The sequence below is a fragment of the Sebastes fasciatus genome, chromosome 10 (assembly GCF_043250625.1).
Source record: "Sebastes fasciatus isolate fSebFas1 chromosome 10, fSebFas1.pri, whole genome shotgun sequence".
Classification (NCBI taxonomy): domain Eukaryota; kingdom Metazoa; phylum Chordata; class Actinopteri; order Perciformes; family Sebastidae; genus Sebastes; species Sebastes fasciatus.
The window spans coordinates 28,309,245-28,371,366 of record NC_133804.1 but is presented as its reverse complement, the minus strand read 5'-3'; the positions used below and the strand labels follow the sequence as shown (position 1 = coordinate 28,371,366).

Here is a 62,122-nt window from a genome sequence, read left to right as displayed (position 1 = left end):
GTAGTAAAATCTCTCCACAGACAGAAATATAAACACCTGGTGACTCACACACACAGACTCACAAGGTAAAATCTGTCGTTGCTGGTAATCAACATGCAATGATGAGCTATCTCCTTTTACCTGAAGTAAACTAAGCTTGCTCTGTTAATCACCAGCCACGGCAGCGTGTAGCTAGTATTGTTTTCACCTTGTGAGTCTGTGTGTGTCATCATGAAAAGGTTGGTGTTTATAAGTCTTGTCTGATAGATTTGGGCGGTATCATAAGATTGATTTCTGATTTCTTGCTATTATTATATTGTTTATTTATTTTCATGCAAAATCTATTTGTGTAGTTGCATTTTTGTTGTTTTCCAGGTGCAAATGTGAGTACAATGCTTGCATGTGATGTGCTGATGGCAATGAAGAAAGTTAATTTGTACTGAATTAAGAAATTTGGATTTTATGTGTTAACAGATCAGTTTTGTACAGTAAGATGCATCCTGCAGTGATTGCAACTGAAGGTCTTTTCAAAGTTAACACACACTGTATGTACTGTAAGAAAACAGGTGTTCATTTCTATTTACAATTTCATTGTAGATGTGGTATCTTTTGTCATAATATAAGTTTGTTTACTAAGAAAGGAAACAACACGTGCACACAAATATAAACTCCTTTTAGTTCAATTGTGTTGAACTCTTCTCACCGCTCTTTCAAAATGAATCTTCCAAAAAAGGGGCAGAATTTTTTTGTATGAAAAACTTTAATAAAATGCACAAAAAATGAAACAAAATAACATGGTTGGAATACACAATGCTACAGGCTATTACGAAAAACTATTAAACATGGTTATTTTTGGACCAATTAGCAAATCAGTATTTGGATTATTGATCCCTCACAAAAGCCCTGATATCGGTGTAGATCGTCTCTTCCTTTCTTTGATTCCTTCTCCCTGCGTTGCCGGCTTTCCTCCTGGTAAAGACTGGTGTACAATAAACCAAAGTGTCCTCATTTCTCTGAGGAAATAAAATCATGAGTGAGCGGATTCCAATACATGCACATATAATCATAAAAATTGCTTTTATACAGTTTAAATTCCTTACCTGTTGACTTTGCTGATTAGCACTGGCTGTTCCATCATTTGTTTGCAGAGTGGCGGCAGCTGTATTATTAAAAAAAGATGAATAACAGCTAGTAAAAAATGATGGATTTAACTTTATTGTAAATGTATGATACTATAGGTTGACTTATACAGAGCACAAATGAATCAAATGATGTTAGCTTTTGGGGAAACACACTTTGATAATATGGCGTAGTCACGGTGTGCCTGTACCACGCAAAGACGCAGCTGGCACACACAAAAATGTGATGCAGATTGAATATTTAGTGATAGCCTTACTAAAACGAGTTACTATTGCTAAACAGCCCGCCACTATCCATCTGCAGCAGTTCAATATTTCTACCAGTCGAAGTTGGCAACCCTACACACACATTCAGCAATGAAAAAAAGTCATGAGCAGTCTGGACCTGGAGAGGCTGCATAGAAAGCTGCCGGGCCGGTAGAAAACGGAGTGGCAGCTGGCAGCGTCATCTCTTGCTGCATTCACTTGCACCCAGACATCAGAGTTCACGTCAACAGCCACATCTTTTCATAAATACATACTGAGGTGGGTGTATTAGGGTTAAAAAAGCCCAATTGGCCACTCGCATAAAAGAAAAGGCCACTACATCTCAAAGTCCCGGGCTGAATCTCAGACCCAGTCCATCCCTGGATCATGTAGCACATCCACTAGGTTTTTTCTGGCTGTACTAGTGCTTTAATAGATAGAGTAATGTCTCTTACCGTTGCAACAATTACAGGATTCCTTCCTGATGGCATAAACAAGGAAGGCTATAACAATCAGACTGATAGCCAAAGCAGCACATAACAGAAAGACAATCGTGTTGTCGTTCTGTGAATCACACGGGCTGCCAACTGAAACATTAAAGAAACAAATAATTAAAGTTAATAAATAGTAATAAATTATTTACGTTATTTAATATTATGATAATTTAACCATTATATAGAAATATGATGCAGTTACCTTCAACGTCCAGTTTTGTTCCGTTTCCAAATAATATCTCCCCACACGTGGCCACAGCACAGTAATAAGTCCCGGCATCAGAGGAGCTGACGTTCTTAGAGAAGCTGTAGACACATTTCTGTTGAGAGCGAGCCTCGAGGCTCTTCTCACATCCATCTCTATTGTTTCTTTGGGCATAAATTAAACTGGGATGAGATTTATCTGATCCGGCTCTGAACCAGAACACACTGTGTTCTCCTGGACATGTTTTCTTCTCAGAGTCAGAGAGGACTGAACACTGCAGAGTCACTGAGTCTCCTGGACGGACCGGATCAGATGGAAAGTCTTGAATGACGGCAGTGATATCAGGTTCTGATCCTGGGAAATAAAAATAAAGAAACAATAAACATGTTTTACTCAATTCAATGATGATAAATTATAGGTGTTGAGGTTACAATGATCTATTCTTAAACAAAAGAGACTGGTGACTTCTATATGAATCATGCAAACATACAACAACTTAATAAAAGTTAGTAAGAACATTTAAAAACACTAAAATATGTAACATTGCTGTTAAATTATGTATAATTATATAATTTTTAAGGCATCTGGAGTATATTTACCTTTGATTCTCAGAAATATTCCTTTCGAAAATGTCATGTTGCTTCGTTTCACTTTTATACAGTAGTAGACCGCAGTATCGCTGAACTGTGTTTTGGTAATATGCAGAACAAATGCTCCAGGCTCTTGTGTTGCTGTAATGCGATCAGTCTCCTCAACAACCTCGCTATCAAAGGCTAATGTTCCTCCTAATATTTCAGGGAAGGTTCCAGAAACGACCCTGATCCAAAATAAGTATGTTGCATGCCATAATCTCTGGCGGGTACATGTTAGAGTGACATTTTGTCCAACACCAATGGTCTTTGTCTCAAAGATGCGATTGTCTGTGCATCCTGAAAATCAAATCAAACAGAGTAATAATTAACAACAGAGATACATTCATATGCTTTCTGTATATTACTGCATGAAGATGACAAATGTAATTTAAATATATATGTGGAGTAAATGTGGCTAATACTTACGTCCAATTTTGAGCACGAGCAGAATAAAAAATATGATCTTCATTTTCTTTCCACATGAGAGACTGCAGTTAAATTAGATCGTATCAGAAGATGATTCACCTTAATGTAATCATATGAAATGGGAGGGAACAATTTCAGAGCAATCTGATTGGCCCCTTGTTATGTTAGTGTTTCACTATACCACCAGTGGAAATAATACCACCCATTTCCCAACTTAAACACATGACGCAACAGCACGTATTTGTTTCATGGTGGTTTTCTACAACTGACACAGAGAGTAACCTCAACAGATGATTTGATCTTAATGTGAACTACAGTTATCCAAAAATAATCTGGTTCACGAAATTTAGTTGTCATTCACTGTTGTACTACTTCAATTATTATTATTTTTAATTTAAAAACAAAACATTGTAACTTGCACAATGTATATAGTAGTTATTCTTATTATATTTTTATGTTAGTCGTAGTAGTCGGGTATATCTATCTATCTATCTTGTACTACCATATTTATGAAGGTTGTAGCCTAGATAGAAACTAGATAGCAGTTGGATTTTTTAATTTTTACTATGTTTTCTAAATGTGTTTTCATTAGTGTATAATCACCTGAAACCAGAAGGCCATCATAGTTCTCTGACACACGTGAAACTGCGGTAACGTGAACTGCCGTCTGACTTCTGTTGCTCCTAAAGTAGTGTTGTTTTGGTAAGGATGTCCTCTGAGCGAAGTGAACGGCGTTACCACGGTTTTGCATTCTGCGGCTCACGTTATTGCAGTCTTGTAAAGCTAGGAGTGAGCGGAGGGGTACTCAGTTGGTTGCAATCTGCAGCCACACAACTAGATGCCGTCAAATCCTTCAGAACACCAAGTGTGTAACACATGCACAACAATGCAGTTAAAAATATATATATATATCTCTTTACATCACTGTCATCTTTTAAAGAAAGTCAAATGATTCAACAAACGAAAGATTTACAATGAATTCTTTCAATAGCTAACCTTTGAATATAAATGCATGACACGTTATTTATCTGTAAATATACAGAACTATGTATTTAGGCCTAACAGGAAATCCTACAACAATGTCTGTACCACTAAACAGAGATTTATAGATCAGATTGATCTGTGTGCATATAAAAAAGATGCATCCAGCCATTTGCAAGAGTGATACACGACGATAGAGAAGCCATTTTAAATGTTGTGTGAGCCAATTCAGATGCTCCACATCATCAAAGATGACCCGCCCACTCTACCTGTCAAAAACCTCAACAGGAAGAGCACAGCGTATAGAGGAGGGCTGTTAAACCATCCATCCTCTATACTCACATCACTTCTTTTCAGAGGGCTGGTGAGAGGAATCAGCAGAGCGACGCTCTCACAGTATTACATTCGCCTGGAGACGATTTACAGTTTCCGACCTGCATATCTTTATCTGAGGGAGGAAACCACAAATAAAACAATACAATGATTAACAAGGTGATTAACATAAAACAATCGTAGGACACCATACAGTATGTGCAGTGATCGACACCCCCACTATAACACAGACAGGAACACCTGCCAATATAATGCAGCCCAGATCAACACCACAAACTCTGGCCTCAAAATAATCATCAAAGAGTTAGAGTGGGGGTTTGTTTGAAAGGTGTAAAGAGAAAGAAAATAGAACGACCAACAACCTATCTATTTATAGGGACCAGCGCGTTTGTTTAGGGTCAATATATTGTTGACAACGAGCCATAACACCATTTCTACTTTCACACAAACAGACACACATTCACAGTCATCACTGACAAACAAATGATGCATATAAACTTTAGCATTGTTGTGGTTGCGCTTCAAACTAAAGTGTCAGTACATAGGGGCTTCCTTTCTCTCTCTCTGTTTTAGCCTCAGGAAGCTGGGCTTGCACTGCTGTTTTACCTTTTATAAAAAGGCAAGAGGAACACCACACTTATTTATATGATTGTTATTTAATTGATAACATTTTTATGTAGACAAATATATTTTTTTTAAATAATAAGGGCTGTCGAAGTTAACACGATAATAATGCGTTGATGCAAATTTGTTTTAACGGCACTAATTTCTTTCAACTTGCAATTTTTGGTTTTAGCGGGTTCAGTTTTAAAGCTAGAGTGAAGATATATCATATGAAACTAGAAAACCTAAGGAGCATTGGTACCAACCATGTCATACTAGCTTCTTGCAAAGGAGGCTAAATAACATTCCAAACTTAAGTTAGATTTTGGCGAGGAAAAACTGGCATGGCCTTTTTCAAAGGTGTCCCTTGACCTCTGACCTTAAGATATGTGAATGAGAATGGGTTCTATGGGTACCCACGAGTCTCCCCTTTACATACATGCCCACTTTATGATTTTTCAAAGGGGTAAATGCAGTAGTAGGTAACCTGCACATTGCACAATGCGGCAAAAACTCTCACAAGACTCGTTGCCCGACGACCTATCCCAACCTTAACCATTCGAGATCAATGCCTAATCTTAACCATCTTATGAGTTTCCCAACTCATGGGTTACCTTCTACACACGACCCTGGTTCTGGCTGTTATAGTAGTGATAGAGTGGTGCAGGGATGACGTATTTTTGTAGGCCAACCAGGAAGTTAGCATCGCCCTGTGTTCCCTCGACAAAAAGCCAATGAGATTCTTCCATTGGATTTTGGATTATTACAGAAAATAAAGTAAAGGTGGACGTGTCGGCGTGATGACGGTTAGTAGTCTCATTTAGCCACTTGTTAGCAACCGCCTTTTTGAAGACACGTTAAGGCTTCAAAATCCTCGAGTGGGATATTTACTGTCGTATTTTATATTGTAGAACAAAACAATAAAATCTCTTAAGCTTGTGTTAACCACAGACCTTATTTCATGCAACTTACCAAAAACCCTTTGACTCTCAGACGAGGAAACGTGAAGTGCTAAAATGCATTACAGGCCTACTAGTTGAACCCTGTGGAATTTTATTCATGCAAAATCTATTTGCAAAGTCTGTTTGTTTTTTATTTTCATGAGCAAATGTGAGTAACATGTTTGCAATGTGAAGTCTTAATAGCAATAAAAGATTTAAAATCAATGGATTTTAAGTGTGGTAAGAGATCAGCATGAGCAAGCACAAATAAGAAACATTAAGCAATATAAAATGATGACGCTGTTTGGGTCTCTTACTTTAAAAGTATTTTATTTGTTTCTACAGTGTTGCAAACATTAAACAAGAAAACCAATCAATCTTACTGTCTTATACTAGATGCTAACTTATAAAAGTTATTTTCAAAATAAACATATCATGAGTAAACATTTAAAAGTTAAACTATGCCATTATAAAAGCAAAGAAAAAACTAAAGTTTTACCTGAAAAACCTTAAAAACAGACAAATAGATATGAGATGCCGTAGAATATCACCAAAAGCCATTAAAACTATTACATTTTGCATCATGATAATTCATGCCCTTTTGTTAAAAAAAAGTCATCCGGTGATTGCAAACAGATGGGACAGAAAATAATGTCAAAATGATACATGAAACATGTTTAAGGTTATCTAAATACAATACTGTTACCGATATCAGAAGTGAAATTGATGTGAAGCAGCATATTTACAACAGTCTATCTTTAACTAGCAGATCCAGTAGATTGTTAATCTATCACTCAAGTCCTGACATCAGTGTAGATCGTCTCTCCCTCTGCTGTTTCTACCTTTCTTCTCTCTGCTCTAGTTTTCCTCTTGGTGAAGGTTGGAGCAGAATAGGTCAATGAGTCCTCATCTCTCTATATAAATAAAATATATGGAAAAACGTCATGTGACAGCATGCATTAACATTTACATATATATAGACAACATTTCTTTAAATTCCTTACCTGCTGACTTTGGTGATGACCACTGGCTGTTGCAGCTGTATTATGAAATAAAAACACAGCTATAAGAAGAAAGACGCTGTAGGTTCATTTACATAAATCAGTAATCAGTAATCCTGGGAAAGTTAGCTTTTGCAAAATACTGTATGAGAAACTTCTATTACCGTTGCAACAATCACACGTTTTCATCTTGATGGTATAAATCAGGAAGGCAATAACAATCAGACTTATAGCCAAAGCTGCACATGACAGAATCAGAACTGCGTTGGCCTTCTGCAGATCCCAAATGTTGAGTCCTGAAACAATATGAAAAGGAGCAAATAATGAAAATTAACAACTATTTTGACAAGATGTTATAACTAGGGCTGTCAAAGTTAAGGCGATAATAACGTGTCAATGCAAAATCGTTTTAACGGCACTAATTTCTTTAATGCATTGGCGCAACCGATCTTTCGGAGGTTGTCGTGGGCTCAGTTGTAAAGCTAGAGTGAAGGTACTGGCATCACATGAAACTAGGCTAAATAACGCTGCAAACTTGTGCTAATTTTTGGCGTGGAAAAGCTGTCATGGCCATTTTCACAGATAAAAAATGTGCGATTAACTATTTGAATCGATTGACAGCCCTAGTTATAACGCAGGAGGAACAATTGTTTTGTGATACTTGATTTTAATTGTTTCTACCAGAATCAAAAGTAATGATTATTAATGGTTAATATGGAAATGATCTGCATTTACCTTCCACGTCCAGTTTTGTTCCATTTCCAAATAATATCTCCCCACACGTGGCCACAGCACAGTAATAAGTCCCGGTATCGGAGGAGCTGATGTTCTTAGAGAAGCTGTAGACACATTTCTGTTGAGAGTGAGCCTCGAGGCTCTTCTCACATCCAGCACTGTTTCCATGAGCGTAAATTAAACTGGGATGAGATTCATTTGATCCGACTCTTAACCAGAACACACTGTGTTCTCCTGGACACGTTTTGCTCTCAGAGTCAGAGAGGACTGAACACTGCAGAGTCACTGAGTCTCCTGGACGGACCGGATCAGATGGAGGGGCTGCGGTGATATCAGGGTCTGGTCCTGGGAAATACAAAGATGAAAATAAACATGCTTTACTCACTCACAAATTAAACTATGTAATCTGTTGTTATAAATGTTTGATGTAAGCATAATGACTACATTTTTAAGGAATGTGAAACGTTTTTCTGTATTTTATTTACCTTTAATTCTCAGAAATGTTCCATTCAAAAATGTCATTTTGAGATGGTTTACTTTTATACAGTAGTAAACTCCAGTATCGCTTGGCTTTGTTTTATGAATATGCAGAAGAAATGTTCCAGGTCCTTGTTCTGCTGTAAAGCGAGGAGCCTTATTAACAACCAGAATATCAAAAGTAAATGTTCCTCCCAAGAATTCAGGAAAGTTTCCAGAAACAAGTCTGACCCAAAACAAAAATTTTTTGGGCAGAGATTTCTGGTAAGGACACGTCAAAGTCACATCATCTCCAACACCAACAGTCTTTATCTCCAAGATCTGATCAGCTGTGCATCCTGAAAATATTAGAGAAGCATTGATCAGTGATTAATGACAGAGAAAGAATCATGTATGTGCTGCTAAATTACTGTCAAAACTATAAATATATATCTTGAGTAAATCTGACAATTCTACATGTACTTACGCCCGACTCTGAGCATCAGCAGAAAATAAAACACGATCATCATTTTCTGGTTAATCCACTGGAGACTGCAGTTAAATTAGATCGTACTGGAAGACGATTTGCCTTAATGTAATCATATGAAGTGGGAGGGAACAATTTCAGAGCAATCCGATTGGCCTCTCGTTATGTTAGTGTTTCACTAAACCACCAGTGGAAATAATACCACCCATTGCCCAGCTTAAACACATGACACAACACCAACGTATTTGTTTCATGTTGGTTTTCTACAACTGACACTGAGAGTAACATCAACAGATGATTTGATCTTAATGTGAACTACAGTTACCCAAAAATAATCTGCTGCACGAAATTTTGTTTTCATTCACTGTTGTACTACTTCAATTATTATTATTTTTAATTTAAAAACAAAACATTGTAATTTGCACAATATATATAGTAGTTATTCTATGTTTATATTTTTTCTGTTAGTCGTAGTAGTCGGGTATATCTATCTATCTATCTATCCTGTACTACCATATGTATGAAGGTTGTAGCCTAGATAGAAACTAGATAGCAGTTGCATTTTTTTAATTTTTACTATGTTTTCTAACTGTGTTTTCATTAGTGTATAATCACCTGAAACCAGAAGGCCATCATAATTCTCTGAAACACGTGAAACTGCGGTAACGTGAACTGCCGTCTGCCTTCTGTTGCTCCCAAAGTAGTGTTGTTTTGGTAATGCTGGCGTCTGAGGGGAGTTGAACGGCGTTACCACGGTTTTGCACTCTGTGGCTCACGTTACCGCAGTCTTGGAAAGCTAGGAGTGAGCTGAGGGGTACTCAGTTGGTTGCAATCTGCAGCCACGCCACTAGATGCCGCCAAATCCTTCAGAACACCAAGTGTGTGACACGTCCAAAACAATGCAGTTAAAAATATGAACAGTTTGTCTGGATTGTGTGATTGGGATGCTTTCTAAGGAAGAGTGCCGAGCTTGAAATGCTTTGCCAATTTAAGCCTTTGTTTGTGTGTTCTTCACACCATTGAGTGTCCTCTGTATTAGATTGGATTTGATAACATATATATCTCTTTACATCACTGTCATCTTTTAAAGAAAGTCAAATGATTCAACAAACGAAAGATTTACAATGAATTTTTTCAATAGCTAACCTTTGAATATAAATGCATGACATGTTATTTATCTGTAAATATACAGGCCTATGTATTTAGGCCTAACAGGAAATCCTACAACAATGTCTGTAGCACTAAACAGAGATTTATAGATCAGATTGATCTGTGTGCATATAAAAAAGATGCATCCAGCCATTTGCAAGAGTGATACACGATGATAGAGGAGCCATTTTAAATGTTGTGTGAGCCAATTCAGATGCTCCACATCATCAATGATGACCCGCCCACTCTGCCTGTCAATCACTTGAACAGGAAGAGCACAGCCCACAGAGGAGGGCTGTTAAACCATCCATCCTCTATACACACATCACTTCTTTTCAGAGGGCTGGGGAGAGGAAGCAGCAGAGCGACGCTCTCACAGTATTACATTCGCCTGGAGACGATTTACAGTTTCTGACCTGCATATCTTTATCTGAGGGAGGGAACCACAAATAAAACAATGCAATGATTAACAAGGTGGTTAATATAAAACAACCGTAGGCCACCATACAGTATGTGCAGTGGTCGACACCCCCACTATAACATGGACAGGAACACCTGATAATATAATGCAGCCCAGAGCAACACCACAAACTCTGGCCTCAAAATAATTATCAAAGAGTTAGAGTGGCGGTTTGTTTGAAAGGTGAAAGAGAAAGAAAATAGAACGACCAACAACCTATCTATTTATAGGGACCAGCACGTTTGTTTAGGGTCAATATATTGTTGACAACGAGCCATAACACCATTTCTACTTTCACACAAACAGACACAAATAGACACACATTCACAGTCACCACTGACAAACAAATGATGCATGGAAACTTCAGCATTGTTGTGGTTGAGCTTCAAACTAAAGTGTCAGTACATAGAGGCTTTTCTAACTTTCTCACTCTCTGTTTTAACTTTTATAAAGAGGCAAGAGGAACACCACACTTATTTATACGATTGTTATTAAATTGCCTTATTGATAATCTTAATGTAGACGAATATATTTTTTTTAAATAATAAGGGCTGTCAAAGTTAACATGATAGTAATGCGTAAATTAGTTTTAACACCACTAATTTCTTTAACGCATTAACGCAACTTGTGAATTTTAGGTTATAGCGGGTTCAGTTTTAAAGCTTTAGTGAAGATACTAGCATCATATAAAACTAGAAAACCTAAGGAGCAGTGGTACCAACCATGTCATACTAGCTTCTCGGGAAATAGGCTAAATAATGCTCCAAACTTACACTACATTTTGGCGAGTAAAAACTGTCAAGGCCATTTTCAAAGGGGTCCCTTGACCTCTGACCTCAAGATATGTGAATGAAAAAGGGTTCTATGGGTCATCCGAGTCTCCCCTTTACAGACATGCCCACTTTATGATAATCACATGCAGTTTGGGGCAAGTCATAGTCAAGTCAGCACACTGACACACTGACAGCTGTTGTTGCCTGTTGGGCTGCAGTTTGCCATGTTATGATTTGAGCATATTTTTTATGCTGAATGCAGTAACTGTGAGGGTTTCTGGACAATATTTGTCATTGTTTTGTGTTGTTAATTGATTTCCAATAATAAATATATACATACATTTGCATAAAGCAGAATATTTGCCCACTCCAATGTTGATAAGAGTATTAAATACTTGGCAAATCTCCCTTTAAGGTGTGTGTATCTGACATTTGGTGCCCACTTCTAACAAGGCTTGTGAGCAAACAGTAAAACAACGTTGGTATCACGTGGTATCTCCGGGTTGTCAGTAAATGGATAGATGGATTTGGTGTGAAGTAAATGCAATGGAACGGGGGAGGGAGAATGAGACATCTAGCAGCTGAAAGTCATCAATGTTATAAATAGTACCTTTAATATCACAACTTACAGGAGTATGTAAACGGCTCAGGAGGGTTGGACACACACACACCTACCCAGTCACTCTATGTCATGACCGTTTTTCATCACACTCTTCTGCGGTGTGATGCTTTTCATTGGTAGTTGCTGTCAGAGGGGGGAGGCGCTAATCATCTACTGGTCCCACCACGGTCTTTTTGTCAAGAGCAGAAGTTTGAACTGTGATCTTAAGTTAAATTTGCCTGACTATCCGCAAATCGGTATGACAGCCTTCATTAAGTCTGCTCCAATATGCATCACTTGGTGCAGTGATAGATTAAAACAAAACAAACTAATATGCATCTGTGGTATTTTAATATTGTAGATGCATGTGGTTGTAGATGCCTTTGGTTGCATCTTAAAAAACATGAAGGATAGACATTATTTATACTTTTAATGAGCACACTAACAATAAAACTAAAACAGTAAATTAACCTGCTGAAGACTCTTGTAGCTCTACCCTCACTACAAACATCCTGTTGAAGCCCATAGTCAGGTCTGTTCTGAGTAAACAGCCTTGATGGTTGGTCAAAGGATGGAAAATTGTTCCACCGCAGCTTCTGTCTCAGTGTAGCTGTTGCATGTGGCTTTGCTCGTTCTCACAGGACAGACATGCAGAAGGCCTTTATACGAGGTGCTGTGAAACCAGAAAGATGGAGGGGTTTATTCATTTCAGTGGTTGTCCCCCTACATTTTTTTACGCTGTATATTTTTCAACAAAAGAAGACTAATTGTGTCTACAACATAAAATGCTGCGTATTTGTTTTTTGTGAGCCATGCTTTGCTCTACAGTTGTGGGAGGTTGTGGTGGAAAGATACACAGCAGTTCACTGGTGAAAACCCTGACTGTCTGTCTGCTAGTCTCTCTCTCTCTCTCTCTCTCACTCTCTCTCACTCTCTCTCACTTTGTGTCTCTATGTGCACATGACAAATATATGGAGTGAAACAATAATGATAAGACCTTTTTCATAGCAGGCATTTAGACTTGTTAAACATGTAACACTACTAGAATCGGCCTGTCCTTAATGTTATTGGTTGCACTAGTACTTTTCCTGCTATGACACATCTAAACATGTGTTGTGAAAAGAAAATGGAGGTGATGAACAAGCAAAAACACTTAAGAGTGCTTGCAAGACCATAAATATTTAGATCAAGAGGTCCCAACTTCCCTCGTCTGGAAGTCAATGGGTTTTTAGTTAGTTGCCTGAAATAAGGTCTGTGGTTAACACAAGCTTTAGAGATTTTAATGTTTTGTTCTACGGCATAAAATACGTCAATAAATATCCCACTCGTGAATTTTGAAGCTTTTACTTGTGTTAAAAAAGGCGGTTGCTAAAAAGTGGCTAAATGAGACTACTAAACGTCATCACGTTGACTCGTCCGCCTTCACATCCTTGTTGTGTATACTCATGCTCATGCCACCGTGGTGTAGTTTGTTTATAGCCTACGTAAGCTTTTTACTTCAGCCGATTGCATTTACACTTCAATTCATTTGTGGAGATTATCTTGCAGAACAAAACTTTTAAGTTTTGATGAACCCAGGGCGATGCTTACTTCCTGGTTGGCCTACAAAAACATATCATCCCTGGAGCACTCTGTGTAAAAATTGAATAAAATAATCATCATTACAATATTGTTACGTTTATAAAATTGCAATGTTCATTACTAACTACAAATTGTGCATTCCCAAGAGTCATCTTTCTCTCACACATATGTTTACCTGTGGGCCCTTCACACCTCTTGATTTCCTGTGTGGTTTTGGCAACACTTCCTCTGATCTCCCCCTTGCAACTGTCCCTCAAACCCGCAGGCTACCACCTACGCTGTAGCTAATGTTATTTAAAAACTCCTCCTTTCCATCTCTCGATGTTGATTTGGACGTCCAAATTATGACAAAAATCAAACCTTTCACTCTAGCTCCAGCATGAGTTTATCCCAGCTTAGCATAAACACAGGAAGCAAAACAGCTGGCCTACTGTAGCTGAAAAAGGAGAATACTGCTTCAGAAACTCCAATAATGTCTCATTTAAATATTGTATGTCATTAACTGACAAGCTAGCTACCAATACATCCAAAAAATCATTGAGGTTTTGTTCAGTTACAAAAGTGTGTGAAGTTGGCAACACTGCTTTCCACATTGCTACATTTCTCTGCATGTTACTGCGTGAAACTGGCAGAAAATGTGAATTGTGTCACCTGCATATGCATGTACATGTGCGTCCTTGTGCGTGTGCTGGTGAACTCAATATACAAACAAAGTGATCAAGATCAAAACATTGCTCTGCATCGTGACCTTTAAATACACACATACAGTGTGACAGTAAGACCGATTTTGCTGTTGTTAAAATACTTCCAGTACTTGCTCCAGCACAAAACACAAAAAACAGTAAATTCAGTCAGGAAGTCTGAATAAAGACACTGTTTTGAAAATACAACAACAACTCAGAACATATAGATTTCCTATGAAAGGAAAAAGAATCACACGTTTGCTAAAAGTAGGGGGACGGTCATTGCTCTCTGTAAACCTTGATCACATTGCGACTACCTCTTCCATTTGGGCGGTAGACATCAGTAGTGCAAGACAAGAGTGCTGTATGTGCCACAATGACCGGAAGACTGACTGCTTTGATTCTACTTTGTACTGTGTGTAAGTGCAATTCTTAACTACTATGAGAAAGACTAGACCATGTAATAATCTTAATACTTTACCTTTTTACTTCTTTTGTGTTGAAGCTCTGTTACTGTTTGTCTCTTTTCTTCAGACCTGATTGAAACTGCAGAGCTTCCTCAGCAGATCTCTACGACTGTGGTTGAAGTTGGTGGAAATGTTACTTTACACTGTCCATTTTCTAAGACGGAAGGACAATCATTTTACTTGTACAAGCAGTCTCTTGGATATTTGGCCCAAACAGTCGTTGCTGTAGTTGTTGGCAGAATAACACCTACTGAACAATTTAACAACCCACGGTTCACAGCAACAAAAGAGGATGCTCAGTATTCTCTTACCATCAGAAATGTCAGCAAAGAGGATGAAGCAACATACTTCTGTCAAAATGGAGCGACGTTATCACAGAGTTTTGTTAATGGCATCTTCTTGGCTGTGAACGGTAAAATATATATTTACTTTCAGTGTTTGTGCCAAGTTTTTATGTCATACAAATAATTAAGATCATTAATTCCTTTTGATGTCTTCTTTAACTGAATCATGCAGATCGTAATCAGCAGAAGTTTTTCTATGTAAAACAAAGACCGGAGACTGAGTTGGTAAAGCCGGGCGACTCAGTGACTCTCCAGTGTTCACTTCTCTCCAAGAATAAAGAAGTCCAGTGTCCAGATGAACAGAATGTGTACTGGTTCAGATCTGGATCAAGAAAATATCATCCAGGCATCATTTACGCTCACAGTGATGAAGAAGAGGAAACAAGTTGTGACTACAGTCTGTCCAAAACTATACAGAACTCCTCTGATAATGGGACTTACTACTGCGCTGTGGTCACATGTGGAGAGATCCTGTTGGGCGAAGGAACTAAAGTGGAGACAAGTAAGTTTTTAACGTTGTATTTAAATCATATATGCATCTTGTATTAATTCATTTAGCCTGGTTAATATTAACTTGACTTTGGCAAAATGTTATAAGACTGTTCATTATCGATCAAGTCTTTGTCCCAGAACTCAAGTAAAAAAAAAGGATCTTTGACTAAATGCTATATTTGAACATTTGTGCCTGTTGATAAACGTTATTAGTTTTCTAAATGCCACTGTGTTACCCAAGAGTACATAATTAAATAATGTTAAATGTCTTTAAGGAAATGATTGTGATTCGGGATCAGAACTGGACCCAGTTGTCCTTGTGCTTGGAGTCCTGTTGGTCTGCTGTGCCATTGTGATTGTCATCCTTATTTTCTATGGAAATCGAAGGAAAGTTTGTGAACATTGCAAAGGTAGGTTCACCATATTTTACTTTCATTTAAGTTACACTTTTTGCGACCGTACCATAAAGATATGAATGTATGTAATTACTTTGCTGTTAAAACAGAAAATGTCGGCTTCTGATGGTTAGAGGGTTGGTGATTTATATTGTTTATTATTATAACACTGAAGCTGTATTGAGCTCATTACAGGAGTGAAAGTGTTTAACTGAAAATGTGATTAAAATCTTTTCTTTGTTTTTCCATGTCCTTTAATGAGAGGGTGAAAAAAATCACACCGATGTATATACACATATTCTGAAGACTTTGTTTTTGTTATTTTAACAGCACCAGTGTGTACTTCCCATCATCTTGGACACGACAGGACAACTGTGGATCTGTCAAATGATCTGGTAAATATGTGGCAGTGTGTTGTCTTGGTGTAGCGATCTAGATATTCTGCCACTCGATCCTCTTGACTAAACACACAATATTATACTCATACAAGAAAAATCTAATAAACTGTTGAGTAGCTACAACATAATGCCTGTTGTTATATGATAAATGGGGATAAAGTCAAGAGGTATAAATATAATACTGATGACTGAGAAATTACGTAAAAAAAATTATGTTTAGATGACTGCAAAGACACTGTAAAGCAATCTATACTCTAGACTTGGTCTTTATGTTACAGCCATAATCTCTGAAATATTTGTCATTAACACACAAATACGTTTTTGCAGGATGGAGGACTGAACTATGCAGCACTGGATTTCTCCACAAGGAAAGTGAAAAGAGGGAAGAGGAAGACGAGAGAGTCGCCACAAGAGTGTTTGTACTCTGCTGTTAGAGCAGATAACCACAACCAGCAACACACCTCTCAATAGACCGAGCACAGCCTGTGCAAAGATCCCAAAGTCTCTACAGAGAGCTTCAGCTTGGGTGTGTGTGCACACGTATAGCTTTTTATTCCCAACTGACATCCAGTAGTGATGGGAAGCAGTTGTGTATCAGAATGGGTATATTTTCTAAAAAAAAAAGGTTTGCCGGCTGATTTTGTGAGAGAGCACCAGATGAACAGTTGCTTTGTGCCTGTACTTCTGTACAGTGACATAAAGGTCAACATGTCTGTGGACCTGTGTTTGCTTTTATTGTTTTGTTGAGCTAAAACAGTATATTCTATATCTATATTGTCTTCTTATATGAAATAACAGCATTTTAGCATCACAAATGCTACAAGAAATAAAAGGATAATTATAGTTTGCTTCTAAGTATGTCTGGTTTTCTGTCCAGGTCTAGTTCCGCCTCTGCCCCCCTCAGATTAAAGAGGTAACATTTCTTTGTATGAAAAAAAGACAGATGAAATGACCATCTTGAGATGGGATCACACCAGCCAAAATGCCAAATCGGGCCAGGTGGGGGGCCTCTTCCCCACCTCCTACCCTCTTCTTCCAGTGCCCTTGCTTGGACCACACCCATCTTCAAACTCAGTCTTCATTTTGATCTCAACCCTCAAGTTTTGTGACTACATCTTGCACAGTTTTGACGCTATCACAGCGACAAAATCTATCCACAAATATAAACACCTGATGACTCACACACACAGACTCACAAGGCAAAAACAATACCAGCGGCTGGTAATCAACATGCAATGATGAGCTATCTTACCTGAAGTAAACTAAGCTGCTCTGTTAATCACCAGCCATGGCAGCATGTGGCTGGTATTGTTTTCACCTTGTGAGTCTGTGTGTGTCATCATGGCGATATGTGATCTTGGAGACGCCTACTGTAGCGGGAACTACCACAGAAAAGGGTTTAAGTGCTTTGCCAGGTGTTTATAAGTCTTGTCTGATAGATTTGGACGGTATCATATGATTGATTTCTGATTTCTTGCTATTATTATATTGTTTGAGCCCTGAGTTGATTTTCTATTTGTGTAGTTGCATTTTTGTTGTTTTCCAGGTGCAAATGTGAGTACAATGCTTATATGTGAAGTGCTGATGTCAATGAAGAACGTTAATTTGTACTGAATTAAGAAATTTGGATTTTATGTGTTAACAGATCAGTTTTGTACAGTAAGATGCATCCTGCAGTGATTGCAACTGAAGGTCTTTTCAAAGTTAACACACACTGTATGTACTGTAAGAAAACAGGTGTTCATTTCTATTTAAAATTTCATTGTAGATGTGGTATCTTTTGTCATAATATAAGTTTGTTTATTAAGAAAGGAAACAACACGTGCACACAAATATAAATTACTTTTATTACAATTGTACCAAACTCTTCTCACCGCTCTTTCAAAATGAATCTTCAAAAGAAGAGGCAGATGCATAATTTTTTTGTATGGAAAACTTTAATAAAATGCACAACAATTTAAACAAAATAACATGGATGGAATACACAATGCTCCAGGCTATTACGAAAAACTACTAAACGTGGTTATTTTTGGACCAATTAGCAAATCAGTATTTGGATTGTTGATCCCTCACAAAAGCCCTGATATCGGTGTAGATCGTCTCTTCCCTTCTTTGATTCCTTCTCCCTGCGTTGCCGGCTTTCCTCCTGGTAAAGACTGGTGTACAATAAACCAAAGTGTCCTCATTTCTCTGAGGAAATAAAATCATGAGTGAGCGGATTCCAATACATGCACATATAAACATAAAAATTGCTTTTATACAGTTTAAATTCCTTACCTGTTGACTTTGCTGATTACCACTGGCTGTTGCAGCATTTGTTTGCAGAGTGGCGGCAGCCGTATTATTAAAAAAAGATGAATAACAGATAGTAAAAAATGATGGATTTAACTTTATTGTAAATATATGATACTATAGGTTGACTTATACAGAGCACAAATGAATCAAATGATGTTAGCTTTTGGGGAAACACACTTTAATAATATGGCGTAGCCAAGGGTGTGTGTGTGCCACGCAGCTGGCACACACAAAAATCAGATGCAGATTGAATATTTAGTGATAGCCTTACTAAAACCAGTTACTATTGCTAAACAGCCCGCCACTATCCATCTGCAGCAGTTCAATATTTCTACCAGTCGAAGTTGGCAACCCTACACACACATTCAGCAATGAAAAAAAGTCATGAGCAGTCTGGACCTGGAGAGGCTGCATAGAAAGCTGCCGGGCCGGTAGAAAACGGAGTGGCAGCTGGCAGCGTCATCTCTTGCTGCATTCACTTGCACCCAGACATCAGAGTTCACGTCAACAGCCACAACTTTTCATAAATACATACTGAGGTGGCTGTATTAGTGTTAAAACTGCCCAATTGGCCACTCGCATAAAAGAAAAGGCCACTACATCTCAACGTCCCGGGCTGAATCTCAGACCCAGTCCATCCCTGGATCATGTAGCATATCCACTAGTTTTTTTCTGGCTGTGTTAGTGCTTTAATAGATAGAATAATGTCTCTTACCGTTGCAACAATTACAGGATTTTTTCCTGATGGCATAAACAAAGAAGGCTATAACAATCAGACTGATAGCCAAAGCAGCACATAAGAGAAAGACAATCGTGTTGTCGTTCTGTGAATCACACGGGCTGCCAACTGAAACATTAAAGAAACAAACAATAAAAGTTAATAAATAGTAATAAATGATTTACGTTATTTGATATTATGATAATTTAACCATTATATAGAAATATGATGCAGTTACCTTCAATGTCCAGTTTTGTCCCATTTCCAAATAATATCTCCCCACACGTGGCCACAGCACAGTAATAAGTCCCGGCATCAGAGGAGCTGACGTTCTTAGAGAAGCTGTAGACACATTTCTTTGGAGAGCGAGTCTCGAGGCTCTTCTCACATCCATCTCTATTGTTTCTTTGGGCATAAATTAAACTTGGATGAGATTTATCGGATCCGGCTCTGAACCAGAACACACTGTGTTCACCTGGACATTTTTTGTTCTCAGACTCAGAGAGGACTGAACACTGCAGAGTCACTGAGTCTCCTGGACGGACCGGATCAGATGGAAAGTCTTGAGTGACGGCAGTGATATCAGGTTCTGATCCTGGGGAATACAACGATGAAAATAAACATGTTTTACTCACTCCAATAATGATACATTATAGGTGTTGAGGTTACAATGATCTATTCTTAAACAAAAGAGTCTGGTGACTTCTATATGAATCATGCAAACATACAACAACTTAATAGAAGTTAGTAAGAAAATGAAAAACATTAAAATATGTAACATTGCTGTTATAAATTATTTATAATTATATCATTTTTAAGACATCTGGAGTATATTTACCTTTGACTCTCAGAAATATTCCTTTTGAAAATGTCATGTGGCTTTTTTTCACTTTTATACAGTAGTAGACCGCAGTATCGCTGAACTGTGTTTTGGTAATATGCAGAACAAATGCTCCAGGCTCTGGTGTTGCTTTAACACGATGAGTCTCCTCAACAACCTTGTGGTCATAGGTTATTGTTCCTCCTAATATTTCAGGAAAGGTTCCAGAAACAACCCTGATCCAAAATAAGTACGTTGCATGCCATAATCTCTGGCGAGTACATGTTAGAGTGACATTTTGTCCAACACCAATGGTCTTTGTCTCAAAGATAGGATCGTCTGTGCATCCTGAAAATAAAATCAAACAGAGTAATAACTAACAACAGAGATACATTCATATGCCTTCTCTATATTCCTGCATGAAGGTGACAAATGTATTTTAAATATATATGTGGAATAAATGTGGCTAATACTTACGTCCAATTTTGAGCACGAGCAGAATAAAAAATATGATCTTCATTTTCTTTCCACATGAGAGACTGCAGTTGAATTAGATCGTATCAGAAGATGATTCACCTTAATATAATCATATGAAATGGGAGGGAACAATTTCAGAGCAATCTGATTGGCCTCTCGTTATGTCGGCGCTTCACTGTACTACCACAGTGGAAATATGTCAACCAAAACTTTCCAACTTTAAAGCGGGTTGCTGGTGTTGTTTCATGTGTTTGTCATCTCATGTTTGGCTCTCAGGGTGGGTACTTACAGTAAAAAAAAAATCAGCAACAACAAACACACTCTCGACTTTACCCGCAGTTCAACATAGTTTACAGATTTCCACAAATATCCAGACAGAATTATGTATTTATACAATATACTTTATGTGCTTGGCAACTACCGTATGGTGAAGTAACTAAAACATTTGGTTGAGGTTTGGGAATATTGTGTTTATGGTTAAATCTGTTTTCACCATACTACGTACTACATACTACATGACGGCACATTAATATAAAATGAATGTAATTCATCGGGGTTCCAAACTGTATTTTTTGGTAATTAAGGTATGTTAGTTAGTTAAGAGTTATAATATTCATAATCAGAAATGACATCATTGACTCCTATACATGAACTAGAGAAGTCTTAAAGCTAGGGTTGGTAATGTTGAGAAACTAGCATGAGTAAGCTAGATTTTAAACGTTATCCAAACGAAAAACCCAGACCAGTGTTGTCTTTTCCAACGAAAGTAGCTAGCAGCTACAAATGTCCCTAAATCTAGAAAGACGCAAAGTCTGCAACACTGACAGTCCGTCCCTTCAGGCCTCCCTCCAAAACCACTCCCCCAAAACTATTATAGTGAACATAAACATATCATAATACAGTAAACAATAGACAAGGCTACTGTTAGTACTCCCCTCTGTCAAGCTAGCCGCTTGTGGAATACTCTGTTGCGATGCAATGAGTGCACGGCAGAGTGCGCGCATGCAGGTAGACAGGTAGGTACCCAATCGGGCCAAATTAAATGATTGGACGGGCTTATTACAGGCCTGCAGCCACAGATAATGTTTTTCATTTTATTTTGTCCGAGCATCTGATTTATTGATTGCCGTCGGGACGTAAAGAGAATTTCAACAAATATAACTGTAAGAGTCAATTACGTACATATTCATATTTGGTAAGGTTGTTTATGTCGACATGACATATTACATAAGTTCTAATATCATTTAAGTTTGTACCACAGTTGTCGTATAATGTGAATAGCGACCATGTAGGATTATGTTTACCATTTTCTTGTTATAGTGCTAGAATAGACATTTCATTATATACCGTGTCATATATAGCGTATTTTAGCATTCAGTGATAGTGTGATAACATTAAACAGTTAAATTAGATCGTATGAGAAGATGATTCACCTTAATATAATCATATCAAATGGGAGGGAACAATTTCAGAGCAATCTGATTGGCCTCTCGTTATGTTAGTGTTTCACTATACCACCAGTGGAAATATTACCAACCTTTGTCCAACTTGAACACATGACGCAGCAGCACGTATTTGTTTCATGTTGGTTTTCTACAACTGACACAGAGAGTAACCTCAACAGATGATTTGATCTTAATGCGAACTACAGTTACCCAAAAATAATCTGGTTCACAACATTTTCTTTTCATTCACTGTTGTACTATTTCAATTATTAGTATTTTTAATTTAAAAACAAAACATTGTAACTTGCACAATATATATAGTAGTTATTCTTATTATATTTTTTGTGTTAGTCGTAGTAGTCGGGTATATCTATCTATCTATTTATCTATCTTGTACTACCATATTTATGAAGGTTGTAGCCTAGATAGAAACTTGATAGCAGTTGTTTTTTTAAAATTTTTACTATGTTTTCTAACTGTGTTTTCATTAGTGTATAATCACCTGAAACCAGAAGGCCATCATAGTTCTCTGAAACACGTGAAACTACAGTAACGTGAACCGCCGTCTGACTTCTGTTGCTCCAAAAGGAGTGTTATTCTGGTAATGATGGCCTCTGAGCGAAGTGAACGGCGTTACCACGGTTTTGCACTCTGCGGCTCACGTTATTGCAGTCTTGGAAAGCTAGGAGTGAGCGAAGGGGTACTCAGTTGGTTGCAATCTACAGCCACACCACTAGATGTCGCCAAATCCTACACAACACCAAGTGTGTGACACGTGCAAAACAACGCAGTTAAAAATATTAACAGTTTGTCTGGATTTTGTGATTGGGATGCTTTCTAAGGAAAAGTGCCGAGCTTGAAATGCTTTGCCAATCTAAGTCTTTGTTTGTGTGTTCTTCACACCATTGAGTGTCCTCTGTATTAGATTGGATTTGATAACATATATATCTCTTTGCATCACTGTCATCTTTTAAAGAAAGTCAAATGATTCAACAAACGAAAGATTTACAATGAATTCTTTCAATAGCTAACCTTTGAATATAAATGCATGACACGTTATTTATCTGTAAATATACAGGCCTATGTATTTAGGCCTAACAGAAAATCCTACAACAATGTCTGTAGCACTAAACAGAGATTTATAGATCAGATTGATTTGTGTGCATATAAAAAAGATGCATCAGGCCATTTGCAAGAGTGATACACAATGATAGAGAAGCCATTTTAAATGTTGTGTGAGCAAATTCAGATGCTCCACATCATCAATGATGACCCGCCCACTCTGCCTGTCAATCACTTGAACAGGAAGAGCACAGCGTACAGAGGAGGGCTGTTAAACCATCCATCCTCTATACTCACATCACTTCTTTTCAGAGAGCTGGTGAGAGGAAGCAGCAGAGCGACGCTCTCACAGTATTACATTCGCCTGGAGACGATTTACAGTTTCTGACCTGCATATCTTTATCTGAGGGAGAAAACCACAAATGAAACAATGCAATGATTAACAAGGTGATTAATATAAAACAATCGTAGGCCACCATACAGTATGTGCAGTGGTCGACACCCCCACTATAACACGGATAGGAACACCTGACAATATAATGCAGCCCAGTGCAACACCACAAACTCTGGCCTCAAAATAATCATCAAAGAGTTAGAGTGGGGGTTTGTTTGAAAGGTGAAAGAGAAAGCAAAAAGAACGACCAACAACCTATCTATTTATAGGGACCAGCGCGTTTATTTAGGGGCAATATATTGTTGACAACAAGCCATAACACCATTTTTACATTTTGTACTTTCACACAAATAGACAGACATTCACAGTCACCACTGACAAACAAATGATGCATGGAAACTTTAGCATTGTTGTGGTGGCGCTTCAAACTAAAGTGTCAGTACATAGGGGCTTTTATACCTTTCTCACTCTCTGTTTTAGCCTCAGGATGCTGGGCTTGCACTGCTGTTTTACCTTTTATAAAAAGCCAAGAGGAACACCACACTTATTTATACTTTTGTTATTAAAGGTCTCATTGATAACATTTTTATGTAGACGAATATATATTTTTTTAAATAATAAGGGCATGGCCATTTTCAAAGGTGTCCATTGACCTCTGACCTCAAGATATGTGAATGAGAATGGGTTCTATGGGTACCCACAAGTCTCCCCTTTACAGACATGCCCACTTTATGATTTTTCAAAGGGGTAAATGCAGTAGTAGGTAACCTGCACATTGCACAATGCGGCAAAAACTCTCACAAGACTCGTTGCCCGACGACCTATCTTAACCTTAACCATTCGAGATCAATATCTAATCTTAACCATTTTATGAGTTTCCCAACTCGTGGGTTACCTTCTACACACGACCCTGGTTCATGCTGTTACAGCAGTGATAGAGTGGTGCAGGGATGACGTATTTTTGCAGGCCAACCAGGAAGTTAGCATCGCCCTGTGTTCCCTCGACAAAAAGCCAATGAGATTCTTCCATCGGATTTTGGATTATTACAGAAAATAAAGTAAAGGTGGACGTGTCGGCGTGATGACGGTTAGTAGTCTCATTTAGCCACTTGTTAGCAACCGCCTTTTTGAAAACACGTTAAGACTTCAAAATCCTCGAGTGGGATATTTACTGTCGTATTTTATATTGTAGAACAAAACAATAAAATCTCTTAAGCTTGTGTTAACCACAGACCTTACTTCATGCATCTAATCAAAAACCCTTTGACTTCCAGACGAGGAAACGTGAAGTGCTAAAATGCATTACAGGCCTACTAGTTGAACCCTGTGGATTTTTTATTCATGCAAAATCTATTTGCAAAGACTGTTTGTTTTTTATTTTCACGAGCAAATGTGAGTAACATGTTTGCAGTGTGAAGTCTTAATAGCAATAAAAGATTTAAAATCAATGGATTTTAAGTGTGGTAAGAGATCAGCATGAGCAAGCACAAGTAAGAAACATTAAGCAATATAAAATGATGATGCTGTTTGAGTCTCTTACTTTAAAAGTATTTTATTTGTTTCCACTGTGTTGCAAACATTAAACACGAAAACCAATCATTTTTCTGTCTTCTACTAGATGCTAACTTATAAAGTTATTTTCAAAATAAACAGATTATGAGTAAACATTTAAAAATGAAACTATGCCATTATAAAAGCAAAGAGAAAACTAAAGTTTTACCTGAAAAACCTTAAAAAAAGAGACACAAAGAAACCTTCCTCAACTCTCCGACCATTTCAAGGTAAATCTTTCAAAAAGCCTGTTTGAGTGGTAGAATTATACACCTTTAATAAAAGACTTTAATAAAAAAAATGCACAAAAATTAAACAAGAATTAATAGATATGAGATGCCGTAGAATATCACCAAAAGCCATTAAAACTATTACATTTTGCATCATGATAATTCATGCCCTTTTATGAAAAAAAAGTCTTCCAATGATTTCAAACAGATGGGAAAGAAAATAATGTCAAAATGATACATGAAACATGTTTAAGGTTATCCAAATACAATATTGTTACCGATATCAGATGTGAAATTGATGTGAAGCAGCATATTTACAACAGTCTATCTTTAACTAGCAGATCCAGTAGATTGTTAATCTATCACTCGAGTCCTGACATCAGTGTAGATCGTCTCTCCCTCTGCTGTTTCTACCTTCCTTCTCTCTGCTCTGCCAGTTTTCCTCTTGGTGAAGGCTGGAGCAGAATAGGCCAATGAGTCCTCATTTCTCTACATGAATAAAATATATGGAAAAACGTTATGTGACAGCATGCATTAATATTTACATATATAGAGAGAAAATTTCTTTAAATTCCTTACCTGCTGACTTTGTTGATGACCACTGGCTGTTGCAGCTGTATAATAAAATAAAAACACAGATATAAGAAGAAAGACACTGTAGGTTCATTTACACAAATCAATAATCAGTAATCCTGGGAAAGTTAGCTTTTGCAAAATATTGTATGAGAAACTTCTATTACCGTTGCAACAATCACAAGTTTTCATCTTGATGGTATAAATCAGGAAGGCAATAACAATCAGACTTAAAGCCAAAGCTGCACATGAGAGAATCAGAACTGCGTTGGCCTTCTGCAGATCCCAGATGTTGAGTCCTGAAACAATATGAAAAGGAGCAAGATGTTATAACTAGGGCTGTCAAAGTTAAGGCGATAATAACCTGTTAACGTAAAATTGTTGTAATGCCAATAATTTCTTTAATGCATTAGCGCAACCGATCTTTTGGAGGTTGTCGTGGGCTCAGTTTTAAAGCTAGAGTGAAGGTACTGGCATCTAGGTTAAAAAACGCGCCAAACTTGCGCTAAATTTTGGCGTGGAAAAGCTGTCATGACCATTTTCAAAGGGGCCCGTTGACCTCTGACCTCAAGATATGTGAAGGAAAATGGGTTTTATCGGTACCCACGAGTCTCCCCTTTACAGACATGCCCACTTTATGATAACCAAATGCAGTTTGGGGCAAGTCATAGTCAAGTCAGCACACTGACACACTGACAGATGTTGTTGTTTTAATTGTTTCTACCAGATTCAGAAGTAATGATTATTAATGGTTAATATGGAAATGATCTGCATTTACCTTCCACGTCCAGTTTTGTTCCTCTTCCAAAAAATATCTCCCCACACGTGGCCACAGCACAGTAATAAGTCCCGGTATCAGAGGAGCTGACGTTCTTAGAGAAGCTGTAGACACATTCCTGTGGAGAGCGAGCCTCGGTACTATTCTCACATTCACCACTGTTTCCATGAGCGTAAATTAAACTGGGATGAGATTCATCTGATCCGGCTCTGAACCAGAACACACTGTGTTCTCCTGGACATTTGCTCTCAGAGTCAGAGAGGACTGAACACTGCAGAGTCACTGAGTCTCCTGGACGGACCGGATCAGATGGAAAGTATTGAATGACGGCAGAGATATCAGGTTCTGGTCCTGGGAAATACAAAGATGAAAATAAACATGCTTTACTCACTCACAAATTAAACTATGTAATCTGCTGTTATAAATGTTTGATGTAAGCATACTGATTACATTTTTTAAGGAATGTGAGTCTGTTTGCTGTATTTTATATACCTTTAATTCTCAGAAATGTTCCTTTCAAAAATGTCATTTTGAGTTGGTTTACTTTTATACAGTAGTAAACTCCAGTATCGCTTGGCTTTGTTTCATGAATATGCAGAAGAAATGTTCCAGGTCCTTGTTCTGCTGTAAAGCGAGGAGTCTTATTAACAGCCTCATAATCAAATATATATGTTCCTCCCAAGACTTCAGGAAAGTTTCCAGAAACAAGTCTGACCCAAAACCAAGTTTCTGTGGACTGAACCCCCTGGCGAGGACACGTCAAAGTCACATCATCTCCAACATTAACAGTCTTTGTCTCAAAGATCTGATCATCTGTGCATCCTGAAAATATTAGAGAAGCATTGATCAGTGATTAATGACAGAGAAAGAATCATGTATGTGCTGCTAAATTACTGTCAAAACTATAAATATATCTGGAGCAAATCTGATATTTCTACATGTACTTACGCCCGACTCTGAGCATCAGCAGAAAATAAAACACGATCATCATTTTCTGGTTTATCCACTGGAGACTGCAGTTAAATTAGATCGTACTGGAAGACAAATCGCCTTAATGTAATCATATGAAGTGGGAGGGAACAATTTCAGAGCAATCTGATTGGCCTCTCGTAATGTTTGTTTCACTATACCACCAGTGGAAATAATACCACCCATTGCCCAGCTTGAACACATGACAAAACACCAACAGCACGTATTTGTTTCATGTTGGTTTTCTACAACTGACACAGAGAGTAACCTCAACAGATGATTTGATTTTAATGTGAACTACAGTTACCCAAAAATAATCTGGTTCACGAGATTTTCTTTTCATTCACTGTTGTACTACTTCAATTATTATTATTTTTAATTTAAAAACAAAACATTATAACTTGCACAATGTATATAGTAGTTATTCTTATTTATATTTATATTTTTTATGTTTGTCGTAGTAGTCGGGTATATCTATCTATCTATCTATCTTGTACTACCATATTTATGAAGGTTGTAGCCTAGATAGAAACTAGATAGCAGTTGCATTTTTTTATTTTTACTATGTTTTCTAACTGTGTTTTCATTAGTGTATAATCACCTGAAACCAGAAGGCCATCATAGTTCTCTAACACACGTGAAACTGCGGAAACGTGAACTGCCGTCTGACTTCTGTTGCGCCTAAAGTAGTGTTGTTTTGGTGAGGATGGCCTCTGAGCGAAGTGAACGGCGTTACCACGGTTTTGCACTCTGCGGCTCACGTTACCGCAGTCTTGGAAAGCTAGGAGTGAGCGGAGGGGTACTCAGTTGGTTGTAGTCTGCAGCCACGCCACTAGATGCCGCCAAATCCTACACAACACCAAGTGTGTGACACATGCAAAACAACGCAGTTAAAAATATTAACAGTTTATCTGGATTTTGTGATTGGGATGCTTTCTAAGGAAGAGTGCCGAGCTTGAAATGCTTTGCCAATCTAAGTCTTTGTTTGTGTGTTCTTCACACCATTGAGTGTCCTCTGTATTAGATTGGATTTGATAACATAACAATATATCTCTTTACATCACTGTCATATTTTAAAGAAAGTCAAATGATTCAAGAAAGGAAAGATTTATAATGAATTCTTTCAATAGCTAACCTTTGAATATAAATGCATGACATGTTATTTATCTGTAAATATACAGGCCTATGTATTTAGGTCTACAACAATGTCTGTAGCAGATTATAGATCAGATTGATTTGTGTGCATATAAAAAAGATGCATCCAGCCATTTGCAAGAGTGATACACAACGATAGAGAAGCTATTTTAAATGTTGTGTGAGCCAATTCAGATGCTCCACATCATCAATGATGACCCGCCCACTCTGCCTGTCAATCACTTGAACAGGAAGAGCACAGCGTACAGAGGAGGGCTGTTAAACCATCCATCCTCTATACTCACATCACTTCTTTTCAGAGGGCTGGTGAGAGGAAGCAGCAGAGCGACGCTCTCACAGTATTACATTCGCCTGGAGACGATTTACAGTTTCTGACCTGCATATCTTTATCTGAGGGAGAAAACCACAAATGAAACAATGCAATGATTAACAAGGTGATTAATATAAAACAACTGTAGGCCACCATACAGTATGTGCAGTGGTCGACACCCCCACTATAACATGGACAGGAACACCTGACAATATAATGCAGCCCAGTGCAACACCACAAACTCTGGCATCAAAATAATTATCAAAGAGTTAGAGTGGGGGTTTGTTTGAAAGGTGTAAAGAGAAAGCAAATAGAACGACCAACAACCTATCTATTTATAGGGACCAGCGCGTTTGTTTAGGATCAATATATTGTTGACAACGAGCCATAACACCATTTGTACTTTCACACAAATAGACACAAATAGACACATATTCACAGTCACCACTGACCAACAAATGATGCATGGAAACTTTAGCATTGGTGTAGTTGCGCTTCAAACTAAAGTGTCAGTACATGGGAGCTTTTCTACCTTTCTCAGTCTCTGTTTTAGCCTCAGGAAGCTGGACTTGCACTGCTGTTTTACCTTTTATAAAAAGGCAAGAGGAACACCACACTTATTTATACGATTGCTATTAAATTGTCTTATTGATAACATTTTTATGTAGACGAATATTTTTTTTTAAATAATAAGGGCTGTCAAAGTTAACATGATAATAATGCGTTAACGCAAATTTGTTTTAAGGCCATTCATTTCTTTAACGCATTAACGAAAATTGCAAATTTTATGTTATAGTTGGTTCAGTTTTAAAGCTATAGTGAAGATACTGACATCATATGAAACTAGAAAACCTAAGGAGCATTGGTACCAACCATGTCATACTAGCTTCTTGCAAAATAGGCTAAATAATGCTCCAAACTTGAGCCAAAATTTGGCAAAGAAAAGCTGTCATGGCCATTTTCAAAGGGGTCCGTTGACCTCTGACCTCAAGATATGTGAATGAAAATGGGTTCTCTGGGTACCCACGAGTCTCCCCTTTACAGACATGCCCGCTTTATGATAATCACATGCAGTTTGGAGCAAGTCATCGTCAAGTCAGCACACTGACACACTGACAGCTGTTGTTGCCTGTTGGGCTGCAGTTTGCCATGTTATGGTTTGAGCATATTGTTTCTGCTAAATGCAGTACCTGTGAGGGTTTCTGGACAATATTTGTCATTGTTTTGTGTTGTTAATTGATTTCCAATAATAAATATATACATACATTTGCATAAAGCAGAATATTTGCCCACTCCAATGTTGATAAGAGTATTAAATACTTGGCAAATCTCCCTTTAAGGTGTGTGTATATGACATTTGGTGCCCACTTCTAACAAGGCTTGAGAGCAAACAGTAAAACAACGTTGGTATCACGTGGTATCTCCGGGTTGTCAGTAAATGGATAGATGGATTTGGTGTGAAGTAAATGCAATGGAACAGGGGAGGGAGAATGAGACATCTAGTAGCTGAATGTCATCAATGTTATAAATAGTACCTTTATTATCACAACTTACAGGAGTATGTAAACGGCTCAGGAGGGTTGGACACACACAGCTACCCAGTCACTCTATGTCATGACCGTTTTTCATCACACTCTTCTGCGGTGTGATGCTTTTCATTGGTAGTTGCTGTCAGAGGGGGGAGGCGCTAATCATCCACTGGTCCCACCCCGGTCTTTTTGTCAAGAGCAGAAGTTTGAACTGTGATCTTAAGTTAAATTTGCATGATTATCTGCACATCGGTATGACAGCCTTCATTAAGTCTGCTCCAAAATGCATCACTTGGTGCAGTGATAGATTAAAACAAAACAAACTAATATGCATCTATGATATTTTAAGATTGTAGATGCATGTGGTTGTAGATGCCTTTGGTTGCATCTTAAAAAACATGAAGGAAAGACATTATTTATACTTTAAATGAGCACACTAACAAGTAAAACTAAAACAGTAAATTAACCTGCTAAATACTCTTGTATCTCTACCCTCACTACAAACATCCTGTTGAAGCCCATAGTCAGGTCTGTTCTGAGTAAACAGCCTTGATGGTTGGTCAAAGGATGGAAAATTGGCCCACCGCAGCTTCTGTCTCAGTGTAGCTGTTGCATATGGCTTTGCTTGTTCTCACAGGACTGACATGCAGAAGGCCTTTATACGAGGTGCTGTGAAACCAGAAAGATGGAGGGGTTTATTCATTTGAGTGGTTGTCCCCCTACATTTATTTACGCTGTATATTTTTCAACAAAAGAAGACTTAATTGTGTCTACAACACTAAATGCTGCGTATTTGTTTTTGTGAGCCATGCTTTGCTCTACAGTTGTGGGAGGTTGTGGTGGAAAGATACACAGCAGTTCACTGGTGAAAACCCTGACTGTCTGTCTGCTAGTCTCTCTCTCTCTCTCACTTTGTGTCTCTATGTGCACATGACAAATATATGGAGTGAAACAATAATGATAGGACCTTTTTCATAGCAGGCATTTAGACTTGTTAAACACGTAACATTACTAGAATTGGCCTGTCCTTAATGTTATTGGTTGCACTAGTGCTTTTCCTGCTATGACACATCAAAATATGTGTTGTGAAAAGAAAATGGAGACGATGAACAAGCAAAATACTTAAGAGTGCTTGCAAGACCATACTTATTTAGATCAAGAGGTCCCTATTAAGTAAACTGGTTAAAGAAATAAAATTGAAAATATGAAGAAGTCCATCGTTCTCTTGGGTTCACTGCCAATAGAGTGCTACAGGAATGAGTCCTAAAGCCCGTAAATGAGTTAGCATTTTAGCACTTCCTGTTCCCTCGTCTGGAAGTCAATGGGTTTTTCGTTAGATGCCTGAAATAAGGTTTGTGGTTAACACAAGCTTTAGAGATTTTAATGTTTTGTTCTAAGGCATAAAATACATCAGTAAATATCCAACTCGTGAATTTTGAAGCCTTTATGTGTCTTAAAAAAGTTGGGTGCTAACAAGCGTCTAAATGAGACTACTAAACGTCATCACGTTGACTCGTCCGCCTTCACATCCTTGTTGTATATACTCATGCTCATGCCACCGTGGTGTAGTTTGTTTATAGCCTACGTAAGCTTTTTACTTCAGCCGATTGCATTTACACTTCAATTCATTTGTGGAGATTATCTTGCAGAACAAAACTTTTAAGTTTTGATGAACCCAGGGCGATGCTTACTTCCTGGTTGGCCTACAAAAACATATCATCCCTGGAGCACTCTGTGTAAAAATTGAATAAAATAATCATCATTACAATATTGTTACGTTTATAAAATTGCAATGTTCATTACTAACTACAAATTGTGCATTCCCAGGAATCATCTTTCTCTCACACATATGTTTACCTGTGGGCCCTTCACACCTCTTGATTTCCTGTGTGGTTTTGGCAACACTTCCTCTCACCTCTCCCCTGCAACTGTCCCTCAAACCCGCAGGCTACCACCTACGTTAACGTTATTTCAAAACTCCTCCTTTCCTCCTCTTGTTGTTGATTTGGACGTCCAAATTATGACAAATATCAAACATTTCACTCTAGCTCCAGCATGAGTTTAGCCCAGCTTAGTACAAACACAGGAAGCAAAACAGCTGGCCTACTGTAGCTGAAAAAGGAGAATACTGCTTCAGAAACTCCAATAATGTCTCATTTAAATGTTGTATGTCATTAACTGACAAGCTAGATACCAATACATCCAAAAAATCATTGAGGTTTTGTTCAGTTACAAAAGTGTGTGAAGTTGGCAACACTGCTTTCCACATTGCTACATTTCTCGCCATGTTACTGCCAGTAGAATAGCGTGAAACTGGCAGAAAATGTGAATTGTGTCACCTGCATATGCATGTACATGTGCGTCCTTGTGCGTGTGCTGGCGAACTCAATATACAAACAAAGTGATCAAGATCAAACATTGCTCTGCATCGTGACCTTTAAATACACACATACAGTGTGACACTAAGACCGATTTTGCTGTTGTTAAAATACTTCCAGTACTTGTTCCAGCACAAAACACAAAAAACAGTAAATTCAGTCAGGAAGTCTGAATAAAGACACTGTTTTGAAAATACAACAACAACTCAGAACATATAGATTTCCTATGAAATGAAAAAGAATCACACGTTTGCTATAAGTAGGGGGACGGTCATTGCTCTCTGTAAACCTTGATCACTATGCGACTACATCTTTCATTTGGGCGGTAGACATCAGTAGTGCAAGACAAGAGTGCTGTATGTGCCACAATGATCGGAAGACTGACTGCTTTGATTCTACTTTGTACTGTGTGTAAGTGCAATTCTTAACTACTATGAGAAAGACTAGACCATGTAATAATCTTAGTACTTTACCTTTTTACTTCTTTTGTGTTGAAGCTCTGTTACTGTTTGTCTCTTTTCTTCAGACCCGATTGAAACTGCAGAGCTTCCTCATCAGATCTCTACGAAGGTGGTTGAAGTTGGTGGAAATGTTACTTTGTACTGTCCATTTTCTGAGGGGGAAGGACAATCATTTTACTTGTACAAGCAGTCTCTTGGATATTTGGCCCAAACAGTCCTTGCTGTAGTTGTTGGCAGAATAACACCTACTGAACAATTTAACAACCCACGGTTCACAGCAACAAAAGAGGATGCTCAGTGTTCTCTTACCATCAGAAATGTTAGCAAAGAGGATGAAGCAACATACTTCTGTCTCATTGGAGGGACGTATTCACAGAGTTTTGCTAATGGCATCTTCTTGGCTGTGAACGGTAAAATATATATTTACTTTCAGTGTTTGTGCCAAGTTTTTATGTCGTACAAATAATTAAGATCATTAATTCCTTTTGATGTCTTTTTTAACTGAATCATGCAGATCGTAATAAGCAGACGTTTTTCTATGCAAAACAAAGTCCGGAGACTGAGTCGGTCCAGCCGGGCGACTCCGTGACTCTCCAGTGTTCACTTCTCTCCAAGAACAAAGAAAACGCAGATCAGTGTCCAGATGAACACAGCGTTCACTGGTTCAGATCTGGATCAAGAGAATATCATCCAGGCATCATTTACGCTCACAGTGATGAAGAAGAGGAAAAACGTTGTGACTACAGTCTGTCCAAAACTATACAGAGCTCCTCTGATACTGGGACTTACTACTGTGCTGTGGTCACATGTGGAGAGATCCTGTTTGGTGAAGGAACTAAAGTGGAGACAAGTAAGTTTTTACAGTTGTATTTAAATCATTTATGCATCTTGTATTAATTCATTTAGCCTGGTTTATATTAACTCGATTTTGGCAAAATGTTATAAGACTGTGTTCATTATCGATCAAGTCTTTGTCCCAGAACTCAAGTAAAAAAAGGATCTTTGACTAAATGCTATATTTGAACATTTGTGCCTGTTGATAAACGTTATTAGTTTTCTAAATGCCACTGTGTTACCCAAGAGTCCATAATTAAATAATGTTTAATGTCTTTAAGGAAATGATTGTGAACTGGACCCAGTTGTCCTTGTACTTGGAGTCCTGTTGGCCTGCTGTGCCATCGTGATTGTCGTCCTTATTTTCTATGGAAATCGAAGGAAAGTTTGTGAACATTGCAAAGGTAGGTTCACCAAATTTTACTTCCATTTAAGTTACACTTTTTGTGACCGTACCATAAAGATATGAATGTATGAAATTACTTTTTTCTGTTAAAAATGAGAATATGCGGGCTTCTGATGGTTAGAGGGTCGGTGATTTATATTGTTTATCATTATAACACTGAAGTTGCATTGAGCTCATTACAGGAGTGAAAGTGTTTAACTGAAAATGTGATAAAAATCTTTTCTTTGTTTTTCCATGTCCTTTAAATCAAACTGATGTGTGTACACATATTGTGAAGGCTTTGTTTTTATTTTAACAGCACCAGTGAGTGCTTCCCATCATCTCGGACACGACAGGTCAACTGCGGATCTGTCAAATGATCTGGTAAATACGTGGCAGTGTGTTGTCTTGGTGTAGCGATCTAGATATTCTGCCTTGATCCTCTGGACAAAACACACAATATTATACTCATACAAGAAAAATCTAATAAACTGTTGAGTAGCTACAACATAATGCCTGTTGTTATATGATAAATGGGGATAAAGTCAAGAGGTATAAATATAATACTGATGACTGAGAAATTATGTAAAAGAAAGTATGTTTAGATGACTGCAAAGACACTGTAAAGCAATCTATACTCTAGACTTGGTCTTTATGTTACAGCCCTGATCTCTGAAATATTTGTCATTAACACACAAATATTATGTTTTTGCAGGATGGAGGACTGAACTATGCAGCACTGGATTTCTCCACAAGGAAAGTGAAAAGAGGGAAGAGGAAGACGAGAGAGTCGCCACAAGAGTGTTTGTACTCTGCTGTTAAAGCAGATAACCACAACCAGCAACACACCTCTCTATAGACCGAGCACAGCCTGTGCAAAGATCCCCAAGTCTCTACAGAGAGCTTCAGCTTGGGTGTGTGTGCACACGTATAGCTTTTTATTCCCAACTGACATCCAGTAGTGATGGGAAGCAGTTGTGTATCAGAATGGGTATATTTTCTAAGAAAAGTTTTGCTGGCTGATTTTGTGAGAGAGCACCAGATGTTCAGTTGCTTTGTGCCTGTACTTCTGTACGGTGACATAAAGGTCAACATGTCTGTGGAGCTGTGTTTGCTTTTGTTGTTTTGTTGAGCTAAAACAGTATACTTTATATCTATATTGTCTTCTCATATGAAATAACAGCAATTTCACTCATCACAAATACTACAAGAAAAAAAGGTCTAGTTCCACCTCTGCCCCCCTCAGATTAAAGAGGTAACATTTCTTTGTATGAAAAAAAGACGGATGAAATGACAATCTTGAGATGGGATCACATCAGCCAAGATGCCAAATCGGGCCAGGTGTGTAAAGTGGGGGGAGGGGCTTCATCCCTACTTCCTACCCTCTACTTACAGCGCCTTTGTTTGGACCACACCCATCTTCAAACTCAGCCTTCATTTTTATCTCAACTACACACCTTTAAAGTTTCTTGACTGCATCTTGCACAGTTGTGATGCTATTTCGGTAGTAAAATCTGTCCACAGACAGAAGTATAAACACCTGGTGACTCACACACACAGACTCACAAGGTGAAATCTGCCGTTGCTGGTAATCAACATGCAATGATGAGCTATCTCCTTTTACCTGAAGTAAACTAAGCTTGCTCTGTTAATCACCAGCCACGGCAGCATGTGGCTAGTATTGTTTTCACCTTGTCAGTTTGTGTGTGTCATCATGAAAAGGTTTTAAGTACTCTGCCAGCTGTTTATAAGTCTTGTCTGATAGATTTGGGCATATATCATAAGATTGATTTCTTGCTATTATTATATTGTTTGAGCCCTGAGTTGATTTATTTTCATGCAAAATCTATTTGTGTAGTTGCATTTTGTTGTTTTCCAGGCGCAAATGTGAGTACAATGCTTGCATGTGATGTGCTGATGGCAATGAAGAAAGTTAATTTGTACTGAATTAAGAAATTTGGATTTTATATGTTAACAGATCAGTTTTGTACAGTAAGATGCATCCTGCAGTGATTGCAACTGAAAGTCTTTTCAAAGTTAACACACACTGTATGTACTGTAAGAAAACAGGTGTTCATTTCTATTTAAAATGTAATTGTAGATGTGGTATCTTTTGTCATAATATAAGTTTGTTTACTAAGAAAGGAAACAACACGTGCACACATATATAAATTCCTTTTAGTACAATTGTACTGAACTCTTTTCACCGCTCTTTCAAAATTAATCTTCCAAAAAAGGGGCAGAATTTTTTGTATGGAAAACTTTAATAAAATGCACAAAATATTACAAGCATGGAATACACAATGCTCCAGGCTATTACGAAAAACTATTAAACATGGTTATTTTTGCACAAATTAGCAAATCAGTATTTGGATTATTGATCCCTCACAAAAGCCCTGATATCGGTGTAGATCGTCTCTTCCTTTCTTTGATTCCTTCTCCCTGCGTTGCCGGCTTTCCTCCTGGTAAAGACTGCATATAATAAACCACAGTGTCCTCATTTCTCTGAGGAAATAAAGTGAACATGAGTGAGCGGATTCCAATGCAAAACATGTATATATAAACATTTAAATTGCTGATAACTTTTATTCAGTTTTAATTCCTTACCTGTTGACTTTGCTGATTACCACTGGCTGTTGCAGCATTTGTTTGCAGAGTGGCAGCAACTGTATTATAAAAAAAAAAAGACGGATTTCACTTTATTTTAAATGTATGATACTATAGGTTGACTTATACAGAGCACAAATGAATCAAATTATTCTGTATAATATATCTTTAATTATATGGCGTAGCCACGGTGTGCCTGTGCCACCCAAAGACGCAGCTGGCACACACAAAAATCAGATGCAGATTGAATATTTAGTGATAGCCTTACTAAAACAATATACTATTGCTAAACAAAACACCACTATCCATCAGTAGCCGTTTTATATTTCTACTAGTGGAAGTTGGCAGCCCTACACACACGTTCAGCAATGAAAAAAAGTCATGAGCAGTCTGGACCTGGAGAGGCTGCATAGAAATCTGCCGGGCCGGTAGAAAACGGAGTGGCAGCTGGCAGTGTCATCTTTTGCTGCATTCACTTGCACCCAGACATCAGAGTTCAGGTCACAAACCCCAACTTTTCATAAATATAAACTGAGGTGGGTGTATTAGTGTTAAAACTGCCCAATTGGCAACTTGCATAAAAGAAAAGGCCTCTACATCTCAACGTCCCGGGCTGAATCTCAGACCAAGTCCAATCCTGGATCATGTAGCACATCCACTAGTTTTTTTCTGGCTGTGCTAGTGCTTTAATAGATAGAGTAATGTCTCTTACCGTTGCAACAATTACAGGATTTTTTCCTGATGGCATAAACAAGGAAGGCTATAACAATCAGACTGATAGCCAAAGCAGCACATAACAGAAAGACAATCGTGTTGTCGTTCTGTGAATCACACGGGCTGCCAACTGAAACATTAAAGAAACAAATAATTAAAGTTAATAAATAGTAATAAATTATTTACGGTATTTGATAAGATTATGATAATTTAACCATTATATAGAAATATGATGCAGTTACCTTCAATTGTCAGTTTTGTCCCATTTCCAAATAATATCTCCCCACACGTGGCCACAGCACAGTAATAAGTCCCGGCATCAGAGGAGCTGACGTTCTTAGAGAAGCTGTAGACACATTTCTGTGGAGAGCGAGCCTCGAGGCTCTTCTCACATCCATCTCTATTGTTTCTTTGGGCATAAATTAAACTGGGATGAGATTTATCGGATCTGGCTCTGAACCAGAACACACTGTGTTCTCCTGGACATGTTTTCTTCTCAGAGTCAGAGAGGACTGAACACTGCAGAGTCACTGAGTCTCCTGGACGGACCGGATCAGATGGAAAGTCTTGAGTAATGGCAGTGATATCAGGTTCTGGTCCTGGGAAATAATAATAAAGGGATAAAAAACTTGTTTTACTCAATTCAATGATGAAAAATTATAGGTGTTGAGGTTACAATGATCTATTCTTAAACAAAAGAGTCTGGTGACTTCTATATGAATCATGCAAACATACAACAACTTAATAGAAGTTAGTAAGACAATTTAAAAACATTAAAATATGTAACATTGCTGTTATAAATGATGTATAATTCTATCATTTTAAGGCATCTGGAGTGTTTTTACCTTTGACTCTCAGAAATATTCCTTTCGAAAATGTCATGTGGCTTCGTATCACTTTTATACAGTAGTAGACCGCAGTATCACTGAACTGTGTTTTGGTAATATGCAGAACAAATGCTCCAGGCTCTTGTGTTGCTGTAACGCGATGAGTCTCCTCAACAACCTTGTTATCATAGGTTATTGTGCTTCCTAATATTTCAGGAAAGGTTCCAGAAACGACCCTGATCCAAAATAAGTATATTGTACGCCATGATGTCTGGCGGGTACATGTTAGAGTGACATTTTGTCCAACACCAATGGTCTTCATCTCAGAGATGCGATCGTCTGTGCATCCTGAAAATAAAATTAAAACAGAATAATTATTAACAACAGAGATACATTCATATGCCTTCTCTATATTCCTGCATGAAGATGACAAATGTATTTTAAATATATATGTGGAATAAATGTGGCTAATACTTACGTCCAATTTTGAGCACGAGCAGAATAAAAAATATGATCTTCATTTTCTTTCCACATGAGAGACTGCAGTTGAATTAGATCGTATGAGAAGATGATTCACCTTAATGTAATCATATGAAATGGGAGGGAACAATTTCAGAGCAATCTGATTGGCCTCTCGTTATGTTGGCGCTTCACTGTACTACCACAGTGGAAATATGTCAACCAAAACTTTCCAACTTTAAAGCGTGTTGCTGGTGTTGTTTTATGTGTTTGTCATCTCATGTTTGGTTTTCAGGGTGGGTACTTACAGTAAAAAAAAATCAGCAACAACAAAGGCATATTTCTCATGGCCCTAATGTCATTTCATCTTGAAGTGACCTCATTTTCCACACTCTCGACATTACCGCAGTTCAACGTAGTTTACAGATTTCCACAAATATCCAGACAGAATTATGTATTTATACAATATACTGTATGTGCTTGGCAACTACAGTATGGTGAAGTAACTAAAACATTTGGTTGATGTTTGGGAATATTGTGGTTATGGTTAAAAAAATGCAAAAGAGGTGCAAGCTTCATCAACTGTTGTTTTTGGTAATTAAGGTATGTTAGTTAGTTAAGAGTTATAATATTCATAATCAAAAATGACATCATTGACTCCTATACATGAACTAGAGCTGTCTTAAAGCTAGGGTTGGTAATGTTGAGAAACTAGCAAGAGTAAGCTAAATTTTAAACGTTATCCAAACGAAAAACCCAGCCCAGTGTTGTCTTTTCCAACGAAAGTAGCTAGCAGCTACAAATGTCCCTAAATCTAGATAGAAAGACGCAAAGTTTGCAACACTGACAGTCGGTCCCTTCAGGCCTCCCTCCAAAACCACTCCCCCAAAATTATCATAATGAATAGAAACATATCATAATACAGTAAACAAAAAACATGGCTACTGTTAGTACTCACCGCTGTCAAGCTAGCCACTTGTGGAAGACTCTGTTGCGATGCAAATGAGTGCACGGAACATTAAGTCGGTAGTGGGCCGGGCGAGATGTGCCGTAACGTTGTAATTGCTTCTGAAATAAAGCCTCGTTCAAGTTTTCCCTGCCTCCTGTGAGTACATTGGGTCTTCACAAAGAGATACCTTGCAGACTAAGTGGCCTAGGAACTTGGAGCATGGTGAAACGGCCACTGTTTTTGAAGAACACTACCAACACTACCTTTAAGCTTGATCCATGGTCCTGATAGCTGATAGATGGGGTAATGATAGCTTTATAGCTAATCTGCAGTTGACGTGTACCTCTTCAAAAATATATCTACACGTCAGAGCTACGCTGGCAACAGAGATACCACATATACCACATGAAATATGATTGGTCAGCATGGGCTGCTTGTGTTCTGTTTCCAAGGCCGGTCGAGATTGTTAATAGCTAAGACAACATTAAAGCTTAGAAAGGCTTTCTACTCTCTCTCTCACACACATTTATCAATGCCATTACACCACAAACCTTCTGCATGGGACTAGTTTCCTGTTCAGTAATGAGAGCAGATGAAATACAAGTTACTCCAGTTATCTAGATATGAGCAGCCCAACGTTACAGTACACAGTTTCTGAGGAGAATATAATTAAAGCACGACATGGCCTGAGGTGTTTGGTTTAATATCAAACTGGTTTGATCACTTTTACACCGGCCCAACTCCAGCACACCAGTAAGGCATCTCGGACTATTCCCATCCGCGCTTTAGTTGGTCAACAAAGATCTAGTACTGTATCTATGGAATAAGCTATTGCTAACGTTATTTTACTATCAAACTAGGTAGCTACCAATATGCCGTGCCTATCACTAACATGGTCGCTAGCTGCGAGATGACCGTCACAACATACGCTGAAATCATGCGCATCTCTCCGTTCCAGTGGATTGCTCTGTTCAAAGGGACAGTACTTGCATAAACTATAACTACTGGAAAACGAGAGAAGTCATAAAGGTATGACACAGTTTCCCTCTCTTATAAGTGTTTATTGTTAATAAAATAGATTCAGGAAGTGACAGCATGTTGATTTATATTGAAAATGTTGTTGAAATTCTAACTCCATTCAAATTGCCATTGACGGGTAGTTAATGTCAATGGCCGCTGCCACCCAGTGGTTTCCCGGCCCTTGTGTACATGAGCAAGTTGCAGTATTTTTCCTTCATGTTATATAGCCTCCAGAATAAAATCAATGTTTTAAAAATGGCTGTTGTTCCAGTTTAACACTCACCACTGACGAACAAATGACGAGTGGAAAGTTGAGCATGGCTGTGGTTGGGCTGCCAAAATAAGGTGTGATTTCAGAGCCTCATTTCTTCCTGTCATGCTCACCATTTTAGTCTTATGAAGGGGGGTTATGAAGTCAGCAAAGCATGTGCAATAGTAAGCAAATAGTGTCGTGGTGCAGGAGGGTTATGCAAACCCACAACTGGTCGGTGATACAGTATTTTAGTCATGCATTGTCAGTGCTACACATTCACTGATCCAACCCAGATCTTGGTGAAGGTGCAGCACATCTATGTTTTAATCTACTGCTGCAAAAACACAATCTCTTACTCCACATCAGTTATTCATGTCACGAAGACCCCCAAATATATAATGTGTCTGTCTTCATAGAATGACCTTCATTTCCTTGGGCTTTATATATTTATCAGAGTGAAACATGCAGCTCAAAGATCACGTGAAGAGGTGACAGATCTTTGATAAATATGTTCTCAGAGGCACAGGATGTGCCTGCAGGGCAGATGAAAACAGTATTAACACATTATCAATGTGTGGTTAACTGGGTTGACTCAAAAGTCACTTCTTTTCCTTTCATTTGCAGTGTGATGCACGGTACATGTAGTGGACATATTTAAAAATGTAAAAATCCATTTGAAAATCTGCACCTGCGTGCATCGGTGGAATAAGTTACAAAAACGCATATAAACTAAACTTAGCTTTCTGATGCCTCTTGTTTTGCTTCTCTTCTTGCACCTCTAACCTCACTACATATCCTGTTGATACCTATAGGCAGGTCTCTTCCAGTTAAACAGCTTCAGTGGTTGGTCAAAGGCAGACATGGCCCACCACAGATTTTGTCTGTCAGTGTAGCTGTTGCATGTGGCTCTGCTTGTTGTTTTCAATGTAAATTGCCGTTACTAAGTGCTGTGAGACAAGAAACACAGAGTAGTTGTGCCCTCAAAATATTTTCTAACAAATTATTTTGCAAACAGTCCTGAACAAAAATACATTCACAACATAAATAGCTCTGTTAATATAATGCGTTACTGCACCACACCTAAATCATGTTCTGTAGAATCGCCCAATATTGATGCGATTCCTAAAGATAATGTGCTGAATGCCAAATAAAGGGTCCTGACATGTCACTAACACACGAATAACCTCACTAACCTGGTTAGAATTGGGCATTACTGGGACAAATTCTACTGAGCCTGTGTAGCGAAGTCATTTAAATAAGGACTAGAAAGTTTTTCATCATCTAAGCAGGAAAAGTAAAAGACTAGCACCATCAGATATCAGTGGTGGCTAAAACGACTATTTAAGCTATTTGTCCTCTGCTCCCTGAGGATAAGAGACGCGGAAGAGCTGCAATTTCAGAGAAGTGCTGCCCACATCCTTTCGGTGCCCATGTAAACCAATTGGGCTGTTCACACTGAACGCACCGCGCCACGGAGCCCTGCAGCCTCCGCAAGAAAACACACTGCAATATAAATGATATATATATAAGATGATAAAATATGCATCACATGGACGCTTTTGACTTGACCCCCCCAATCAAATTTCAAAATCCATCCACTATATTTATTAGAAATAGCCTAGTGTCACTGCTGTTTGTGATCGTGGGTTTTAAATAGTGTATTTATTCTGCATATTTGTCAGTTGTCAGTGAGAGAGATGAGCAGAAACACAGACACACTGACAGACATAGAGAGAGAGAGAGCTCGACAGAAAACAGCAGAATTGCTTGTTGACCGGCGCAGAAAAATACGCTTCTTGTGTGAACAGCCAGGCTTCGGCTCGCTTGACAATTAACATAGCACGCCGCTTTGGGGCACTTCCGCGTCCAGTGTGAACTCGGCATAAAGGTCCATTTAGTAGACGTTCAATTTTATACTTTTTGAAAAATAAAAAGTATTTATTTTTTTAACCTCAGCTTCATTATTATTGCTGATTACTTCTTTAAAACTGAGTGTAATTTGGTTTATTGTTTATCTTTAGACAAGCAATTCACCGCAAATGCATTATTAGTCTAACATTAAAGAAAAACACAAATACAAATAAATCAGAATTTCACTGAAAAGGGGACACGATCATGGGTTTGCTAAATTTAGGGCTATGCGCATTGTCTGCATTTCAGCCAATCACAATGACTTCTACTTTGTAAACCTTGAGCACCTCCTGACTATCTTTCATTTGGGCGGTAGACATCAGTAGTGCAAGACAAGAGTGCTGTACCACAATGACCGGAAGACTGACTGCTTTGATTCTACTTAGTACAGTGTGTAAGTGTAACTTTAAACAATACGACTGTTTATATTGAACTGTGTTAAAGGCAAAGTAATAATCTTTCTTATGGTAGATATTTTACGATTGTCATTCTTTTTGTCTTGTTGTGTTGTAAATTTGTTTTTATTTGTCTCTTTTCTTCAGCCCTGATTCTAACTGAAGAGGTCCCTCAACAGATCGCTTTGACTGTGCTTGAACTTGGTGATGATTTTACTCTGATGTGTACATTCGTTGAAAATGAAGCCGGGTTGTTTTACTGGTATAAGCTGAAGCCTGGATATATGGTCCAAACAGTTGCAGCAGGAACTTTTGACAAAGTAACACTTAAAGGACAATTCGTCAACTCAAGATTCACAATCAAAAAAGTGAGCTCTGAGTATGTTCTTGACATCAGAAATGTCAGCAAAGACGATGAAGCAACATACTTCTGTCAAGCAGGATCAGCATACGAGATGAAATTTGTTAACGGCACACTTTTGGCTGTAAATGGTAAGATATGTTTAATTTCAGTGTGCTTTTTTTGCTGCTTTGTCAACACCAAACAATCCATTATATCATAAATATTAACTGCCTTTTTGTGAATCACACAGGTCATAAAAATCTGCAGAAATCTTTCTACGTGAAACAAATTCCAGAGACTGAGTCGGTCCAGACGGGCGACTCAGTGACTCTCCAGTGTTCACTTCTCTCCAAGAACAAAGAAAACACAGATCAGTGTCCAGGTAAACAGGATGTGTACTGGTTCAGATCTGGATCTGGAGAATCTCATCCCGGCATCATTTACGCTCACAGTGATGAAGAAGAGGAAAGAAGTTGTGACTACAGTCTGTCCAAAACTATACAGAGCTCCTCTGATACTGGGACTTACTACTGCGCTGTGGTCACATGTGGAGAGATCCTGTTTGGTGAAGGAACTAAAGTGGAAACAAGTACGTTGTTTAAATCTTAATGCATCTCTATTGATTATTATTCTGTCGCTACCTGTCGCTAAGTGCAGTGTTGATAATAGGAAAGAGAAACAAAAAAACAGTCTCCTGCCTTTGCCTTTTTTCTTGTGTCAGGCCTCTAAAAATGATTCAGATTATATCAGCTCGAAGTGCTCACAGTTAGAAACACTGTCTGTAATCTTCGATGAGGGGCGGTGAGTTTCAAAGGCTCACAAACCACGAAGGTTAGAAACCACTGAATTAGTTCATACTATGTATATTTCACAAACATCAATTGTTTGTTTGATGAGAAATTAGTAGAAACATTGCAAACTCAAAAGTTAAATACACATAGAGGTCTTGATTCATTACTTACTGAATCAAAGCATTATTGCAACTATTTCATGACTCTCTAAATTGAAAGTCCTTAATTAAAATAATCATGGATGGTGAAAAATTGTACATTTGATAAACTAAATAATATCTTCTGCAGTATGTAAGCTATTTACCATTGAGTCACCTAAAAGTAATGGATGTGGTAAAAGTAAATGGGGAGTAAAGACATGTTTGGCTGGATCGCAGAGGGCCAGCCCTACAAATGCGAAAGTCTGTCATTGAGGGATGAAATTACACGATTGGTCGGCCGAGTGTTGGAGTTTCCTCATTGGCCGTTGCTCTTTCAAAATGAAAAGGCGAGGAACAGTCCTTTATGCAAATGAGCCTGTCCAGCGTGACGTGTCCAGCTCACGAAACATGGACCAAGCTGTGAAACCAGGCGATCTAAATCTAAAATGAAACCAGATTCAGCAGTGGCCTTTTTCTCACTTAAACATTTTTCAGATATAGATTTTGTTGGATTGTTTAGACGGAATAACAGGCCGCCATGTTGTTTCCTGTTTGAAACGGCGAGCAGAAAACCAGCCACCAATCAGGTGCATTCAACAAGAGGGTCCATCAGCTTTTGAAAGGCCAGTTGAGTGGAGCAGCGCGTCCCATTGTGTCCTCGCTGGACCTGGTGGACATGTACCGCTTGATTTAACATTATAGACATGACCACTGACTATTTGTAGAACAATTTAGCCACAAATTCACAGACTGACCAGACACGGTCCTGCCATATACTCGGTTTTGACCGAGTCTTGTTTTTAATATTTCAGGACAAGACTGGGACCCAGTTATCATCATCCTCGGGATCCTGCTGGTTCTCTGCCTGATTGTGATTGTCATCCTTATTTTCTCAAGAAACTGAAGGTAAGTTCAGTACACTGCAAAGGTGAAGTACATAACTTGTATTTACAGAATTTTTTGCTCATTAAAAAATAAGGGCGTTACAGGACACTTTGCTGATACCAAAGCCCTGTTAGCTATATTTTACACTTGGTAGTGATGTCACAGCTCTGACTATTAAAACTATTATTTTTAGGATGGCGAAGCAGACGCATTGAACTATTCGACTACTGGATTTCTCTTCAATGAAAAGCAAGAAGACGAAGGAAAAAAGAGACAACAGTAGCAACGATAAGCACATCTTCTGTTAGGGTGAAATCCACTGAAAAGGAGTTCAGCTCTTTGTTATAAAAAAGCCATCTCAACATGTAATGGAAAAGTGTTACAGAAGCATGCTCCAGCCTTAACTTGTGTTTGCTAATGTTGCTTTGCTCGTCACTTAACAACCCACCTTAAGAGTAAAGGAGTTGCAGGATACAGGAAGTCGGCTCTGGTCTCTGGCTCGCTTGAGAGGAGCGGAGTTGTAGTTTCGTAGCATTTATTCACCGACAAATAAACTGTACACACACTGCTACACCTACGTTCACAGCTATAACGCCACCAACAACCTCACACGCATCCCTAGTCTGTAAACAAACTTGTTCTAAAGGTCGATGTCACTGATGCAGGAAAAGATAAAACATCTGAGATACGGTACCCAAACTTGAATAGCATTTAATTTGTCGTAGTGACAAAGTGCTTTGGAAACATCGGGTACATGAATTATCATGAATTCATGCATGACTTACAGGAACAGTGTGTAGGATCTATCGGTATCTAGCGGTGAGGTTGCAGATTACAACTTACAATTTACGTGAGTGGTGAAGCAAGAGAGAGAGAGAGCGGCAGCAACGGGAACGAGTAACGTTATCGGCTCCAGCCCAAGCAGGAAAAGTTAAAAGTGTTTGGTTTGTCCGTTCTGGGCTACTGTAGAAACATGGCGGACTCTGTGGAGAGGACCCGCTCCCATTGTAGATATGAAGGACTCATTCTAAGGTAATGGAAACACAATGATTGTTATTATTAGGTACACGTATACCCTAAAGAAAACATACTTATTAACATGATATTCCATTTCTGCCAATAGAACTCCCTAATTGTTACATGCTTGTCCTTTAATGCACGAAAAAGCAAAATGCATGTAGTACTTCATGAACCATCAGGAATGTAGAAGAATTAATAGCATCTCAAGCATGAGTTAATGCCAGAACAATACGTTAATTAATGCAAAACCAATCAATCATCATGATTTCTGAGTTATTAATGAGGTTCATGTCTTCTTCATAGGTAAGTCTGCAGTTAAAAGGAGCTCACTATTACCAATACAAACATTAATAAATGTTCTTAACCATGTCACATAAGAAAGCAATCACATTTTCTTGGCAAAAACACAAGATGTATAGAAATTGCATATAATTATTTATCTGTGTTAAAGAAGGACCAGGTCACCACTTTATTTGAAGGGCTACAAACATGATGAAGTCATGAAAAAGTAGTACCATAGTTGTTGCATCAATTAACGTATTGTTCTTACATTAACTTTTGCATGAGATTTTAATTATATATTCCCGATTATGAAGTACTACATTTATTAATTCATGCTTTTTCATGGATTATGTAAAGCATGAATTCATGATAATTCATGCACCCTTTGCATAAAGTAGTATAACAGTAAAAAACGACAAAGAGTACATGTGCGTCTAAGAGTTGTTGAAAGTCGATCATGGATTTGCTAAATTTAGGAGGAGGTGCATTTACTGCATTTCAGCCAATCAGAAGGATTTCCACTTTGCACACTTTGATGATCTTGTGACATAACCTTCATTTAGGTACAAAGACATCAGTTGAGCAAGAGAAGGGTGTTTTACCACAATGATCGGAAGACAGGCTGCTTTGTTTCTTCTCAGTACAGTGTGTAAGTGCAACTTTAAACCATATGAATGTTTATATTGTTTGTTAAAAGACAAGTCAAAGTTATTTCTTATGGTAGATATTTTACATTCGTCACTGTTTTTGTCTTGTGTTGTGTTGTAAGATTTTTATTTGTCTCTTTTCTTCAGACCTGATTCAAACTGCAGAGGTTTCTCACCAGATCCCTACGACTGTAGTTGAAGTTGGTGTAAATGTTACTTTGCACTGTCCAGTTTCTAAGAAGGACGGACATTTCTTTTACTGGTATAAACAGCCTCTTGGATTTATGATCCAAACAGTTGTTACAGGAACTTTTACTCAACCAAAACTTGATACACAATTTAACAACCAACATTTCAAAGTCACAGCGGGGAAGAATCAGTATAATCTTACCATCACAAATGTCAGCAAAGAGGACGAAGCAACATACTTCTGTCACACGGGAACAGCTTATTCACAGAGTTTTGTTAATGGCATCTACTTGGCTGTGAACGGTAACATATATTTTACTTTCAGTGTTTGTGCCAAGTTTTTATGTCGTACAAATAATTAAGATTAATTCCTTTTGATGTCTTTTTTAACTGAATCATGCAGATCGTAATCAGCAGAAATCTTTCTACGTGAAACAAAGTCCGAAGTCGGTCCAGCCGGGCGACTCAGTGACTCTCCAGTGTTCACTTCACTCCAAGAACAAAGAAGTCCAGTGTCCACGTAAACAGAATGTGTACTGGTTCAGATCTGGATCAAGAGAATCTCATCCCGGCATAATTTACACTCACAGTGATGAACAACTGGAAAGAAGTTGTGTCTACAGTCTGTCCAAAACTATACAGAACTCCTCTGATAATGGGACTTACTACTGCGCTGTGGTCACATGTGGAGAGATCCTGTTGGGCGAAGGAACCAAAGTGGAAACAAGTACGTTGTTTAAATCATAATGCATCTATATTGATTATTATTCTGTTGCTATCTAAGTGCAGTGTTGATAATAGGAAAGAGAAACAAAAAAACATTCTTCTGCCTTTGCCTTTTTTCTTGTAAAATTCTGGATAGTTTTACCTCGTCAGGCCTCCAAAAATGATTCAGATTAGATCAACTCGAAGTGCTCACAGTTAGAAACACTGTCTATAATCGTCGATGAGGGGCGGTGAGTTGACTTTGTGTTTCAAAGGCTCACAAACCACGAAGGTTAGAAACCACTGAATTAGTTCATACTATGTATATTTCACAAACATCAATTGTTTGTGAGGAATTAGATCCATTTGATGAGGAATTAGTAGCAACATCGTTAACTCAAAAGTTAAATACACAGGTCTTGATTCATTACTTACCAAATCAAAGCATTATCGCAACTATTTCATGACTCTCTAAATTGAAAGTCCTAATTAAAATAACAATCATGGATGGTGAAAAATTGTACATTTGATAAACTAAATAATATATTATGCAGTATGTAAGCTATTTAACATTGAGTCACCTAAAAGTAATGGATGTGGTAAAAGTAAAGGGGGAGTAAAGATGGCTGGATCGCAGAGGGCCAGCCCTACAAATGCGAAAGTCTGTCATTGAGGGATGAAATTACACGATCGGTCGGCCGAGTGTTGGAGTTTCCTCATTGGCCGTTGCTCTTTCAAAATGAAAAGGCGAGGAACAGTCCTTTATGCAAATGAGCCTGTCCAGCGCGATGCATCCAGCTCACGAAACTTGGACCAAGCTGTTAAACTAGTCGATCTCGGTCTAAAATGAAACCAGATTCAGCAGTGGCGTAACCTATTTCTCACTTAAAATGTTTTCAGAAGTAGATTTTGGTGGATTGTTTAGACGGAATAACAGAAAGTTTACAAGCAGGCCGCCATGTTGTTTCCTGTTTGAAACGACGAGCAGAAAACCAGGGACCAATCAGGTGCATTCAACGAGAGGGTCCGTCAGCATTTGAACGGCCAGTTGAGTAGAGCAGCGCGTCCCCTAGTGTCCTCACCGGACCTGGTGGACATGTACAGCTGGATTTAACATTATAGACATGACCGCTGACTATTTGTAGAACAATTTAGCCACAAATTCACAGACTGACCAGACACGGTCCTGCCATATACTCGGTTTTGACCGAGTCTTGTTTTTAATATTTCAGGACAAGAATTGGACCCAGTTATCATCATCCTCGGGATCCTGCTGGTTCTCTGCCTGATTGTGATCATCATCCTTGTTTTCTCAAGAAACTGAAGGTAAGTTCAGTACACTGCAAAGGTGAAGTACATAACTTGTGTTTACAGAATATTTTGCTCATTAAAAAATAAAGGGCATTACAGGAAACTTTGCTGATACCAAAGCCCTATTAGCTATATTTTACACTTGGTAGTGATGTCACAGCTCTTGACTATTAAAACTATTATTTTTAGGATGGCGAAGCAGACGCATTGAACTATTCGACCACTGGATTTCTCTACAATGAAAAGCAAGAAGACGAAGAAAAAAAGAGACAACAGTAGCAACGATAAGCACATCTTCTGTTAGGGTGAAATCCACTGAAAAGGAGTTCAGCTCTTTGTTTTAAGAAAGCCATCTCAACATGTAATGGAAAAGTGTTACAGAAGCATGCTCCAGCCTTAACTTGTATTTGCTAATGTTGCTTTGCTGAAATAATAATAGATATACCTGTTGATGCTTGGAAGACAGAGTGCTTCATGAATCATTATTCAAAGTTTAAATAAAAAAAGGATAATCCCAGAAATCTTCCACTGTCATTCTTGAGAAAATACATGTTGATAAAAAAATATCCTTTGTGCACATAAAAGTAAGCAGTGTGTTTGCATAATAGAAACTGAGCAAGTGTGACTTATCCTTCTGTAGCATTACACTTAATGTTGCATTAAATAAGTGTTTAATATCATTAATCTGCTGCTGGACCAACCTGTCTTTATTATTATTAGGGCTGTCAATCGATACAAAATATTTAATAGCGATTAATTGCATGATTGTCCATAGTTAATCATGATTAATCGCAAATGAATCTCACATTTTGTATCTGTTCAAAATGTACCTTAAAAGGGAGTATTTAATACTCTTATCAACATGGGAATATACAGTATATATTTATCATTGGTAATCAATTAACAACAACCCTCCTGAGCCGTTTACATACTCCTGTAAGTTGGGATATTAAAGGTACTATTTATAACATTGATGACATTCAGCCACTAGATGTCTCATTCTCCCTCCTCCATTCCATTGCATTTACTTAACACCAAATCCATTTATCCGTTTTTTTCCACACTAACTGACACACCGGAGATACTACATGATACCAACGTTGTTTTACTGTTTGCTCACAAGCCTTGTTAGAAGTGGGCACCAAATGTCAGATACACACACCTTAAAGGGAGATTTGTCAAGTATTTAATACTCTTATCAACATGGGATTTGGCAAATATGCTTGCTTTATGCAAATGTATGTATATGTTTATTATTGGAAATCAATTAACAACACAAAACAATGACAAATATTGTCCAGAAACCCTCACAGGTACTGCATTTAGCATAAAAAATATGCTCAAATCATAACATGGCAAACTCGAGCCCAACAGGCAACAATTGAATTGACATTATTGTTGTCATTAATTTCACAATAAAAGCTTACAGGAGTACTGCAGATACAGGTGAAGGACACACATTTAGTTTTACCATGTGATTCTATAGTGATACTAGGGTTATGGACACAGTGTGTTCTGACTGCACTTGTCTGTGGTTAGCAGCTTTTCTTTAGGGGTCATCGGTGAGAGGGGGGGAATGCTACTCAGTCACTGTTCCCACCCAGGTATTTGTGGTAAGAGCAGAGCTTCTCGCTGTCATCTTCCCACAGCTTTGACCTACTTCTTCTATCTGGTAAATCAGAAAGAGACTTTACCGCAAGTCTTCATTCACTCATCGGTTTGTTTGTATTAAACATATCATTTTCAAATTTACCGGTGATGAATCCTGAACTCTCACCCGATAATATTTGAGGCATCATGCCACAAAGACACGCAAATGTTATTATTCTAATAACTCCTTGGGGTACATGTTCATGGATCAATTGTACTAATTAGTGAGCTTTCGGTGTGCAAGTTGGTGTATTTTTTTAAACTTTGGAGAGCCAGGCTAGCAGTTTCCCCCTGAAGCTACTTGCCTCTTTGCTCCAGCTCCATATTCATTGCACAAACATGAGAGTGGTATCTGTCTTCTCATCTAACTTTTGGAAGAGAGCAAATATTCCTTTAAGATCTGTTCCAGTGTATATCACATGGTAAAGCCACATAAATAGAAAAAAAACGCAGCTGAACCTCGCGCCATGTGAGTGCAGATTCTTGTTTTCTGTGACATCAAGAGCGGAGTGTGTTGCTCTACTTCATTACTTTTTTCATAATGGCGCTGTAAGCTCCACATGTGACATTGACTAGGACTGAATGGGAAAGAAAGACAGTGATTTATGCTAGAAATGAGTATATAAGTAAAACTATAACAATCAGGTCAACTGGTTAAACTAAAATTAGCCCCTTGTAGCTCTTTCTTTTTGAACCTCTAACCTCACTTCATTTCCTGTTGAAGCCTATAGTCGGGTCTCTTCTGCGTAAACAGCCTTGGTGGTTGGTCAAAGGCGGAAAAATGGCCCACCACAGCTTTTGTCTCTCAGTGTAGCTTCTGCCTGTGGCTTTGCATGTTGTTTTCAAGACACAAATGCAGATTGCCTTTACGAAAGACAAAGCAGTCATTCTCCAGTCAAACAATCTCCTGAAACAGTATTTTTCAAACAATCCAGACAGAAAGACTGAGTGTGCTTACAACATAAAAAGCTTCCTGCTTCTTTGTTGTCTTTCATCTGTGATTGGGGGAAGTTGTGATGGACAAATATACAGACTGCTTTCTGTTTGCTGGCTCTTATTCACACTGTCTTTCCCTCGCTTAATAAATAAATGTTTTAATTATTATGACAACTTTTGTTTATTTAAAAGTTTGGAAAGTGCTTTGGAATCATCGGGTGCATGAATTATCATGAATTAATGCATGAATTATCATGAGTTCATGATGACTTACAGGAACAGCGTGTATGATCTATCGGTATCTAGTGGTGAGGTTGCAACTTACAACTTACGTGAGTGGTGAAGCAAGAGAGAGATAGAGAGGCGGCAACGGGAGCGAGTAACGTTATCGACACCGGACCAAGCAGGAAAAGTTAACAGCTTTTCCATTTCGATTATCAATACTAGTTAGGAACAGAAAAGTTGTATGTATCACGTAGTATAAGATAACTTACTATTACCAATACAAACATTATGTCACATAAGAAAGCAATAACATTTTCTTGGCAAAAACACAAGATGTATAGAAATTGCATATAATTATTTATCTGTGTTAAAGAAGGACTAGGTCACCACTGTATTTGAAGGGCTACAAACATGATGAAGTCATGAAAAAGTAGTACCATAGTTGTTGCATCAATTAACGTATTGTTCTTACATTATCTTTTGCATGAGATTTTAATTATTGTATATTCCCGATAGTTTATGAAGTACTACATTAATTAATTCATGCTTTTTCATGGATTATATAACGCATGAATTCATGATAATTCATGCACCCTTTGCATAAAGTAGTATAACAGTAAAAAACTACAAACAATACATGTGCGTCTAAGAGTTGTTGAAAGTGGATCATGGATTTGCAAAATTTAGGAGGAAGTGCATTTACTACATTTCAGCCAATCAGAAGGATTTCCACTTTGCACACTTTGATGATCATGTGACAACCTTTATTTAGGTAGGAAGACATCAGTTGAGCAAGAGAAGGGTGTTTTACCACAATGATCGGAAGACTGGCTGCTTTGTTTCTTCTCAGTACAGTGTGTAAGTGTAACTTTAAACCATATGAATGTTTATATTGTTTGTTAAAAGACAAGTCAAAGTTATTTCTTATGGTAGATTTTTACATTCGTCACTGTTTTTGTCTTGTGTTGATCTGTATTTGTCTCTTTTCTTCAGACCTGATTCAAGCTGAAGAGGTTTCTCACCAGATCTCTATGACTGTAGTTGAAGTTGGTGTAAATGTTACTTTGCACTGTCCAGTTTCTGAGAAGGAAGTACACTTCTTTTACTGGTATAAGCAGCCTCTTGGATTTATGATCCAAACAGTTGTTACAGGAACTTTTACTCAACCAAAACTTGATACACAATTTAACAACTCACGTTTCAAAGTCACAGCGGGGAAGAATCAGTATAATCTTACCATCACAAATGTCAGCAAAGAGGACGAAGCAACATACTTCTGTCACAAGGGAACAGCATATTCACAGAGTTTTGTTAATGGCATCTTCTTGGCTGTGAACGGTAACATATATTTTACTTTCAGCGTTTGTGCCAAGTTTTTATATCGTACAAATAATTAAGATCTAATTCCTTTTGATGTCTTTTTTAACTAAATCATGCAGATCGTAAGCATCAGAAATCTTTCTACGTGAAACAAAGTCCGAAGTCGGTCCAGCCGGGCGACTCAGTGACTCTCCAGTGTTCACTTCACTCCAAGAACAAAGAAGTCCAGTGTCCAGGTAAACAGAATGTGTACTGGTTCAGATCTGGATCAGGACAATCTCATCCCGGCATCATTTACACTCACAGTGATGAACAAGAGGAAAGAAGTTGTGTCTACAGTCTGTCCAAAACTATACAGAACTCCTCTGATAATGGGACTTACTACTGCGCTGTGGTCACATGTGGAGAGATCCTGTTGGGCGAAGGAACCAAAGTGGAAACAAGTACGTTGTTTAAATCATAATGCATCTATATTGATTATTATTCTGTTGCTATCTAAGTGCAGTGTTGATAATAGGAAAGAGAAAAAAAAAAACATTCTTCTGCCTTTGCCTTTTTTCTTGTAAAATTCTGGATAGTTTTACCTCGTCAGGCCTCCAAAAATGATTCAGATTAGATCAACTCGAAGTGCTCACAGTTAGAAACACTGTCTATAATCGTCGATGAGGGGCGGTGAGTTGACTTTGTGTTTCAAAGGCTCACAAACCACGAAGGTTAGAAACCACTGAATTAGTTCATACTATGTATATTTCACAAACATCAATTGTTTGTGAGGAATTAGATCCATTTGATGAGGAATTAGTAGCAACATCGTTAACTCAAAAGTTAAATACACAGGTCTTGATTCATTACTTACCAAATCAAAGCATTATCGCAACTATTTCATGACTCTCTAAATTGAAAGTCCTAATTAAAATAACAATCATGGATGGTGAAAAATTGTACATTTGATAAACTAAATAATATATTATGCAGTATGTAAGCTATTTAACATTGAGTCACCTAAAAGTAATGGATGTGGTAAAAGTAAAGGGGGAGTAAAGATGGCTGGATCGCAGAGGGCCAGGCCTACAAATGCGAAAGTCTGTCATTGAGTGATGAAGTTACACGATCGGTCGCCGAGTGTTGGAGTTTCCTCATTGGCCGTTGCTCTTTCAAAATGAAAAGGCGAGGAACAGTCCTTTATGCAAATGAGCCTGTCCAGCGCGATGCATCCAGCTCACGAAACTTGGACCAAGCTGTTAAACTAGTCGATCTCAGTCTAAAATGAAACCAGATTCAGCAGTGGCGTAACCTATTTCTCACTTAAAATGTTTTCAGAAGTAGATTTTGGTGGATTGTTTAGACGGAATAACAGAAAGTTTACAAGCAGGCCGCCATGTTGTTTCCTGTTTGAAACGACGAGCAGAAAACCAGGGACCAATCAGGTGCATTCAACGAGAGGGTCCGTCAGCATTTGAACGGCCAGTTGAGTAGAGCAGCGCGTCCCTTAGTGTCCTCACCGGACCTGGTGGACATGTACAGCTGGATTTAACATTATAGACATGACCGCTGACTATTTGTAGAACAATTTAGCCACAAATTCACAGACTGACCAGACACGGTCCAGCCATATACTCGGTTTTGACCGAGTCTTGTTTTTAATATTTCAGGACAAGAATTGGACCCAGTTATCATCATCCTCGGGATCCTGCTGGTTCTCTGCCTGATTGTGATCGTCATCCTTGTTTTCTCAAGAAACTGAAGGTAAGTTCAGTACACTGCAAAGGTGAAGTACATAACTTGTGTTTACAGAATATTTTGCTCATTAAAAAATAAAGGGCATTACAGGAAACTTTGCTGATACCAAAGCCCTATTAGCTATATTTTACACTTGGTAGTGATGTCACAGCTCTTGACTATTAAAACTATTATTTTTAGGATGGCGAAGCAGACGCATTGAACTATTCGACCACTGGATTTCTCTACAATGAAAAGCAAGAAGACGAAGGAAAAAAGAGACAACAGTAGCAACGATAAGCACGTCTTCTGTTTGGGTGAAATCCACTGAAAAGGAGTTCAGCTCTTTGTTTTAAGAAAGCCACCTCAACATGTAATGGAAAAGTGTTACAGAAGCATGCTCCAGCCTTAACTTGTATTTGCTAATGTTGCTTTGCTGAAATAATAATAGATATACCTGTTGATGCTTGGAAGACAGAGTGCTTCATGAATCATTATTCAAAGTTTAAATAAAAAAAGGATAATCCCAGAAATCTTACACTGTCATTCTTGAGAAAATACATGTTGATAAAAAAATATCCTTTGTGCACATAAAAGTAAGCAGTGTGTTTGCATAATAGAAACTGAGCAAGTGTGACTTATCCTTCTGTAGCATTACACTTAATGTTGCATTAAATAAGTGTTTAATATCATTAATCTGCTGCTGGACCAACCTGTCTTTATCATTATTAGGGCTGTCAATCGATACAAAATATTTAATAGCGATTAATTGCATGATTGTCCATAGTTAATCATGATTAATCGCAAATGAATCTCACATTTTGTATCTGTTCAAAATGTACCTTAAAAGGGAGTATTTAATACTCTTATCAATATGGGAATATACAGTATATATTTATCATTGGTAATCAATTAACAACAACCCTCCTGAGCCGTTTACATACTCCTGTAAGTTGGGATATTAAAGGTACTATTTATAACATTGATGACATTCAGCCACTAGATGTCTCATTCTCCCTCCTCCATTCCATTGCATTTACTTCACAACAAAAATACATTTATCCGTTTTTTTCTACACTAACTGACAAACCGGAGATACTATGTGATACCAACGTTGTTTTATTGTTTGCTCACAAGCCTTGTTAGAAGTGGGCACCAAATGTCAGATACACACACCTTAAAGGGAGATTTGTCAAGTATTTAATACTCTTATCAACATGGGATTTGGCAAATATGCTTGCTTTATGCAAATGTATGTATATGTTTATTATTGGAAATCAATTAACAACACAAAACAATGACAAATATTGTCCAGAAACCCTCACAGGTACTGCATTTAGCATAAAAAATATGCTCAAATCATAACATGGCAAACTCGAGCCCAACAGGCAACAATTGAATTGCCATTATTGTTGTCATTAATTTCACAATAAAAGCTTACAGGAGTACTGCAGATACAGGTGAAGGACACACATTTAGTTTTACCATGTGATTCTATAGTGATACTAGGGTTATGGACACAGTGTGTTCTGACTGCACTTGTCTGTGGTTAGCAGCTTTTCTTTAGGGGTCATCGGTGAGAGGGGGGAAATGCTACTCAGTCACTGTTCCCACCCAGGTATTTGTGGTAAGAGCAGAGCTTCTCGCTGTCATCTTCCCACAGCTTTGACCTACTTCTTCTATCTGGTAAATCAGAAAGAGACTTTACCGCAAGTCTTCATTCACTCATCGGTTTGTTTGTATTAAACATATCATTTTCAAATTTACCGGTGATGAATCCTGAACTCTCACCCGATAATATTTGAGGCATCATGCCACAAAGACACGCAAATGTTATTATTCTAATAACTCCTTGGGGTACATGTTCATGGATCAATTGTACTAATTAGTGAGCTTTCGGTGTGCAAGTTGGTGTATTTTTTTAAACTTTGGAGAGCCAGGCTAGCAGTTTCCCCCTGAAGCTACTTGCCTCTTTGCTCCAGCTCCATATTCATTGCACAAACATGAGAGTGGTATCTGTCTTCTCATCTAACTTTTGGAAGAGAGCAAATATTCCTTTAAGATCTGTTCCAGTGTATATCACATGGTAAAGCCACATAAATAGAAAAAAAACGCAGCTGAACCTCGCGCCATGTGAGTGCAGATTCTTGTTTTCTGTGACATCAAGAGCGGAGTGTGTTGCTCTACTTCATTACTTTTTTCATAATGGCGCTGTAAGCTCCACATGTGACATTGACTAGGACTGAATGGGAAAGAAAGACAGTGATTTATGCTAGAAATGAGTATATAAGTAAAACTATAACAATCAGGTCAACTGGTTAAACTAAAATTAGCCCCTTGTAGCTCTTTCTTTTTGAACCTCTAACCTCACTTCATTTCCTGTTGAAGCCTATAGTCGGGTCTCTTCTGCGTAAACAGCCTTGGTGGTTGGTCAAAGGCGGAAAAATGGCCCACCACAGCTTTTGTCTCTCAGTGTAGCTTCTGCCTGTGGCTTTGCATGTTGTTTTCAAGACACAAATGCAGATTGCCTTTACGAAAGACAAAGCAGTCATTCTCCAGTCAAACAATCTCCTGAAACAGTATTTTTCAAACAATCCAGACAGAAAGACTGAGTGTGCTTACAACATAAAAAGCTTCCTGCTTCTTTGTTGTCTTTCATCTGTGATTGGGGGAAGTTGTGATGGACAAATATACAGACTGCTTTCTGTTTGCTGGCTCTTATTCACACTGTCTTTCCCTCGCTTAATAAATAAATGTTTTAATTATTATGACAACTTTTGTTTATTTAAAAGTTTGGAAAGTGCTTTGGAAACATCGGGTGCATGAATTATCATGAATTAATGCATGAATTATCATGAGTTCATGATGACTTACAGGAACAGCGTGTATGATCTATCGGTATCTAGTGGTGAGGTTGCAACTTACAACTTACGTGAGTGGTGAAGCAAGAGAGAGATAGAGAGGCGGCAACGGGAGCGAGTAACGTTATCGACACCGGACCAAGCAGGAAAAGTTAACAGCTTTTCCATTTCGATTATCAATACTAGTTAGGAACAGAAAAGTTGTATGTATCACGTAGTATAAGATAACTTACTATTACCAATACAAACATTATGTCACATAAGAAAGCAATAACATTTTCTTGGCAAAAACACAAGATGTATAGAAATTGCATATAATTATTTATCTGTGTTAAAGAAGGACTAGGTCACCACTGTATTTGAAGGGCTACAAACATGATGAAGTCATGAAAAAGTAGTACCATAGTTGTTGCATCAATTAACGTATTGTTCTTACATTATCTTTTGCATGAGATTTTAATTATTGTATATTCCCGATAGTTTATGAAGTACTACATTAATTAATTCATGCTTTTTCATGGATTATATAACGCATGAATTCATGATAATTCATGCACCCTTTGCATAAAGTAGTATAACAGTAAAAAACTACAAACAATACATGTGCGTCTAAGAGTTGTTGAAAGTGGATCATGGATTTGCAAAATTTAGGAGGAAGTGCATTTACTACATTTCAGCCAATCAGAAGGATTTCCACTTTGCACACTTTGATGATCATGTGACAACCTTTATTTAGGTAGGAAGACATCAGTTGAGCAAGAGAAGGGTGTTTTACCACAATGATCGGAAGACTGGCTGCTTTGTTTCTTCTCAGTACAGTGTGTAAGTGTAACTTTAAACCATATGAATGTTTATATTGTTTGTTAAAAGACAAGTCAAAGTTATTTCTTATGGTAGATTTTTACATTCGTCACTGTTTTTGTCTTGTGTTGATCTGTATTTGTCTCTTTTCTTCAGACCTGATTCAAGCTGAAGAGGTTTCTCACCAGATCTCTATGACTGTAGTTGAAGTTGGTGTAAATGTTACTTTGCACTGTCCAGTTTCTGAGAAGGAAGTACACTTCTTTTACTGGTATAAGCAGCCTCTTGGATTTATGATCCAAACAGTTGTTACAGGAACTTTTACTCAACCAAAACTTGATACACAATTTAACAACTCACGTTTCAAAGTCACAGCGGGGAAGAATCAGTATAATCTTACCATCACAAATGTCAGCAAAGAGGACGAAGCAACATACTTCTGTCACAAGGGAACAGCATATTCACAGAGTTTTGTTAATGACATCTTCTTGGCTGTGAACGGTAACATATATTTTACTTTCAGCGTTTGTGCCAAGTTTTTATATCGTACAAATAATTAAGATTAATTCCTTTTGATGTCTTTTTTAACTAAATCATGCAGATCGTAAGCATCAGAAATCTTTCTACGTGAAACAAAGTCCGAAGTCGGTCCAGCCGGGCGACTCAGTGACTCTCCAGTGTTCACTTCACTCCAAGAACAAAGAAGTCCAGTGTCCAGGTAAACAGGATGTGTACTGGTTCAGATCTGGATCAGGACAATCTCATCCCGGCATCATTTACACTCACAGTGATGAACAAGAGGAAAGAAGTTGTGTCTACAGTCTGTCCAAAACTATACAGAACTCCTCTGATAATGGGACTTACTACTGTGCTGTGGTCACATGTAGAGAGATCCTGTTGGGCGAAGGAACCAAAGTGGAAACAAGTACGTTGTTTAAATCATAATGCATCTATATTGATTATTATTCTGTTGCTATCTAAGTGCAGTGTTGATAATAGGAAAGAGAAAAAAAAAAACATTCTTCTGCCTTTGCCTTTTTTCTTGTAAAATTCTGGATAGTTTTACCTCGTCAGGCCTCCAAAAATGATTCAGATTAGATCAACTCGAAGTGCTCACAGTTAGAAACACTGTCTATAATCGTCGATGAGGGGCGGTGAGTTGACTTTGTGTTTCAAAGGCTCACAAACCACGAAGGTTAGAAACCACTGAATTAGTTCATACTATGTATATTTCACAAACATCAATTGTTTGTGAGGAATTAGATCCATTTGATGAGGAATTAGTAGCAACATCGTTAACTCAAAAGTTAAATACACAGGTCTTGATTCATTACTTACCAAATCAAAGCATTATCGCAACTATTTCATGACTCTCTAAATTGAAAGTCCTAATTAAAATAACAATCATGGATGGTGAAAAATTGTACATTTGATAAACTAAATAATATATTATGCAGTATGTAAGCTATTTAACATTGAGTCACCTAAAAGTAATGGATGTGGTAAAAGTAAAGGGGGAGTAAAGATGGCTGGATCGCAGAGGGCCAGGCCTACAAATGCGAAAGTCTGTCATTGAGTGATGAAGTTACACGATCGGTCGGCCGAGTGTTGGAGTTTCCTCATTGGCCGTTGCTCTTTCAAAATGAAAAGGCGAGGAACAGTCCTTTATGCAAATGAGCCTGTCCAGCGCGATGCATCCAGCTCACGAAACTTGGACCAAGCTGTTAAACTAGTCGATCTCAGTCTAAAATGAAACCAGATTCAGCAGTGGCGTAACCTATTTCTCACTTAAAATGTTTTCAGAAGTAGATTTTGGTGGATTGTTTAGACGGAATAACAGAAAGTTTACAAGCAGGCCGCCATGTTGTTTCCTGTTTGAAACGACGAGCAGAAAACCAGGGACCAATCAGGTGCATTCAACGAGAGGGTCCGTCAGCATTTGAACGGCCAGTTGAGTAGAGCAGCGCGTCCCCTAGTGTCCTCACCGGACCTGGTGGACATGTACAGCTGGATTTAACATTATAGACATGACCGCTGACTATTTGTAGAACAATTTAGCCACAAATTCACAGACTGACCAGACACGGTCCTGCCATATACTCGGTTTTGACCGAGTCTTGTTTTTAATATTTCAGGACAAGAATTGGACCCAGTTATCATCATCCTCGGGATCCTGCTGGTTCTCTGCCTGATTGTGATTGTCATCCTTGTTTTCTCAAGAAACTGAAGGTAAGTTCAGTACACTGCAAAGGTGAAGTACATAACTTGTGTTTACAGAATATTTTGCTCATTAAAAAATAAAGGGCATTACAGGAAACTTTGCTGATACCAAAGCCCTATTAGCTATATTTTACACTTGGTAGTGATGTCACAGCTCTGACTATTAAAACTATTATTTTTAGGATGGCGAAGCAGACGCATTGAACTATTCGACCACTGGATTTCTCTACAATGAAAAGCAAGAAGACGAAGGAAAAAAGAGACAACAGTAGCAACGATAAGCACGTCTTCTGTTTGGGTGAAATCCACTGAAAAGGAGTTCAGCTCTTTGTTTTAAGAAAGCCATCTCAACATGTAATGGAAAAGTGTTACAGAAGCATGCTCCAGCCTTAACTTGTATTTGCTAATGTTGCTTTGCTGAAATAATAATAGATATACCTGTTGATGCTTGGAAGACAGAGTGCTTCATGAATCATTATTCAAAGTTTAAATAAAAAAAGGATAATCCCAGAAATCTTACACTGTCATTCTTGAGAAAATACATGTTGATAAAAAAATATCCTTTGTGCACATAAAA

General features: G+C 38.1%; 10 protein-coding genes across 10 annotated transcripts; 6 read left to right on the top strand and 4 right to left on the bottom strand.

The window, feature by feature from the left end:
* Nucleotides 1–984: 984 nt before the first annotated feature.
* LOC141775934 (signal-regulatory protein beta-2-like) lies at nucleotides 985–3,179 on the bottom strand. The gene is made up of 4 exons (XM_074649674.1): nucleotides 3,122–3,179; nucleotides 2,663–2,992; nucleotides 2,061–2,417; nucleotides 985–992 (listed from the first exon to the last, which is right to left on the bottom strand). The coding sequence occupies exons 1-4, from the start codon at nucleotides 3,162–3,164 to the stop codon at nucleotides 985–987; spliced, it is 738 nt and encodes a 245-aa protein (XP_074505775.1). The 5' UTR covers nucleotides 3,165–3,179.
* A 776-nt stretch (nucleotides 3,180–3,955) lies between these two features.
* LOC141775933 (signal-regulatory protein beta-2-like) lies at nucleotides 3,956–8,701 on the bottom strand. The gene is made up of 4 exons (XM_074649673.1): nucleotides 8,659–8,701; nucleotides 8,201–8,530; nucleotides 7,716–8,060; nucleotides 3,956–3,972 (listed from the first exon to the last, which is right to left on the bottom strand). Exons 1-4 carry the CDS (start codon nucleotides 8,699–8,701, stop codon nucleotides 3,956–3,958), a joined length of 735 nt encoding a protein of 244 aa, XP_074505774.1.
* Nucleotides 8,702–14,281: 5,580 nt separating this feature from the next.
* On the top strand, nucleotides 14,282–16,910 carry LOC141775932 (uncharacterized). Its single transcript, XM_074649671.1, has 4 exons — nucleotides 14,282–14,324; nucleotides 14,440–14,784; nucleotides 14,889–15,218; nucleotides 16,879–16,910. Exons 1-4 carry the CDS (start codon nucleotides 14,282–14,284, stop codon nucleotides 16,908–16,910), a joined length of 750 nt encoding a protein of 249 aa, XP_074505772.1.
* Nucleotides 16,911–25,568: 8,658 nt separating this feature from the next.
* LOC141775931 (signal-regulatory protein beta-2-like) lies at nucleotides 25,569–27,335 on the bottom strand. The gene is made up of 5 exons (XM_074649670.1): nucleotides 27,293–27,335; nucleotides 26,837–27,166; nucleotides 26,345–26,695; nucleotides 25,831–25,865; nucleotides 25,569–25,607 (listed from the first exon to the last, which is right to left on the bottom strand). Exons 1-5 carry the CDS (start codon nucleotides 27,333–27,335, stop codon nucleotides 25,569–25,571), a joined length of 798 nt encoding a protein of 265 aa, XP_074505771.1.
* A 1,307-nt stretch (nucleotides 27,336–28,642) lies between these two features.
* Nucleotides 28,643–34,186, top strand: LOC141775930 (uncharacterized). Its single transcript, XM_074649669.1, has 3 exons — nucleotides 28,643–28,710; nucleotides 33,183–33,556; nucleotides 33,661–34,186. The coding sequence occupies exons 1-3, from the start codon at nucleotides 28,643–28,645 to the stop codon at nucleotides 34,041–34,043; spliced, it is 825 nt and encodes a 274-aa protein (XP_074505770.1). The 3' UTR covers nucleotides 34,044–34,186.
* A 3,555-nt stretch (nucleotides 34,187–37,741) lies between these two features.
* On the bottom strand, nucleotides 37,742–40,142 carry LOC141775929 (uncharacterized). Its single transcript, XM_074649668.1, has 4 exons — nucleotides 40,109–40,142; nucleotides 38,532–38,861; nucleotides 37,929–38,285; nucleotides 37,742–37,746 (listed from the first exon to the last, which is right to left on the bottom strand). Exons 1-4 carry the CDS (start codon nucleotides 40,140–40,142, stop codon nucleotides 37,742–37,744), a joined length of 726 nt encoding a protein of 241 aa, XP_074505769.1.
* A 3,286-nt stretch (nucleotides 40,143–43,428) lies between these two features.
* On the top strand, nucleotides 43,429–46,032 carry LOC141774861 (immunoglobulin kappa light chain-like). Its single transcript, XM_074647672.1, has 5 exons — nucleotides 43,429–43,499; nucleotides 43,648–43,992; nucleotides 44,094–44,432; nucleotides 45,587–45,680; nucleotides 45,853–46,032. The coding sequence occupies exons 1-4, from the start codon at nucleotides 43,457–43,459 to the stop codon at nucleotides 45,676–45,678; spliced, it is 819 nt and encodes a 272-aa protein (XP_074503773.1). The 5' UTR covers nucleotides 43,429–43,456; the 3' UTR covers nucleotides 45,679–45,680; nucleotides 45,853–46,032.
* Nucleotides 46,033–47,567: 1,535 nt separating this feature from the next.
* LOC141775883 (immunoglobulin kappa light chain-like) lies at nucleotides 47,568–49,826 on the top strand. Its single transcript, XM_074649626.1, has 4 exons — nucleotides 47,568–47,606; nucleotides 47,731–48,100; nucleotides 48,201–48,524; nucleotides 49,735–49,826. The coding sequence occupies exons 1-4, from the start codon at nucleotides 47,568–47,570 to the stop codon at nucleotides 49,824–49,826; spliced, it is 825 nt and encodes a 274-aa protein (XP_074505727.1).
* Nucleotides 49,827–52,664: 2,838 nt separating this feature from the next.
* LOC141775882 (immunoglobulin kappa light chain-like) lies at nucleotides 52,665–55,688 on the top strand. Its single transcript, XM_074649625.1, has 4 exons — nucleotides 52,665–52,731; nucleotides 53,618–53,962; nucleotides 54,064–54,387; nucleotides 55,597–55,688. Exons 1-4 carry the CDS (start codon nucleotides 52,665–52,667, stop codon nucleotides 55,686–55,688), a joined length of 828 nt encoding a protein of 275 aa, XP_074505726.1.
* Nucleotides 55,689–58,528: 2,840 nt separating this feature from the next.
* Nucleotides 58,529–60,270, top strand: LOC141775881 (uncharacterized). Its single transcript, XM_074649624.1, has 3 exons — nucleotides 58,529–58,595; nucleotides 59,482–59,826; nucleotides 59,927–60,270. Exons 1-3 carry the CDS (start codon nucleotides 58,529–58,531, stop codon nucleotides 60,268–60,270), a joined length of 756 nt encoding a protein of 251 aa, XP_074505725.1.
* The last annotated feature ends 1,852 nt before the right edge of the window (nucleotides 60,271–62,122 follow it).

Excerpts from the sequence above, each read along its gene's own strand:
- LOC141775934 (XM_074649674.1), bottom strand. The coding sequence starts at position 3,164 with ATGAAGATCATATTTTTTATTCTGCTCGTGCTCAAAATTGGAC. Across the intron at positions 2,993-3,121 it reads GCTCGTGCTCAAAATTGGAC|GATGCACAGACAATCGCATC; the intron begins GTAAGTATTAGC and ends TTTGATTTTCAG. Across the intron at positions 2,418-2,662 it reads AATATTTCTGAGAATCAAAG|GATCAGAACCTGATATCACT; the intron begins GTAAATATACTC and ends TTTATTTCCCAG.
- LOC141775933 (XM_074649673.1), bottom strand. The coding sequence starts at position 8,701 with ATGATGATCGTGTTTTATTTTCTGCTGATGCTCAGAGTCGGGC. Across the intron at positions 8,531-8,658 it reads GCTGATGCTCAGAGTCGGGC|GATGCACAGCTGATCAGATC; the intron begins GTAAGTACATGT and ends TAATATTTTCAG. Across the intron at positions 8,061-8,200 it reads AACATTTCTGAGAATTAAAG|GACCAGACCCTGATATCACC; the intron begins GTAAATAAAATA and ends TGTATTTCCCAG.
- LOC141775932 (XM_074649671.1), top strand. The coding sequence starts at position 14,282 with ATGACCGGAAGACTGACTGCTTTGATTCTACTTTGTACTGTGT. Across the intron at positions 14,325-14,439 it reads GATTCTACTTTGTACTGTGT|ACCTGATTGAAACTGCAGAG; the intron begins GTAAGTGCAATT and ends TCTTTTCTTCAG. Across the intron at positions 14,785-14,888 it reads CATCTTCTTGGCTGTGAACG|ATCGTAATCAGCAGAAGTTT; the intron begins GTAAAATATATA and ends TGAATCATGCAG.
- LOC141775931 (XM_074649670.1), bottom strand. The coding sequence starts at position 27,335 with ATGATGATCGTGTTTTATTTTCTGCTGATGCTCAGAGTCGGGC. Across the intron at positions 26,696-26,836 it reads AACATTTCTGAGAATTAAAG|GACCAGAACCTGATATCTCT; the intron begins GTATATAAAATA and ends TGTATTTCCCAG. Across the intron at positions 25,608-25,830 it reads ATCTGCAGAAGGCCAACGCA|CTGCAACAGCCAGTGGTCAT; the intron begins GTTCTGATTCTC and ends TTTATTATACAG.
- LOC141775930 (XM_074649669.1), top strand. The coding sequence starts at position 28,643 with ATGCTCCACATCATCAATGATGACCCGCCCACTCTGCCTGTCAATCAC. Across the intron at positions 28,711-33,182 it reads TTGAACAGGAAGAGCACAGC|CTCTGTTACTGTTTGTCTCT; the intron begins GTACAGAGGAGG and ends TTTGTGTTGAAG. Across the intron at positions 33,557-33,660 it reads CATCTTCTTGGCTGTGAACG|ATCGTAATAAGCAGACGTTT; the intron begins GTAAAATATATA and ends TGAATCATGCAG.
- LOC141775929 (XM_074649668.1), bottom strand. The coding sequence starts at position 40,142 with ATGCTCCAAGTTCCTAGGCCACTTAGTCTGCAAG. Across the intron at positions 38,862-40,108 it reads TAGGCCACTTAGTCTGCAAG|GATGCACAGACGATCGCATC; the intron begins GTATCTCTTTGT and ends TTTTATTTTCAG. Across the intron at positions 38,286-38,531 it reads AATATTTCTGAGAGTCAAAG|GACCAGAACCTGATATCACT; the intron begins GTAAAAACACTC and ends ATTATTTCCCAG.
- LOC141774861 (XM_074647672.1), top strand. The coding sequence starts at position 43,457 with ATGACCGGAAGACTGACTGCTTTGATTCTACTTAGTACAGTGT. Across the intron at positions 43,993-44,093 it reads CACACTTTTGGCTGTAAATG|GTCATAAAAATCTGCAGAAA; the intron begins GTAAGATATGTT and ends TGAATCACACAG. Across the intron at positions 44,433-45,586 it reads AGGAACTAAAGTGGAAACAA|GACAAGACTGGGACCCAGTT; the intron begins GTACGTTGTTTA and ends TTAATATTTCAG.
- LOC141775883 (XM_074649626.1), top strand. The coding sequence starts at position 47,568 with ATGATCGGAAGACAGGCTGCTTTGTTTCTTCTCAGTACA. Across the intron at positions 47,607-47,730 it reads CTTTGTTTCTTCTCAGTACA|ATTTTTATTTGTCTCTTTTC; the intron begins GTGTGTAAGTGC and ends TTGTGTTGTAAG. Across the intron at positions 48,525-49,734 it reads AGGAACCAAAGTGGAAACAA|GACAAGAATTGGACCCAGTT; the intron begins GTACGTTGTTTA and ends TTAATATTTCAG.
- LOC141775882 (XM_074649625.1), top strand. The coding sequence starts at position 52,665 with ATGACTTACAGGAACAGCGTGTATGATCTATCGGTATCTAGTGGTGAG. Across the intron at positions 53,963-54,063 it reads CATCTTCTTGGCTGTGAACG|ATCGTAAGCATCAGAAATCT; the intron begins GTAACATATATT and ends TAAATCATGCAG. Across the intron at positions 54,388-55,596 it reads AGGAACCAAAGTGGAAACAA|GACAAGAATTGGACCCAGTT; the intron begins GTACGTTGTTTA and ends TTAATATTTCAG.
- LOC141775881 (XM_074649624.1), top strand. The coding sequence starts at position 58,529 with ATGACTTACAGGAACAGCGTGTATGATCTATCGGTATCTAGTGGTGAG. Across the intron at positions 58,596-59,481 it reads GGTTGCAACTTACAACTTAC|ACCTGATTCAAGCTGAAGAG; the intron begins GTGAGTGGTGAA and ends TCTTTTCTTCAG. Across the intron at positions 59,827-59,926 it reads CATCTTCTTGGCTGTGAACG|ATCGTAAGCATCAGAAATCT; the intron begins GTAACATATATT and ends TAAATCATGCAG.